A 54529-nucleotide genomic window follows, 5' to 3' on the forward strand; every position below is an offset into this window, starting at 1 on the left:
GAATAAAGGGGAACCCTCCCAGGGGCAGGTGGTCACCCTTGTGCCCTGCCCCTCTTGTCCAGCAGTGGAGCCCCGGGAACAGGGTGAAGACCTGACAGGGGACATCTGCGACGCTCCATGTTCCACACTCACAGCCACGCCGGGAGGCTGCGCCCAAACTTGCTTACAGGGTCCCCGGGCTTGCCTGGGCTGAGCCTCAGGAAATACATCCTGGAGCAAGGTAACTGGTAAACAGTTCTTTAAATCTCTTGCCTTTGGTGCAAAGTGGGCCTAGAGGATAACTTCTGGAAAACATTTATAGTTTTACTGTCAGATTAAAGATTTAGTGTCAGAAAGTTGTACTTTTTTTTTTTTTTTTTAACTCAGCAGCCTGAAAGCTTAGATTATCAACCTGTATGAAACCTGGGAAGCCTGTCTTGGTCTGCCCACTGGCACTAAAATGTGACACTTCTTACCCATCCAGCACTGCAAGATCTTACAGTCAGATCAGAAAGCAGGTTGTACTTTGACTTTATAGTTTTTCTGTGTTTTTAGGTATATGCTTCGCTCAAGTCCTTAGCTGTAGTTTTACAGTACAGTGGACATGAAAGAGGACACAAACCAAATTTATACTTAAATTAAATAGCATGATTTAATTTACTGGCTGCTTAATCCCAAATCCTCTTAAGTTAAAAACAACAAAAAAACCCCAAAAACCACAAAACTCAAAAGTTTTAATTAACTGTTAACGTTAATGAATTTTAACCTTCCAGAAGGCATGACTCCAAAAGGCAACGTCCAACAGGTGATACGAGCTGGGTATTTTACGGCCTTTCCTGTTTTGGTCTCAAACATTCTAAACATCAATGGAAAAAAAAAACTCTCTAGAGTTTTTCAGCTTTATTCTTCTAGAGCACAATTTCCTGGCCCGTCACTGAGCATGGTCTTCTAACAGGTATACAATTAATTCATAGGTAGACAGCACAATGGCAGTGTTTGGTATCTGCCGGATGAGCTGGGCAAAGAGTCCTCTGTAAAAGGCAAGGTAACCTTCTTCCCGGAAGACCAGCCGAGCAGTCTGGACGAAAGACTTGTACTTGGTGCCCTCCTCCCGGAGCCGTGTCCTGATGACTTCTGCGGAGAGAAATCACACATTGCAGGCTACAGATGAACTGTACTTCCACGCATGTGAGGGCAACTCAAAGTGCACAGCTTTACAACTGTTCCGGTACAACTACGCGCTCTGCTGTCTCCACTCTGTTTGGACGGGACAGTCATGCAGAGACAATGAAAAGCTCTTTTCAGAACATTTTCTAATTCTGGGAATTGGTCAATTAGGGACATTTATGTATACATACAAAAGTGAAAAATAACTTCTAAAGGATAGAAAACAGCTTAGTTTGAATGGGACTTAATTTTAAGGTCATTCATGATTTTTTTTACTCCCAGTTAAACAAACCCTGCCATTTCACTGGAGGTATAAATTGTATGAAGTATGGCAGTATCTTCAACAAGACTTTCTTTCCAGGTGCTCCCCAACTTTCTCCTCCTACCAGGATCCTTCTCCACTCTGTCTAGCTTAAAACCTGCCTCCTACCTTTTCAGACCCCGGCCCACCTGGCCCTCCCTCATCCCGGCACCCACAGCACACCTGTCACCGCCTGCCAAGCAGACGTCAGGGCACGTGACCCGAGAGGCATCCTGACCTCTTTTCTGAGAGCCTGCGGGGCTGCTCTGTGCCCCAGCACACGATGGGGACTCAATGACCTGTTATAAGTTGACCGTGTGCATTTGTCACAGCTGACGGTGCAGCAGGCTTTCGAAAACAAACCCGGTTTTTCATGGCACAATAAACTATGCTATTTTCTTTTAAAGTAGTTCAGTAGAACATTAGGTCTATAGTTCCTTACAAAATAAGCTTGCCAAAGTAGTTTTACTCAGCACTCCATTCAAAGTGGAGGCTGGGAGATCTCTATTTTTTAAAGCGTGGCCTCCATGTCATTTTTTAAAATTGAGAAATTTTAAGTAAAATCCAGATTTCTGGCTTCTCTGAAAGCATCAACAGTTCCACCACACAGGGCCCACATTCTGTCCATCAAAGTCTGGACCACAGTTAGCTGGAGCTGAGAAAAGCAGAGCTCCCATCGCTCACATGACCTGCGCCCTCGTGCCGCAGCCGCTGCCCTGGGACTCGGTCACCTCATTACCTGCAGCCTCTGCATTTCACCTTCAGAGGTCTAGACACACCGACACGAACTGCTGGCCGCTTTACTGTTCTGGAAGGAAAGCAAAACCTACCGTGTGGGTAAGCGACACAGGAGGCACATCCCTTAGAAAGAGCAGCAGCTGCCATGAGTCCAAAAAAATTGGTGGAATTTTTCTCAGTCCCATTTGGAGAAGAGGCTAATGGAGCTTCTTTCAGATACTTCTTTAAACTTTCATAAATAGCAAAACAGATGATAGTTTCTGAAATTCCAGCATACGAGGCAGTTAATCCCCTATAGAAGCCACGAATGCCTTCCGTCTGGTAAACGTAGCGGGCACACTGGAGTGTGTTCCTCTGCTTGGAGCCTCTCACTCTGCATAAAGGAGACCAGCGACAGGCCATCAGGACCTGCAGTGAGGAGCCGGCTGTGCACCAAGTCCCGAAGACGATGGGGTGACACAGAAATCAACAATGGGTGCCACGTCCCCCTGTTCAGTGGTTGGCTGAGCCCACCTGCTGGGACACCTGATGGCCCACAGAACAGTGTGTGCACCTGGGCCCAGAGTCACAGATATGTGCTCATAGTCTTGGAGCGAATTTTGGAAAGAGCTACATGGAAGATGCTCAAAACAGAGGAAAATACAAGTGCAATGTCATCAGAACAATCCAAATGTCTAAACGCAGGATAGGTACGTAAACTAAGACAGTCATGTGGAGGGGTATGGCTCAGTGGTAGAGCGCATGCTTAGCGTGCATGAGGTCCGGGTTCAATCCCCAGGACCGCCATTTAAAATAATAATAATGATGAAAATAATAAGATAAATTCATAAATAATAAAAAAAAAGATAGTTGTGAAGGCAGTGAGATATGGGGAAGCACTTAAAGTGGACAGCAGGACAAAGTTATATGTAAAGTATAATCAAATTATGATACAAATACGTTGAAGGAAAGCTCACCAACATCCTGACTGGGCGGTGAGTGCGAGAATGCTCTTTCTTACCATTCTAGTCTCCAAGTGGCGTATTTTGATTCTATTATTTCTACATTTATAAAATTATAAACATGGAATGGATGATACAATAACTCAAAAGCCTTAGGCTTGGATGCTCTACCCCACGATGTGAAGTGGTCATAAACCGCCTGATACAAACGGAATCCCGGGATGGACCGTGTTTACACTGGGTGCACATCCAAGACCCCGCCTGTGGGCTGGAGACCAGGGCGCCCTCCTGCTCTGGTCTCGATGGGTGTCCCCACTCCTGCCCTGGAGTGACCTCTGTAACACGAATGCAAGCATGCCACTCTCCTGCTTAAAATCCTCTAATGCAGGGTTTCTCAGCCTCCGCACTATTGCTATTTTGGGCCAGAAAGCTCTCTGTTGGGGGTTGTCCCAGGCGTTGTAGGGTAGCTAGCAGCGACCCTGGCCTCTGTCTACTAGGTGCCACCGAACGGGTGAGAAATAAAAACGTCTCTAGACACTGCCAAACATTCCCTGGGGGACAAGCCCCCGAACCACTGCTCTAGTGGCTCTCCACTGCCCCAAAATAAAAGCCAAGTCCAGACTCCCATTCCCAGCCAGGGCTTTTCAGGACATGCCCCCCCCCCCCGCCCCGTTTCTTCAGCCTTATCATCCGGTAACTCCCTCCTGCTGCAGCACCTCCACGTGCAGGACACCCCTTCTCTCAGCTGCTCAGGATGGACAATGCTGTCTCGCCTCCAGACTTTCTGCACACACAAGTCACCGCCGCCACCTGCCTGGCTGTTCTTCAGATGGTGGGGTGGACGTTGCTGCCACCAGAGGCCTCGCCTCCCTACACATCCTGCCTAGACTGCATTAGGGACCCTCCAGGGTCCTGGAACACCAAGGGCTGCTTATCCCACCAGCCTATAATTCTCTTGATTTATTTTCTGTGAAGCTGTGAGCTTCTGGAAGGCAGGGCCCATGTCTTATCCTCTGCTGTTTCCACCGTGACTAGTGAACAGGAAGCATGCAACAAATACTCATTGTTGGGGGATATGTTCACAGAATCCACCCAAACAAAGCTGGGAAATGTCCTGAACGTGGGTCATTACCAGGCAGGTTGAGAAGAAAGAATATAAAGGCTCTCAGCTGACTCGTGCGTGTATCCACTACTAAACAGAAGTGATATTCGGACACCAAGCGCACACCTGGAATTGGAGGTGATTACCAAAGGTTTCCAGGAGAGGATGCTGGTCAGAGGCTTGCAGGAGAAGTAGGCGTTCTTGAGGGACAAGAAGGGGAAAACAGATTCCTGGTGAAGGTCAGCAGACTCAAGAGAGATGGAAGTATGAGAGCACGTGACATTTTTGGAAAATTGCAGAAGATCTTGAATGTAAGTTATGCCAAGAAGTCAGGATTTGATCCTGAGAGTAAAAAGGATTCACTCCAGGATTCTGAGCAAGCAATCTTGCTAGTTCAAAATGACTAGCCCTGATGAATTTTAGAAAGTTCTTTCAGCAAGAATGGATTAGGGGGAATATGGAATCAAAGACAGACAATTCAGAGGCTGTGGTGGTCACTGGACAGAAAAACAAGCTAAGCAGATCCCACTGCCACTGCCAGAGGGCGCTCTTGCCCGTCCCCTCTCGTCATTTCTTTACAGGTAGCTTAAAGTTAGACTGTACTAGCTGGAGTTCCCAGTGCCCCACACACATTTCTAAGCAACCTAGTAACAGAAGGGTTCTTAGAATCCTATCACAAAACATCATATACCAATATCATTAATATGAAACTATGGTAGTCATTGGGATGCTGTTTGATCTTGTTATTTAATGTATTAAAAAAGTATATTACTAAGGGGGAGGGTATAGCTCAGTGGTAGAGTGAATGCCTAGCATGCATGAGGTCCTGGGTTCAATCCCCAGTACTTATATTGAAATAAATAAATAAACCTATTGCCACCCCCGCCGGTCAAAAAACGAATTAAAAAAAAAGTATATTACTATATCGCAATTTTTAAAAACACTGATAACTGTATTTCAATAATTGGTTTCCATTGCTTTGCAAAACATTATTCTAAAAAGTGCCTGTAGGCTTCACTGGAAGGAATCCACCGCATGAAAAATGTTAAGAATCACTGGCTAGAGTTTCAGGGCAGAAATCTCGGCTATTTGAAAGCCTTGGAGATTAAAATGACCCTTTTGAGACCTGGGGCATTTGCTGTTCTGCCCTTACTGGCATCTTCTCATTTGAAAGAGAGGTCACCTGGAGGAGAGCCCACCATACTCCAACTGGAGGTGGGGTCTGCCAAGAGCAGAGACCCATGACTCTGAGAGAATGTCACGACCGTGGATCTGGTGCCACAACTGAGAAGACTTCCACCATCCCCTTGGGAGTTCTTTCTGTTGTCCCTTGTCTCCCCATTGCCCTTGGCAATACAAACCTCAAAACAAAAGGAGTTTCTACACATGCTTATACCCAGACAAAACAAGGATGCGCCTGGCTCAGGATGCTGTGCAGCCCACCCCACAGCTGGAATCAGCGGAACCCTACGAGTTCTTATATTAAGGAAGGAACAATTAATAACTTACTTCCGTTCTAGCTGCATCCGGGTTTTAACCATCCAAATAGGATTCATTAAGGAATTTGTGACAAAAGCTGGAACGAAAAAAAAAAAGAACAGAAAGTGCTATCACTGAAGAGGGTCAGTGCTTATTAAAGCTGTTCCATGTGATAAACTTTAAAATCAGGCTTTCAATGGCTTAGTAATAAAAACGGACAGTAGGAAGCAGTTGCATGTCCATACTGCAGACGGAAGCCGCAGTCCCCTAAGATGTATCACCTATTCGTATGCTGGACTTTAGAGCAGATCTCTCAGTTTTCTGGAGCCCTGTCTGGTCTTCCCAGCCTCGGGGTGGTGCTGTTGTTATTTCTGTTAACGGGATTCCTGTGGTAAACATGAAACTCTTCTAAAACTCAATTTAAAGCTTCAGGTCCAGAAATAATTTGTTTAAAGTGTTGCCATTCTAATCCAAAAGGTCACCTTATATATAACTTAAAATAGAAGGAACTAAATCTCCATTTACCTGACTCCACACTCAGACATTTTAATACCTGACTAATCATTTTAGGAACCTGAAGTTTTAAGACTGATCTGCTCACAGGAACCATTTTGAAAGTAAGTCTTCTCCGTCTTAATAACGTTCATCATTCTGGACCAACCAAAAAAGCACTATCATGGTATTGGCTTGACACACAGGGCGTCTTATGGAATACATCACCCCTCCACAGTCTAAGTAGACTGATTAGATAACAGGACCCTAGATAGTGGTTTAAAAATCTCCCTCCAGGTCCACTTTATTTACCAAGGGTTCTTCTAAGTTAATTTTGCAAAAGTTACAAAACTGATGAACAGTTTATGGCTAACTCGCTGTCGGCCTCCTACGTGAAGAGCAACCTCTTCTGAACACCGCATGCCCTGCTCAGAGCTCCAGGTTCTGTAAAATGCCTTTCTAGCGTGAAGCAACTTTGCGTCACATCATTTTCTATTTGGGGTCCATAAATTATCATCTGTAACTACTCAGATGGATTGCTAGTACTTTTACTTGGAGTAACAGAGACAAAACAGGTACATACAACTTACAGGCTGGCAGAGGGTGGAAATTTTCCATAAAGTGCCAATTTAATTCTCTAAAATACCTTTTTACTTAAACAGACATAAAACTTATATCTAATAAGACAGCCTTCTCTCAGCAATCCACATGTCCATTTTTTTTAAACTAAGTATTTCCTGGGGGAAAAATCCTGTTATGAATTTTCTATAGTAAGTGGGATGATTCCCTCAAAAAGGAACAGAAGCTGTGTGACCTATCACTGACCCTCAGAGAATCCTAACACAAGCCCTGAATCCCCAGCATGGAACCCAGCTGTGAGGGGGTCACGGAAACAGCAGCTCAAATTTTAGAAAATTCACTTCATGTAATAGAAAGACATGAAAACACATTAACATGACTTTAAAAGCTACATCACACTAACCAAAAGCATGCATGAGAGCCTATCAATTTTGAGGGAGAATAAAAGGCTTTAGAAGTAAAAGAAAATAGAATCAAGTTACAAGCTGCTCTTAAACACTCACATTTTATCAGTTCTAACATAAAGCTTTAGAAAAACGATTTTAGATGCAACAGGAACTGAGAGCTAATTTCTAAGTCCTGGAAAAAGCTGTTTGGCACAACACATGCTTTAGGAGAGTAAGAAACGTTATCTCTACTCCCTAGAGTAACTTACCTGCAGAGCCAGCTGAGAAAATGTGCACAATATTACTATTAGGCACGAAAATGCCATTGAACTGCTCTTTGGCTTTGGAATAGCACGCAAAGTACACAGCCCTGTTAGAACAAAGAGAGAGCGCTATGGAGACGTCATACACACGTCCCTCCCCAACCTCTGAGAAATGTAGGGATATGGGAAAGAAGCTAACATGTAACCAAAAGCTGGACCTTATGTGTGCTAAAACCAAAACCTGCTGCAGGCACCTTCAGGAAGCTCCTGCATGTCCCTCTAGAAAGTATTCAATGATGATGGAAGTGTCCAAAATAATTGAGGAAAAAGAGGTTTTGGTACTAGACACACAAAGTCCATTTATTTTCTTCATTCTGGATAAAATGCCAATCCTTTAAGCACCAACATATCTTGTAATTTTTAAAATTTGTAGTATTTCTGAAACATACCACACTTGTCCTGCCTTATGCCAAAATGAGGATGTCAGATGTGTAATCTGACCTTTTTTCTGATGGCTCGGGATCTCAGAGGAACAGCATACGTGTTTTTATAAACAGCTCCCTCCACTGACATGTTCTTTAACCCCAAAGGGACTCCCGGAAGTGGTGTCAGCCTTCCCCTCCCGCCTTTCTGGTCTCCCCTTCTCTGTCTGCTTTTTCCTCTTCTGACTGTCTCCTCTCTTGCTGGGGCTGGGGAGCGGGGGCTGGCTGTGATTTTCCCTGCTCCTTCACCAGCAATGTCAACTGGCCAATGGATCAATCACAGAATGTATTTTGCATCTTAGAATCCTGACTACTTCCAATGTTATAAAACGGTCTTCCGTTTTCTCTAGGGCCCAACTGTTCTACATGGCTGTGGTACAGTCATGAATCGCTATCACATTAACAAGTGCTACCAATTTAGCACTGTCCACAAGCAGGTCTGACTCCATTTTCTTTATTTCCTATGTATATGCAGTATGTCTGCCTTCTCTTAGGAATGCACACCCCCCCGTATAAGCTCACAGACAAGTACTTTCTATATTTAAATAGAATATACACATAAGTTACACAATCCTAAAGGAACAAAAAGGCTTAATAAGATTCTGCATTTTTACAACATCCTCAGGAGATTTGTACATAAATTGAAGCACCGATCTGCAAGAACTCTAGAAGCTTTTAGTCTTCACTTTGTATAAAATAACATTCTCATTTTTGTTATAAAGATTAATTCTCCTTAAGGTCTATTCGAGTATCACGTAGATTCAGGTAAGTGTCCTACTGCTGTCACCCAGCTCCCCTCGCAGGAAGCAGTTTCTTACCTACTTTTTGCTACACACACACACACTCCCCGACACACCTCCTCACTTGCACACCTCACATGTCTATCCTCTGCGTCAGCGCCGTCCAACAGAACTTTCTGCAGAGACGGAAATGTTCTGTATCTACGATCTGCAGTGCAGGAACCACTAGTGACATACGAATACTAAGTACCTGAAACATGGCTAGTGAGCCTGAGGAACTGAGTTTTTAATTTTAATTAATTTAAATAGCCCTATGTGGCCAGTGACTATTGTTTTGGGACAGTGAAGCTTGATATATTCAAGTAAGCTTTGAAGAGAATTGTTAACAAAATGAGGATGCTGTTTTATATAAAGTCTAGAAGTCTTTAAAATTCCTTCAGATCAGTGCTGTCAAGTACAAGTGAATCACACAGGGGTCTGGTTAGAACACAAATTCTGATGTAGGTCTGGGGTGTGGTCTGAGATCTCAGTTTTAACAAGCTCCTAGGTGATGCCAACGCTGCTGACACAGGCCATGCTCAGAGCAGTAAACACTTATTTAGCGAAGACTTCAGGTGATGGGAGCAGACGAATTTTCAACTTAAGAATAAAATAACTAGAATCTCTTTCTCACACACACACTAAAAGACTCACCAAGAGTTATCCCTGTTGCTAGACATCAGATGTATTTGGGCAAACCCCACACAGAAAAAGAACCCAGCCACCTAGCAGTACTGCCCCTCTGGGAAGGACCCTGCATATTACACTGCATGCTGTATGTAGTGAGTCAGCCGCAAGTTCAACACTTACCTTGATGGTGCAACTCCAACCAAATTTGGACCCAAGCCTCTAAAAAGTGACTTTGGTCCCTCCTTCTCCAAGATCGACCTGAATAGAAAGAAAAGATCTAACTTTAAAATCCTTAGGCAAGGCCTATGCAAAATGATGAGGGTCAGCCTTCACATTAGCTCCGTGAATAAATACAGAACAGAACGTTTACAAACCCCAGAGTCTTATCTGATTATATTACAATACAGAATCAGAAGAGTGAAAAATAATGCTTTCATTACTGCAGTGAAAAACCATGCTTCCAAGTCTTTCCCCTTGTTCATCCGGGAGCAAGGTTCAGGGTTTGCACCTCACACCGCAGTGCTAGTCAGGCAGTGTGAGCATCTGGCAAAGGGTCTGACACAGGAAACAGTGTCCTCGTTATGACAAGATTTGCTGACAAACAGGCTCAGAAATGTCTTCGGATGGCATTTCTTTTGGATTTACTCCTTATTTATAACAATCCTATCTTCTAGACCTTTACTCATTGTAGGAGAGCCCCAACCAGGGATATAAGGAGTAGAAAAACCTAGTAATTTTCACGTGATGGATGACTGCTATTTAAAGCCAAAACCTAGTATCTTGAGTTCAAAGAAAATACTGTGCCTTGCTTTTTCTTTAAAAACTTTTTTTTAGTGTGGTAACATACACATAAATTTTTTTTTTTTTTACCATTTTAACCATTTTTAAGTGTACAGTTCAGTGGCAGTAAGTACATTCAAACTGTTGTACAACTCTCACCATCCATCTCTAGACCCTCCTCATCTTCTCAAACTGGAATTCCACACCCATTAAATACGAACTAGCCCTCCCCTCGCAAACACCACTCTAATTTGTCTCTGTGAACTTGCCTACCCTAGGGACCTCATATGAGTGAATCATATAGCATTTGTCCTTTAGTGACAGGCTCATTTTACTTAGCACAGTGTCATTAAGGTTATTTGTTACAGCATGTGTCAGAAAGCCCTTTTTTAAGGCTAAATAACACTCCGTTATATGGATGCCCCACGTGCTATTCACCCATTTGCCTGTCAGTGGACACTTGGGCTGCTTCCACCTTTTGACTACTGTGAACACAAGTGTGAACATGAGTGTCCAGTATCTGCTCAGGTCCCTGCTTTGCCACGCTATCCACCACAGCAGCTGAACCGCTTTACATTCCTACCAGCAACGCACAAAGGTTTAAAATTTTCCACATCCTTGCCAGCCTGCTTTAAAAAAAAAAATTAAGTATGGTCTCTGACTAAAAATGACTATAAGAGAATTCTCAAAGGCTTGCATAGAACATTCTTTTCCTACTATAACATAATGATCTTCAAATTGGTTAAATTTATTCTTTTCAATGGCTCAATCTTCATGGTATCCTAGAGAATTTATATTGTTAAATTATGGTCCTCTCCAGTTTAATCTTCTTTTCTGTGGATTTTTTTTTAACTTGGTAATTAGTACCTCCAATATGACAGCATTCCGAGATGATCTAGCTCACAGATAATCCTACTGTCAAAAGAGTTTATGCAATGTTTTACCTTTTATTACGACACTGAAGGTAAGATTAAAAGGTATCTTCCACTTTATGGAAAACATTTTCCTATAAAGCCAATAGCCAATTCTGTTTCCACCAATTTCCACTTCTCCCATAGAGAAAGTTTTTAAAACAAAGCTGAAATTTTTGCTGCACATGAGGTTAAGCTGATATTTTGGTCTGTGGCATGTTGGATGATGTTAAAGTTTTATCTGTTTGTAGCTTTCTTTCTTTCTTCAGATCAGTGTAATGTTTCATAGTCTAGATCCCCTGAATGGACAAACAAAATAAAAATTTGAATCTTAGCCTTCTCTTCTACAAATTTCTGGATGTTTATAAAATATTTCAATATAAGAATATTTGTACCTTTAACAGCTTTCCTAAAAAGTAGGAGGCTAGCAATTAGACAAGAGAAAATAAACAGAAGTATCTAGATTGGAAAGGAAAGAGCAAATCTATCTACATTCACAGACTACATGGGCTTATATATACAGAAGGAAAAACTAAGGAGTCCACTAAAAAATCACTATAATTAATAAACAAGTTCAATAAGGTTGCAGGATACAAGATTAATATACAAAAGCCAATTGTATTTCTCCATAGTAGCAGCAAACAGTCTGAAATGGAAATTTAAATTCCACTTCACAATAGCAACGAAAAGCATAAAATACTTATCTCTAGAGATGAAGTAGATTAGTGGCTGCCAGAGGCTGGGGGAGGGGGAAATGGAGAATGATTACTAATGGGTATGTTTCTCTTTGGTGTGATGGAGATTTTCTAGAATTAGACAGTAGTGGTGGTCATATAACTCTGTGAATATATTCAAACCCACTGAACTGTGTATTTTAAAAGGATGAATTTTATCGTATGTGAATAATACCTCAATAAAGCTATTATTAAAAAAAGTAATAAACTAGACCTCAGTTCTATCTATATAAGTAAATTACTTAAAAGCAGTGGGAGACAAAAGTCTTCTTTTCTAATCATAGACTCTTTTCCTTACTGGCAGGTATCAACCCAGGCCCTTTTAAGTGATCCCAAGATGCACTCTTGTCTGTGTGGCCCAGACTAAACCCTCCAGTGACTGAGTGTCACATGAAGGTACTCTGCTTGCCACACTAGACAACGAGAGAGTGCATCTCACTGAAGTACAGCATACATTTCTTCTCTTTTTTTAGCGGCATCTGGGAAGGTCAAAGCAATGTGTTTCAAATAGGACCTAGCCATACAACAGAACATCATTTGGCAAGAAAAAGGAGGAACTGACACACACTACAAGGATGAACCTTCCAGAAACTTTATGTTAAGTGAAAGCAGTGGACACAAAAGGCCATTATGTTGTGTGATCTCATTTATATGAAATATCCAGGAGACAAATCGATAGAGACAAAGTAGACTAGTGGTTGGCTGTCCAGGGTTGGGCGCCTGGGGATGGGGAGTGGCCGTAAACAGGTGAGGGGATCCTTGTGGTGGGGGTGAAAAAGTTCTAAAATCAAACTGTCGTGGTGGTTGCACAAAACTCTGTGAATTCACGAAAACAGCTGAACTGTATGCTTTAAGTGGGCAAATTGTATGGTATATAAATTAATTTTAATAAAGCAGTTAAACAACAAACTACAGAAAGGCTCACTGAAAAAGTCCTTGAAAATAGAAGAGATACTGGCAGGAATTGAGTTTTAAAATAAAATTTAGCTCTTGTGCTAAATTAATCACTTAACAACAAATGATAAAACTGGGATATAGACTACAGATTAGTTAAACAACAGTGTATCAATATTAAATTTCTTGAATTTGAAAACTGTACTGTGGTTTTAAGAGAATAGCATTGTTCTTAGGAAATAAATGCTGAAGAATTAGGGGTAAAGTGATATAATATGTGTAACTTATTTTCCAATGGTTCAGAAAAAAAGTATGCTTGTATACATAAAGCAAACACAAATAAACAAATGTGGCAAAAATGTTAAAACTGGTGACCTGAGGTGGAGAATATAAGCAAGTTATCTGTACTGTTTCTATAACTTTTCTGTAAGTTTGAAATTATTTCAAAATAAAATTCTTAAAAATAAAAAAGCTATACGGGGGTAAAGGGGGTGGGAAGGGACAAACTGGGAGTTTGAGATTTACAGATACTAACTACTATATATAAAATAGATAAACAACAAGGTCCCACTGTGTAGCACAGGGAACTACACTCAATACCGTGTAGTAACCTATAATGAAAAAGCATATGAAATTGAATATATGTATGTATATGTATGAAACATTATGCTGCACACCAGAAATTGACTCAACATTGTAAACTGACTATACTTCAATTTTAAAAAATGCAAAAAAAAAAAAAGCTATAGGTCATAGGTTATAAAAATACTGAACTCATGTTTTTAGCTCACAAAGCCGTTGGGGTAAAGACAATTCGTGGGTTTCTGTAAACCTAATACTCCAAATGACGTCCACAGGGCTTCAGTGCATTTGCACACTGGCCAAAAGCTAAGCCATTTGGTCCTTACTAGAGGCATGAGAATTTAGTGTTTTCAACTTTAAACACTTCACTGTTACTCCTTCTCAAAACAAGATTGTGCTTTTAAAAAGCCAAGCTCTCCAAAACTTCTCTCAAATAATACCTTCAAGTGACCTACACTTTATAATACAGTATGTAAAAGACTTCAAATGGTCAATATAGGCAAACTTTTTTAAAGTTTATAGGAGGTCCCCATTAATGCTCTCTGTGCAGCCAGCACCAGGAGTCACTTAAACACCATTAAGGGAGCCTCTGCCTCCAGGAAGCTCGGAGCCTCTCATCCATAATGCAGCAGTGAGCTCGTGTCCTCAAGTGACTTGGGCCTTTTAAGAACTGCAGAAAGGCTGTCTCCATAGTTACACGTATTAACAGTAGGCAAAAAGTCAAATCTGTTACATAATTCAAACTTCTAACCTATCTGGATGTTTACAAAACTTTTCTGGAACAATCAAGTTCCTACTATAAATGGTACTCTCCAGCTTCAAAATAAAGCATGTTCGGACTGAGACTAATTTTCCCATGGTTGTATAAACTTTCATTTAGGAAAGAAATGCAAAAGGAAGTCAGAGGCTTGTTTGGAGCATCTCATTCTCTTCACTAGTTTTAGATCATAACACGCATGCCACAGACCGATCCGAGACAAAGTCCCCATCTGAACACATCCGCTTTTTAAAAGAGAGACAACTTCACTAATATATTCCTTTTCAGACTAAAAAGATACTTGAAAAAAACAAAAATAAGGTACCTGAGTAGTTTAAAGAATAGGTTCTGCTTACTAAAAAAAAAAAAAAAAAAAAAAAAAAAAAGACTAAGTCATAAGACTTTTTAAAGCAGATACTTGAACTTAATGGATATATTATTACTGTTTGGAAAATTTAATAGGGAGAGCCTAAATGTGTTAACATCTTTCCTTTTTTCTTTTTAAGTAACTATATTCAAAATATAAAGGTAATCAGTACTTCAATGGTGAATGTTTTTCCTCTAATAGGTTAATAGAAGACACAAGCAAACACTGGTGTGCATTTTGCAAAGCAAACTTCCTGTAAACAAACTCCATTGCCTGGTAAGTCTTTAAGCATGTAGTACTTCTTCAAAGAGTTAAGACTAATAATAAGCAGCTTGGTTTTAAACGAATAATCATTTGATAAACCCAAAAGCTTCTAAAACTGTGAACAGACAACTTTGCTGGACTTTGTGATACAGAGAAAAGGCCCGGATGCTTGTCCTGGGTTTACTTCCGAGATAAAGAGCCTGTTCCGTAGACCATCATCACTGCCCTTAGCCTGAGGGTGGTGAATGGAAGAATCTGAAAGCAGTCCAATAACCAGGCGAGAGGAGGGCGGCCTCACCGGGGTGGTGGTGAAGTGAAAAGCAGTCATCTTCCACGAAACCACCCTCCAAGACAATGGTTCTAATGAGGGCGCACTGTCTCCATGTAAGTACTGGGTAACAGGCTGCTTTCAGTACTTATTAACAGGAAAAGACATTCCTCCTCAAGAGCAAGTATGCTTTCTTCCGATGAGAATTATGCAATATGACAGTCCCCCTTTTCTTTTGGCCACTGAGAAACTCAGTTATAAATCCTATGTTTAAAAAGTACAGAAAGTATTAGATTGCAGCTAACATTTATCGTTTACATGGCCGGGGAAGGAGTGTGTGTTAAACTCTTTATGGTCAGTATTTTACTGATGTGCCAAAATTCATCCATTCATCCTACCAGTACTGAATTCCTGCTGTGGGACAGGCTGCACTCTCAGGACTAGGGGATACCTCAGTGGTCAGAACAAATCAAAGTCTCTGCCTCTCCGGAACCTCCATTCTGGTGGGGGCAGGGAGAGAAAATAAACGGTATAAATACTTTCTAAATCTTTTGAAAACTACACTGTATTATGGATGGAGGTAAGTGCTATGGATACAAATAAAGCGGGAAGGAAGAATGGGGCATGAAGGGAGGGCTCAGTTTTAAACAGCATGGTCACTGCAAGGCCCTCCTGCAAAGGTGACAATGGAGAGCCAGCCATGCAGATAATGTCCAGGACAAAGGCCCTGCTGTGGAATGTTCCAATGTTCCCAGTCTTTTAAAGGGACAGTAAGGAGGCCAGTGTCGCTGAAGGGGTTGGGGAGGAGAAATACGAGATGAAGTCAGAGCAGTGCTGGGAGACAACAGCAGTGCTGAGCCTGGCAGGCCTCAGGGGTAGCTCTGGTGGTCCCTCAGGAGAAGGTGGCCTGGGAGGCTCCGAGAAGAGGGTTCCCTGGCTGCTCCTCCAAGAACAGCCTGAAGGTGGAGAGGGGCATGAGGTCTCAAGTCACACCAGTGAGGAAAACAGGTTGCTGGTGTGTGGTGTGGGCACTACTGTCCATGTGTTTTAAAAGATGGAGAGGCTTTTTTTTTTTTCCTTTGGTTTACATTTTAGCAAACAATTGCCCTGACCGGGGTAGAATATACATTTAGGGGAGATTATTGGAGATAGAGAGACAGATACTAGAGCCACAGAACATGCATCCTAAAGCACCTGCACCAAAGAGACACTCCCGTTCACCTTAGGGCTAGGCCCTGTGGCACCCACCGCTTCTGGGCACCAGTTTCCCAGTTACTGTAAATATGCAAAACCACTAGTCATGAGCTATTGGCAAGTATGTAAGAGGAAGTTTACCTTGGATGTTAGTAGAGTTGGCAAACTACTTCTCTGTTTCATTGCGTCCAAAGCACTTAAGTTCCTCAGAAGAAAGGTGTCATTAGACACTGCTAATGACAAAACTTATAAAAGGCAAACCAGGGCAGGGTGTCTTCAGTGTCATGCTCTCTGAGGAAGTGGCCTGTCCTCTCCTTACTGAGGGCAAATGTGCCTTAACCTCTGCCTTGTGTCTCCCCTCCCCTTCTCAGTGGTTAATTTTTGAAAAATGGATTCTCCTGGAGTCTTGGGTACCAGCCTTCCCTTTCCCTAGATGGGTTTCTGACTCACTTGGGACCCTGCCCTTGGCAGCCTCTATGGCCCCATGAGCTCGGATGCACCCTCTTACACATGTTTGGCATGAGTGCCTGAGAGACTTGGAAGGCAGCTTTAAAAACAAAATGTACCTAGAAATAAATTAAGTCCTTTCCAATTCATTCCACCTTATCTAAAATGTGACTAAACTCTGCCCAAAGTGAGAAGTATTGTGGTTATTGAGACAGAGTATTTCTATTTTATTACATCTTTTTCTAATGTTTCCCAACAAAACATCCACACTGATACACAGCAGTGTCTGTCTTGAACACACACTCTCCCAATGATTGGTTTTAAAGACCTGAATATCTTGTGGGGTCAAATTCAACCATCATTTATGGAATATCTCTTTTAAAGTACAAGGCCCTGAGGTAAAACGCAGACACTGCCGGGGCTCTTCTGAATTTGTGATTTTGCCCTAAGCATAGAGACTGATAAGCCAAATTCAACTTAAGCAGAGGAGATTATTCTTCATGCAGTAACAGTAATAAATTAAGCAGGTAGCCTAGGTATGAAACAAAAATGTTAAAGACCATTTTACTAAATATATCTCACAACTTTTTTATAAATGTAAAATTACTTCCAAATAAAAAGTAAAAAAGTGTAACATTCTGTTTCCATATTACTTCCTCTTAAAATATTCACAGCCCTTCTCTTGTACAACTTTCAGATTTTTAATTTCATTCTACCACCAGGGCTTCTTGCTAGCCCTCAACAGATGTGGGGGCAAGAATAACACTTTGATGCAACAATTTAAACGTGGATTCAGGGTTTGCTTTGTTAGGTTTACTTTAACTGTCCCCAGACGCTGATCACATGCATAGCAGGAGCCCTGCAGCCAAGGAAACAAGGTCAGAGTTCAAAGGTATTGGTACAGAAACCTAATTCTCAAATTTGGACAAAGCTTGTAAAAATAGAACATCCCATCTCATGGGCTTAGTAAACATTCTGCGCTGATAGTGGGGGCAGGAGTCCAGAATGGGGACTGAACTTACTTCAGAACCTGTAAGAGCCCTGGTGTCACAGACGTTGGTCTCACCATTCCAGCGCCACTAATGGTCCCCAGATGAACCTGAGGATAATAGACTGTCCGAAGAGCTAATCTTGAAGACTGCAACCTCGTCTTAATGACTTCGAGTGGACAAGTGAAAACAGCACCGACCGTGCCCCCACATCTGTAAGAAAAGAAGTCACAACAGGATCGGAAAAGCTCTACCATCCTCTCTATGGAAACGAAATGTGAAACTGAACTTTTCTCTATTTAAAAAAAAGGTACCTATGTTCATTTCATAATTAGAACATACCAGGAGGTTAAAAAAAGAATCAGTTGAAATCCCAGCACCTAAAGAGATAATCATTGTTAACACATTAGCACATCCTTTAGGGCTTTTCATTACAGGCCTTTTAATCTCACATTTTTTTTTCTCATCTAGATATCGTGAATGTCTTTCCACGCAAACATATACACACCGACACCATCATTTGTAACGGCTGCATACTATTCCTCTGTATCAGTGTATAACATTTTCTGTTAGATATTCATGTCTTTTCTAATTTCACTGCCAGGTTGCAACAAATATTCTGGAAAATGCATCTTTTCACAATGAGACAAAATAGTTATCAGGTAATACTACTATTTTGAAAATCAGTTGACTACAACACAGGTTTTTATTAAAATCTGATTAATTTGGACTCCATTGAAAATCAGACTAAAGCTTACTTTTAATGATGAAGCCCTTGTGTTTCCCTCAGTCAGAACTAATCAATTCATCCTCTGGGATTTCATTAGTTGCACTGTCTCTGTGGGTCAGTGTTCCCCTAACTACACTTTATAATTTGTTCCTATCAAAATATTACCTGAATTTAAAATTTTTCTTCAAGACAACTCACCTATTTATCCCCAAATACCTACTTCCATCTTTTCTTAAACAATAACACCCCTGAAACTGCTTATCTGATGGGCTGGTTATAGATACCAAGGTCATGTACCATCCAATGGCGCCCCCACACCACCAGCCATACAGGGTGAAATCTTTGAGAAACAATAAAGGTCAGTACCTGAGTCTTAGTCATCTTTGTACCCCTGGCCTTAGGACTCACAGGCTCACAAATAAGATTTGCTAATAAGAAATGGAATTATTAAATTGGGATTTCAAGGAGAATGCCTTTTAAGGGATTGAAATGTTTGAAAACAGCACTTACTGTCCACCTCCTGTCACAGGCCGACTCTCCCATGAGATGGGGAGCCCCCTCCCTCTGTACGTTCCTGCACCTAGCTAGAGGACAGTACTGGGCCTCTATGATTGAGAAAAGGAAAGACAGGGAAGGATGGGTCCTGGAAAACAGAATATTTAAGTGAGCTTCCCTACTCCACCACATGCAGGGGTTGGAAATGTGGACGCGAACCCAGCACCTAGCACACCCCCTGAAGGAAGGAATGAAGTAAAATCTCCAGGCAGCATTTCAAAATCAGAAGCCTAGTTCTACAGAGCAGGTAAAAAACTGATAACTGAGAGCTAGGTAAGAGCCATCAGCACTACTACCATTGACTGAATGGTTATTTCATGGCATACATTCAATCCTCCAACAATCCTACGAGGTAGGAACTATTATTTAGCCTCAATTTACCATGAAGAATCTGAATGTCAGAAAGAAAGAGAATGAAGTGTACAGATTAGGGGAAGAGGGGGAGGAGAGGAAAACAGCTGTTTTGGGCTAGTTAGGTAACCCTGCTTTAAAATTATGATGATAATATAGCCTAAGCTGAACTGTTTGTCTACACAGTGTTTTTTGAACCGTGGGCCAAAGCCCATCATCCACAAAGCAACACAGAGAACCACAATCAGGACGAGAAGGGAGCACGGCAGGAAGGACTTGATGTACCGAACAACTACCGTCTGACTCTCCTGGATTTTGTAGGGTGATACTATCCTGACCTTACAGACCGGGAACCTGGATCTCAATGAGGTTATCCACTTTCTCAAAGAAGCCACAAGTGACTAAGTGTCTAAACTGAAGCCCAAATCCACATCCTGTCTTCAAAGCCTGTGTTCTTCCAACTGTACTATGGTTTTCCCTTCGGGATAATTATGCAAAAACAGGTACTATATACATGCAGTTAGCTTATTTAGACTATTTCCATCCACTTTCAAAATGGAAAATTGTTGATTAGACAACTAGGACTTTAAAACTCGAATGTGTCTTTTTGTATCAAGAAAAAATTGTGAGCCCAACTGAATGTTGGTCTGTATAATGTGCTCTAAGCACTAGAATGTATCTAAAGAAAATGGGGTATGATGGGAATTATTTTAAAAAAGTAAAAAAAAAAAACCCCAAAAAACCACCTTCCAAATCTGTGTCTATTCACACAAAATAAATTGATCTTAACTATTAAAATAATAACCATGTGCTTAAAAAGCAGTATAACATTTTAAACTTTGGAAAACCTACAAGCTCTTGAGTAAGATAAAGACATACCTGAAATCAATACCATGACTCCAGGTCACTGAAAAAAACAGAGCTTTGGGTAAATTCTTTCATCAGAAAGTCAACAAGTTTCAATACGACACGAGTCAACAACATTTGCTTTGTCCCTAGGTTAGCAGTGCTTCTCACCGTGGCCAACTGCCATCCAAACCAATGCCACTGACCAGAGGATGGCCCGCAGGACAGTGCCTGTCTAAGGAAGCAAATGTGCCTGCGCACAGCTGGCTGATCACCTCCTGGGGGTGACAAGACACACTCACTGCACAGCCAGTGTTCTATGCATCACACACCGCGTCCAGGGCAGGAGTAGGGGAGGTGGTCTCCGACTTGCCAGGGGTGAGCTAAGGCACTCCAGCTCCCTCCTCTGCAGGAGGGCTGATGCCGCCTCAGAGCATCACGGGAAAACAACTGAAACCTGGGAAAGCACTGCACACTGTCAACAGCGGTATGAAATAACCACTTGGTAGCTAAGCCCTTCCTCACCTACCAGGAAAAAAAATCTTAGATGAAAAATACCCAAAGGAGATCTTAAATCAAGCTGAGTTGCATACATATTCACTAAAATACTCTTAATCAGAAGAAAACAGATTCTGATATTAAATTAAATTGCCCACCGAAGATTCTTCCTGAAATTTAAGATATCTCATAGCAGAATTTTAGAAGTTATCTTTCAGTTCAACTGCTTTTTGTTTCTTCATGAACCAACACATACAGGGCAATTCATCAACCTGAGGAGATAATAGACAATATAAATCAAAATACTGACTTCTCTAGATTGGCTTTCCAAATTTTCTAAAGATATTTAATCATGCTGGGTCCAAAGCACTTAAGAGTACAACAAACTATATTTTTTATAGAAAAAAGTTCTCATCAGTTCTCAAGTCTTCGATGCCAAGACCTTCAACATCGGCCTGACTCCTCACCAAGGTCAACTGGAGGGATGAAGACCTTCCCACTGTGACTCTGCAAAAGGTGTTAACTGAGTTTTCAGGAGTCTCAATTCGGAAAGGGGAGAGTCCTTCACAGCCCCCCACCATCACCGGTTTTCAGCTGTGCTCCACTGAATCCTGCCTTTCCTATCAATGATGTCACAGGCAGACCCATGACTTCCTGGTAACTTCCAGTTTTTCAAATTCTGTTCTGTCTAAAACGTCGATCTCAAATCTGATTCAAAACTTGCTTCCACCACTGCCAGTCAGATAGGTGGCTGGATGGGGCTTGGTGGAGGAGGGGACCCTTTTCTTTCCTTCCGTTTGGGGTTCTCTGGGCAGAAGGACAGGGGGAGAAGAAGTCCTATGGAAACAGTCTCGGTCTTGTTGGGGGTCCACCTGGCTGTGTACATTATGTACACTCGTGTGTACATACAAGTATATACATACATAATTCGCCTCAGCGAATGTTATGATTTCAGTGACAATGCTGTGCAGGCCTCTTTGGGGTGGTGTTCAATCTCACCAAGAGTCCCAACACTGGGAAACCCTGTACTGGGCCTACTAGCAGTCCCCCCCCAAAACTCCTTCGGCCTTACTTGCTTGGGAACCTTGCAGATTAGGTGTCTTTCCTTCCTTTGGTCCCCATGCTCCCTAATGCCACTAACATCCTTCCATGGCCACCATGAGGCAACAAGATGGACACTCAGTAGGAAGTCACCCCCATGTCCTTCCTAAGCACACCACACCGGTCCCTTCTCATCCTGCAGACCCAGGCTAATGCAGCAGCCACCCACCTGCAGGGAGCCTCTGGACAGGGCAAGCTACTGCCTCTCAGCCTCACAACCTCACTCCATCTACAGCCCAGACCGGTAGGGGCTAATAACAGGGAAAGGGACAGTGACAGAAAAGGCCTCTCAACACTCTACAGGTCACCATGCTGACAATTAGAACCTTCCTGCTCTGCCCACACAACCTGGTGCAGTGGTCAATGCAGACGGCAGATTCCGCCACCTCCTTCTGAGTCTTAGAGCCGGCTCCTCTCGGTTCAGCTGAGGGCCCTGGCAGCCAGTGCTCAGACAACAGGACAAGTCACAGTCAACATCGAGTTCTGAGATGACACAGCGTCAGCATCACAGTCAGGGAACTGATTCTGATTGGATCCTGATACTTTAAACCACTAATCTCCGAAGTGAGGGAGTACATGCAGTGACCCACAGGCATACAGGAAGAAAACATTACAGAAAGAAATAAAATTCCACTTTATTTAGAAGCCCCACCATTTAATTTCTGTTTTGTGTGTATGTTTCAGAATGTGTATAAAATTAATAGAGTACTATGAATACACATGGGGATGTGCATTTTAACCACAGGGTTGTGTGATCAAAGTTTGAAGACCACTATTCTAGACCAGTCAGTGGTTCTCAACCAGAGCAGCTCTGTCCTCAAGCCAGTGGCACCTGGCAATGTCTGAAGACATTTTTGGTTGTTGAAATTGGGGGAGGGGGTACTAGCACCTCGTGTGTAGAGGCCAGGGATGCTGGTAAACATCCTATACTGTACAGGACAACCCTGATCTCTAAACAAATAATGATTTGACCAAGGTTGAGAAACTCTGCTCCAGATCAGTAAAACGGACAGCATATTTGAAGGCAGTATGACCAATGTGGAGGATACTGCTGGATGCCTCTCAGCATCTATTCTCCTCTTCCTCTGTCTTGACAAGATCCCAATTTTCTTAAGCCATTTAGTTTGGAATGGGATTGAACTCATGTCTAGTTTAGCCCCAACTCACTTAACGTCACGTCATGCCATCTGTTCAGAGATGGGCACAGAATTCAGCCCACGATAAGTAGCAGTAACCCCCCCGGGAGCAACACTGGTTTAGAGCTGGGTGCACGTCCAAGTTGGTCTAATCAGAGTTAAGCTCAAGACTTGTTCAATGGTGGAGAAACACCCGCAGGTGCTGGAAGCTGTTCTGTGTTCATGCAGGGACCAACCTTGGAATCAAGCAGATATTTCTGGAAAGCAGAGCAGTCACTGTGGGGTCCCATGGTGACGCTGTGGAGCTATGTAGATAAGACCTTCCCAAGCCTGTGCTCTCTCTGGAATTTAGGTCTATGTGCCAATAATCAAGCCAGTTGGAAGTGAATTTTTTACTACTTACAACTGAAAGCCTCCTAATGAGCCTAGTCAACAAAAAAATTCACACCCAAGCTTTCCAAGAAAGTACTTAAAGGGTTTAACTATTATCAGTAATCTTCCAAAATGCAGATGGGACTTGTGCTTCTAGTGGGTTATGTTTCTAACAGCTATGAGGAAATCCCCTGGATATTAATTTAATTTCGCTCCTAAAATACTGCTCTAGTCAGTGATGCCAAAGTTCAGAGAACTCTCTGTGGGATATTCCATTCAGCAAAGCCATCCAAAAGGTCTGACTAGGGTAGCAGAAAGGCCACGAAGAGCAGTTAAATCACACGTGTCTCAGAGCGGTCACAAGAAATAGTAACTCTCTGAAGTCTATTTACTTAATTTTCTAAAGAAATCTGTTACTGGTATTTTCCTGCACCTCTCCCCTTTTACTACTTTTTTTCTTTTTTTGATAAAAATGTCCCTCCCCTCATTCTCTATCCTTCCTGCTGAGAAACGAAGTCTTGTGTTTATGACATAAAGATGTATTTAGTACAGCACAGGGAACCATACTCAATATCTTGTAACCTACAGTGAAGAATATGAGAACAAATGTATGTTCCTATGTGACTGAACTATTGTGCTGTACACCAGAAACTGACACAACACTGTAAACTGACTATACTTCAATAAAAATATATTAAAAAAAAAAGATGTATTTAGCTGTTTATCTTTGCCCACATAGGCCTTGCTTGCTTTTTCTGTCCATGAATTAGGCTCCTGTCTTCCAGTTTATAGCAGAACAAAGCTGGACAATTATTACTATAGTGTGTGTGTGTATATATATATATATAATATATATATATATATATGTACGTGTGTGTGTATATATATATATACACACACACTGATTTTTCTACTATTTTCATGTGATCGGAGACAAAAATGTTAAATTATGCACAAAATACTTTACCTTCTAACTCCGAGTTTCAAGCAAGAAGAAGAATTTTTAAAACCAGATGTTTTTAACAAGAACCTCTATTTTCTATACATCCACTCACTCATTTTAGACACTGAAGCCAAAACCAAGATGCTCTTTATTACAATTTGCTAACCCAACTGATAAAAAACTGGTTTCCAGACTCACAGTTTATACACAGCTACAATATGGATTCTACTAACTAACACTAATGCCAGACACCCTGTAATCCCAATCTTTGGAGCTTTTGGTAATTTCCCCTTTTTATCTGCTACCTCTGTCTTCACTACTTCTAAAAAACTAGTGCCTCTTTATACATAATTTTCTGGAATGTTTTATTTGAGTATGTAGCATAAGGCTTAGAAGATTTTGATTATGCAAATTCTGTATTCACTTGATAAAAGCAAAATGCGTTTTTTGATGCAGCTAACCATCCTTTAGATGCTGTTTTCTGTAATTCTACCTCATTTAGAAAAAAAAATTGAAATAGCACCCTGAATAAAAAAACTCTACAGGATTTTCTGAACCTGAAGAGAATCAGTATCTTTCACAAATACACAAATCCAAAATAATGTTACTTTATGCCAACACAATTTCAGCAAATCCTACTACAGAACCATGTTCCTAATTCACAAATAAAGTACCGTTTTTCTTTATCTGGGACAATTCAACAGGCCACATCAATCCATACCTCTAGGTAAGATGCACAGTATCTTTTATTCTTTTAGTTAATCATTAAATGAGTATGGATGAAGTAATTCTGACACATGGGGAACTGTAACTGGGATGCACCAGTGAAGAAAGCAGACATGGGTGCTACCCACATGAAGCTTCAATTCTAGCAGGAATCTTTCAAACACAACACACTTAAAAAAATGTTTGTCACCTATATGAAATACACTGGGCAAAATCAATTTATATCCTTCATATACTCATATAACTAAGCATTATCTAAAATATATGTGCACACTATATGTCTTATCAAAACTTCCTTAAGCATTTCAATTAAGTCTTGCATCTTCTCCAAATAATTCCTAGCAAATACATTAACATGTGTCTAACACTTCAAAAGTAACCATTAGCTGACACAGATTAAATTTGTAGGGACAAGCACAGGACAGGAGTATACCAGGTGACAGCTGTCCATAAAGGGGAGAAATACTGAATTGTGAACACTTACCTTAGACTGTATATTTTAAAACCTTAAAGACATACCATATTCCTATTAAAATACACTTTAAAGGCTACATACGTATATTTAATGACAGAAGAAAACATCATGCCATAAAAATAAGAGCCAAAGCCCATAATCCAGGCCATCCACCTCTAAATCTAAGGACAGCTTAGTACAGCTATTTCAGGGGCTGAGTATTCTCCTGAACCGCCACCTGCCACGCTGCTGCTTGTTCAGCAGGTGAAGGGCATCACTGCCACTACATGGACAACCAGAACCCCCAAGTCATTTCATAGGGAAAGTTCAAGAGATTTTTCTCAACAGACATGAAGCCTAGACACTTTGGAGTTTCTCTTAAAGAGATGGTTTAAACAGTAGAAAAGGAATAATAGGTTTTGCTATGTAGCAACAATGAAATTTGTTTGAGTAAGTTTTTTGCTTCGACAACAATACTATACAGATTTTGGGATAGGAGGGAAGAAAGCAGAAAACAGTAGAATCCTTAAAGTTACTAAAAATAACATCAAATGAATGAGGTCTGCTCATAAAGAAGCAACCCACCCTAAGAGGTGGCTTATAAATGTGTTGGTAGGTATCAAAAGCCTTAAAAATGTGTTTTCACTCAGCAATAGTACTTCTTACAGTTTATCCTAAAGAAACAATCAGATGACCGCACATGTACACATAAGGATGTCCAGTTTATACTAGCAAAAAATTGACAATGAGAAATTAGAAAGAAATTAGGTAATCAGAATAAATTAGGTAGCCCAGTCATAAATGACTATAGTATCCTCACTGAATTCCAGTCACTGGGCTTGGAAACTGTTTGCCTTCTTCACTGCAACCACTGAACAGTAAAGACTCATTCAGGGTATACTCTGAGAATCCACTACCATGCTGCCATCAAAACTCAGCATATTCCTAAGAAGGAAGCAACATAAAGAATGAGACTATTTAAAAATTAACTATGACATTACACTTGGTACACATACAAAACACGCATGGATCTTATTCTAAAGTGCTTATTTCTAGGTGTTGGCTTGTGGGTGATTTCTCCTTCAGTTCTCTTCTTTCTTAAAGAGCAACACTATATTTAAAAGATGACTATTACAGGTTAACTTAGGGGCATTTTCACCTTTGCAAAGAACCCACGACACCGCTTTAAAAAAATTTAAGAAATTTAAAAGACTGTGAGTTGTTCTGGGTATAGTTTTTATTTTCCAAGATCTAAAATTAATTTTCAACTATTCATAGTCCTGTCATACCTGATAAAAATATGCATTCAGTATCATTAATTAGTGTAGCTTTAAACTTGTTTGATGTTGGTTTCCAACGGCTATTCAATAAACAGGAGAAATGTGACAGAGCCCCCGATAAAAAGCAAGGGTTCTGATTTCTTTTCAAAGGATGCAAACTTAGTTCTCTGGAAAGATGCCAGCTTAAAACAGCGGAAGCCAGTTACTTAGAGCAAAGCAGCAGTCTTCCACCAGACAGGGTGGGACCGCTGCACGATATACCCATTCAATACTTAGCTCCTTTAACGTTATTCCCTAAAAGAAATGGAAGTAATATATTCTAGTGGGAATGAGTCAAAATCCAATTGGTTACTCTGAAAGCATCCTTTTCAAAGATTTATCTCCTTTTTTGAATACCTGCAAGTAATCCTGAACTGCTGCTAATGAAGGAACTGAAATCTATTAAACACAACGGCTTCAGGCACTCTCGTAATAAACTCCACGTTTTAATCAGTCCAGACGAGCTGTGACGGCCACTGCAGTTTTCCTCCATCACAGAGTAAGAGGCTGGTGCTCCGGGAGGAGAATCAGCAGCCAGAGGGCACTGTGAAGGGCGTGCGGGAGATTCACATAGACACGGCCATCAATTACGCAGCAAGCCTCACCAGGGCTGCTCCAGAGCAGGTAACTCTCCCAGTTTGGAATAATTTTTTTTTTAAAGACCACCTTGCTAAATACAGTAAATCTAAGTTGCTGAGTATAAAATTAGTGAAAAAAATTTTTTCTTCTTGGCTTGAAAAATAACTTTAATTACAAGGCCAGCTTGTTTTAAAATTCCCCAAAATGACAAATTAATATACTGTCTTGATTTAGGAATCCCCCTCCCCAAACCCTGTTAGTCTCAAAGTAAATATTAATGCGGAGGTGAAGCTAAAGACAGAAAAGGAATGACAGGAAGAGATGAATGAGAAATCCTTCCTATGTATGAGGAATAACCAAAATTTTTTGGACCTAGAAACAAAGTAATTGTGTGACCAACTATAATAAGAAGTACAAAGAGTTCAGGAACACTTTCATCATAGTCATTTTTGCAGATAAATTCTCAACTGTTACTTGTTTGTAATAAGGAACATACCTGGGTAGCAACTAAAGTACTGAGCTGCAACTAAAATACTCATATCAAAATAATAATCCAGAATAAATTCTACTGTGTGCAGAATGTCCTACACTTAAAAATTGCTGTGGCAGGCCTCTGAGGTCCTCAAATAAGACTCCAAACGGACCCAAAGTCACCGGCTGTATTAAAAGGAAAAAAAAATTACTAATACTAAAATACACTTCAACTTCTATTTCCTAGAAAAACAAACAAACAAACTCAAAACACCAGCTCCCTTCTTAAACCCCTATCACCCAACCTCCTTAAAAACACGTTGCCTCCACTGAAAAAGATAAGGCGACGATCAAACTAATGAAGCTTTCAAAACAGGGCACATTTTAGAATTATGCTGCTTCTGACGCTGGACGCTTCGACCAGCAGGTGAGAAGCATTTCAGTGCACCTCCCTGACCTCACTTTGTCCCGATGTCCCCATGAGCCCTCCCACAGGTTGCTGATCCCACGGTTCACGAGCACTTTCCAGGCCCCACAGATGCCCAACGGCTACAGCCCTCTTCACCGTCTAAACTCGTCCCTGCGCTACCCTGAGGAACTCCGGGGCCAAACCGAGCACCCACAAGGCTGCCCAGGGCCTTCGGGAAAAGGCCCTGGAGATGAATCCAGGCAGACAGACAGTAGGTGCAGCGTGGCCCGGCAGGACCGCCCCCAAGTGACAGTAGTCAGACTGGCCACTAATTGAAAGGAGAAAAAGCTGGAGACTCCGTGGGAAGGGGGATGGGCGTGGGAGCGCGGCGGGCGCTAGGTAAAATCACCCTCGGGGGTGCGGCCGGGAGGGTGGGAAAGGGCCCGCGTCCCCGCGCCCCCGGGCCTCCCCACCGCGCCGACGCCGGGAGTTCCTTCTCCGGGAAACGGCGCTTCAGCCCAGGGAAGGCCGGTGACTAGCCCGGGCGCACCGAGGGCGCGGGCGGGGCCGAGGGCGAGGGGCCGGGCCGGGACACTCACCCGCCGGCGAAGAGGTGGAGCAGCGTGTTCTCCTTCTGCTGAGTGCCCGTCGCCATGGCCGCGCCGGCTCCGAGGCCCGCCGCCGCCGCCGCCGGGTGCAGGCCGCTCCAGGCGACTCCACGGATGCGCGAGGCGGCCGCTCCGCTCGCCCCGGGGCCCTCAGGCGGCCGCCGGCGCCGCCTCCATGCGCGCGCGCCCCCACGACCGGCTACCTCGGCCCGCGCCCTGCGCCGCGTGGCCGCCGGCGCCTCACCGGCCTCTGCGGCGCGAGCCCGGCAGCCAGCGGGAGCCCGGCGCGCGGCCGTCACGTGCGGGGGCCGGGCCGTAACGTCACCCGGCGGCGCGGGCCCGGGGCGGTGCGCGGCGGGGGTGTGGGCCCGGATTCCGCGCTCCCATTGGCCGGCGGTAGGACGTGGGCGGGGCGACTGCACCGCTTGGGGTGGGGGCCGGCCTGAGCCAATGCCCGTGGAGTGGGAACCGGCTGAGGCTGCCCGGTCCCTGGAGAAACTGGGCTTGGTCAACCCTAGTGGACCCTGCGCCTGGCCTTCCACCCCCTTTTTTAGTCAAGTTCACTTTGTGATAGTTACGCTGTGTAAAAATGTATATAAATTGCATACGTCATCTCACAGCTCTGTACTCATTACCCAGTCTAGCGGAAAAACAAGATCCAAACAGCCTAAACCCTCAGTGTACCCGTGGTATCATTTTGTGTATTTTTTACTTTTCTAGAAGTAGAGTTATCCCTGCGATACATTTTTTGGCCTCTTTTCTGGCCATCTCCAGCCTAGGAACCTGAGCTCCAACCTTCTATATCCAAGCTGCTTTTCTACCTGTGTGTCCTTGGATCACTGTCAAACTCAGCCTGGCACCTGAACTCCCAAGTCACACGCTGGACTTTCCTGGCCATCCTTGCAGCTTATTCTACCTCTACCACATGACTCTGTTTAATTTCCTCATCTAGGCTTCTGCAGTTACTTTATTGCTTTATCTGTTTGAATTATCCTTCTGCACCTGGAGTGTAAGCTTTAGGAGCGCAGGGATCTTCTTTCTTTTGTTTAGGGTTTTTCCTGACAAGGTATCTGTCGCAGGTTAATGCCCAAGATACTAATGAATACATGTCCTGAACAGAACTCGTCACTTCATTCTTCCCTTCCCCCAAACTTGTCTGCCGCTTGTATTTCCTGTCCGGGAGGATGGTGACACTACCATCTGCACAGCCACCAATGCCAGAAACGTTCCTGTTACTTTGGACTCCTCTCTCTGTCTCTTTCTCTCCCCAGTCCACCTGGCACTTCTATCTCCTGAAATTCTCCCAAAGCCATTTCACTCTCTGTGTTCTTTCCTCTGCTGCTTCTGGTTTCAAGTCTTCATGTCTCTCACCTACTCTGTAGCAAAAATCTTCTACCTGCTCTCACATGCCACCCCTTTAATCTGTTGTCCTCCACTCTCATCCCCTTCCGAAGGCACTGGGTACAGAATATACCAACACTTTGTTTTCAATTCAATCTCCCAGAGCTGCTAAAAGCAGTACCTTGCCCAGACCAAGCTGCTAGATGTCCTGTATGTAAACACAACTAGAGCTTAAGTAGAAGGGAAATTGTGTGTAAATGCAGGAGCTAGGTATTTGATTGCTGGAACTCTTTTAAAACATCTCTTAGGAGCAGTCATCCAAAATGCAAACACAATGAATACTGTATATTAAAGCCATTACTTCCTCTAGAAAGGGGGAAAGTCATATTAGTGCTCCATTTATGGGGAAAAAGAAGGAAGGAAGGAAATAAGGCAGGCAGGAAAAAAAGAAAGGTGTTTCTTCATGTTTCCTGGATTTGCCAAATCCCTTGATTCAGTTGCTCAGGAAGTCAGTGCTGGTTTTAGCAGAAGATGATTTATAAGGCATGAGTAGAAAGCAGGAGACAGTAACGCAACCCAGTTAACCAGGAGGGAGCTGTTCCCATCTGGGTGGGATTCTAAGCCCAAGGAGATGCCATCTTTGGAGCAAAGCCCTCCATCCTGGCTGCCCTCTCCCAGAGGTGTCTGAAGCTGAGATCCAGGCTTCTTTTTGTTTGTTTGTTTTGTTTTTATGAGGGGGAGGTAATTAGCTTTATTTATTTCTATTTGGAGGGGGTACTGGGAATTGAACCCAGGACTTCCTGCACGCTAAGCATGGGCTCGACCACTTGAGCTATACCCTCCCCTCTGGGACCCAGGCTTCTAACGCCACAGCAGCACCCAGCCTCCTGCCTTCTTTCCCCAAGGACTGTCAGTCTTGGCTGTGCTGGACACATAAACAGCTTGTTAATAGTAACGCTGTCTTCATGTTAGAGTTTTTTCAAGGTCTTTCATGTATTTTTCTTATTGGATACTCACAATGCTCGGCAGCCCTGTTGTTTTCATTCCCTTTTTATGGATAAGCAGGATAGATTTGCCGGAGGTCACACAGCTAGTTAGTGGCTGATGCAACAACCTGTCATGCCTCCGTGCCTTGGAGCATGCTGTAGCTTAGGAGGCCCCCTTCCTCTGTTGGCCAGACTGCTTCTGGACCTCCTCTGAGACCAGCTCTGAAATCACCTCTGTGAAGCTGTCCCCTGGCCTGGGGAAATCAAGTGCTTCTTTCTTCTCTTCACTACTGCTCAGCCAAGGGACTGTGGCTGTGGCCACCAGGCCATGTTGCTGCGCTATATTGCAGTGAACTGAATGAAAAGCATTCATCCCCTGGTGTATGTGTTGGTGGGAGTGAAGACTGGGACATTTTCAGAGTGAAGTCTGGACATTTCTGACAAAATGCTGAAACGCTTAGGTTCTTTGACCCCCACATCAAGGAAGCTATCTGACTCATTCATTCAAGATATATTTATTGAGCACTAACTCTGTTCAAGGCAATGTTGTAGGCTCTGGGGGTACAGCAGGGGTTAAAATAGTTAAAATTTCTTAGTGAAACAGTAGCAATCAAATCCAGCAATAGATAAAAAAGGATAATACTCCATGACCAAGCGGGATCTGTCCCAGTAATGAGAACTTGGTTTAACATTCAAAAATCAACCAATATAATTCAGCATATGAATAGAATAAAGGAGAAAAACCAGGTGATCTTGTTAATAGATGCAGAAAAGCATTTGACAAAACTGAAGACCCATTCCTGGTAAAGTTCTTAGCAAACTGGGGCAAGGAATTCTCCTACTGAATTAAGGGTATCACAATAAAACTACAGCTAACATCATAGTTAATGGCATAAGACTGCCTGCCTGCCTTCCTAAGATCCGCAACAAGAAAAGGCATCTGCTCTTACCATTTATTCAACATGGTGCTAAAGGTTGTAGTCAGTGCAATAAGGCAAGAAAAAGAAATAAAATGCATAAAGATTGGAAAGGAAGAAGTATAACTGTCTTTAGTCACAGTTGATGTAATGGTTTACCAGAATCTATGTAACAATTTCTAGGACTAATTTGTGAATTTAGCAAGATCATAGGAGACAAGGTCAATACACAAGAAATACTTTTTTGTTTGTTTGTTGTGAATAATTTGAATATGAAATTTTAAAAAATTCTATTCACAGTAGTGTCAGAAAACCCCAACAACAACAATAACAACAACAACAACAAAGAAGCCAGACATAGAGGAGTACATGATTCTATTTGTATGAAATTCTAGAGAAGGCAAAACTGATCTACAGTGACAGAGAGCAGGTCAGTAGATACTTGGGGCTGGGGCTGGGGCTGGGTCTGGGGCTGGGAAGAGGATTGACTACAAAGAGGAAATACTTAAGGTGATGAAAATGTTCTGTATCCTGGTCAGGGTGTGTACATTTGTCAAAACTCATTAAAAGTTACACTTCAAGTGGGTGCATTTTATTATATGTAAATTATATCTCAATAAAAGTGATTAGAGAGAAAAAAGTAAGACAGACTACATATATACATGTATGTACATCATATCAAGTTTAGACTTGAGGAAGGGCATGGACAGTTACACCTTGAGATCCACTTAGGTGTTGCTGAGTTCCACACGGGGACCACTCCCAGACTTGGCGGGGTGTCAAGGTGGGTCTTCTTTGGGTTTTTGGTAACCAAACCTGAGGCTTCCCGCTGTCTTATTACCAGTTTCTTTTTGCTTTGACAGATGGCTGTCAAACCCCTAATTGCTTGTTTATCCTCTTTCTGCAAAAGGATACTATTGGAAAAACATCTCTCACACACACACACCCCCCCACCCCCCAGGAGCTAGGATTTCATTTCTTCGCAGGGAATTTTAAGGAAGGGTTCAGTTCTGCAGAGCCTGAGGCTGGGCCAGGGCCATTTCTCTCCTCTTAGGAGATGCTGAAAGGACTGTACCCACCGAGGGGCTGAAGGGAAACAGGGACTGGTGGTGTTACTGGGGGCAAAGGACACACGCCCAGCAGGTGGCCACTCTCCCTCCTTTCCTTTCCCTTGACCAGACCTAGCCTAAGCTGGGTTTCCGGTTACAGTCCTAATGAGGCTTTACAAGCAAAGCCTTCTTGCTAATGAAAGGCCGTATTGTTCTGGCTCCAGCAGTCATAGGCCACTGCCGGTGGGTCTCCCGCTCCTTGTCCACCAGGCTGGAACCTGTTTTTTCTAAATGCTTTGTGAGCCCGTTGTCCCTGCCCCCATGTTTCCCTGACCATTTCTTAGAAGAAAAGCACCTTCTGTAAAAGGTCAGTTCTGGGAGGCCCAGACTTGTGTTTCTGATATATTTTGAATGATGCTTGGAACTTTCCTGGACTGTCTGACTGGCTGAGCAGGCACCGCTGGGGTGGACGATGCCCTTTTCCCTCCCTCCTCCCTCCCTCCCACTCTTGCCTTTGTCTCAGCTGCCGAGAGGCAGCAGAACATAAGGCCGAGCTGCCCAACTGCCAGGTTACTTAATCCCTCCGAGCCTCAGTTACCCTACCTGTTCAGCCAAGCTCATCATGGTAACTACTCCAGGGTGAAGATTAATAATGATAATTCTGCTAACACTTAATATGTTCCAGGCACTGTTCTAAGTCCTTCCAGGACTCTTTCTGTTGGAACTACGATTGTATCCCCACCTACTACATCCCGGAGAGGTCGCACAGCAGGCCTTGCTAGTGAGTGGCAGAGCTGGGATTTGAAGAAAGGGAATACGCTTAGCCTCCCAGCTACACGGTCCGAGGTAGGACACATAAAGGGCTTAGAGCCCTGCCCATGGTCAGTACCTGAATACACAGTAGTTGGTACCAGGATTCTCACCAATATCTATTTGTATCCCTTGAAATGCACGATGACAGGTCAGACCAAGATGGCTCAGAGTTTTACACTTTATCCCAAGGGTAATGGGAAGCCACTGAAGGGTTTCAGAAGGGCAGTGGTGTGACCCAAGAAGACGTCTGCAGAAGATGCTCCTGGCTGCTGTGTGCACAAAGAATTGATTGGTGGAAGATTAGAATTGGGGAGAGATTTGGATGGTGCAGACAAGATAGAATGGTAGCCTAGACTAGAATCATGGCATAGTGGGCAGAGGAAAGGACTATAAATTTCTTTAGGGGGAAAACTCCAAATGATAGGATGTGTGAGGATTGGGTGAGGGCTGGGGATAGAGACCAAGGCTCCCATGGCAGACAGCTGGTTTTCTGAGCCCGGGTACCATGAAGTGGGGAGCACACACGTTACAGCCTTAGACTGGTGGGGACGCAGTGGGGACGCGGTGGGGACGCGGTGGGGACGCGGTGGGGACGCGGCTTGCTCTGCCTTCATCGGACTTCTTAGCCATCACGCTGGCTGTTCTGGCCTAGCCTGGATGGGTTGTGATTTTAAAGAGTGAGCCCAACGTCGACGACCTGAGTGCTTGTCCCAGATCTAGCGCTAATGACTGTGGATGTCAGACCCCAGTGCTCACCTTCACCCTGCTCGGAAACCCACCCGCCTGCGTACGCACACAGGAGAAAGGCACTGAGGACTCGTCTTGGCGAAGCTGAGTGGAGAAGAGCTCTTTCTCCTGGAGCATCTTCAGCTCAGTTGTACCTTACAGAATTTAGGGGAATAACTGCTCTCTCCGGCTTCCTGTGAGACACAGGGGAGTTGGAAGACAGGACACAAGAGCAGGGCTGGGAGTCCCAGCGGGTCCCTGCAGATGCATGGGAGGGTGCAGATGGCCTGCATGTCCCGGCACTGTCAGTGAAGCAGAACAGTTTCAGGCTCTGATGGGTCACTTCTCCCTCATCCAGAGAGGCAGAACCAGGGCACTGTTCAGAGGGCTGCAGGGGTGATGTGCCAACAAACCCTGGGGGTTTGAAGAATTCATTAGCTCCTGGAAATTATCCCACGTTCCTCCCAGGGGAGCTGGCTCCGGTTGCAGGTCTGGCAGCCCCACAGTCTAAGTAGGTCAGAGCTGGGCTGCTGCTGCCCTGGCCCCAGTCTAGGGGAGGGGGCAGGTCTGTAGAAGGGACCCAAAATCCTAGCTAACAATTATAAAGTGCCTGAACCTGTGTGAACTCACTCACTTGTCTCAACAACCTCAGGAAGTGGAAGCTGTTATGCTTGCCCCCATTTTACAGATGAGATGACTGAGGCACAGAGGCTTTGAACCAGTGTGGCTGGGCTCCAGAGTCTGTCTTGCAATCCCCCCTCCCCAGGACTGGATTAGGGGCTCTCAGCAGAATACACCCCCATTGTTTCTCCCTGATCTATAAGCTACTGTCCCATTGATCACTCCCACTTTGTGCTGAGGGAGGAGGAAGGCAGGCATAGGGAAGGGGGAGAAGCTGCGTTTTCATTATCAGAGGGCCATGGCCATGATCATGAAAGAGCACGTCACTGTGTGCTCTGCCACTTACAGGCTGTGACTTGGAGTGAGTTACCACTTGTCTCTGAACCTGACATTCTTCCTTTATAAAAAGATACTTACGATACTTACTTCACCAGATTGCTCAGAATCTTCCCAACACATATCTTGCTCAGAGTTAGATGTGGACCCTTTGCTTCCTTGGGACTTGGCCCACTCCTTCCTTACAACTCTCCCACTAGACGGTGGGGTCCAGGACAGGGACAGGTCATTCCCAACACGAGCACTTGAGGGCACTAAGGGAGTAGAGTTTGATGGTTGATAAGTAAGGTAGGTCATGTGACCCACGGTAATTTTACAGATGAGGAAACCGAGGCTCGGTGAGGTTGCATCTTGCTGAGCAGGGCCTGTGACAAGGCCTGGGGGAGGGCAGTTTGTGTGGGAGGTGGTCCCAGGCTGTGCAGAGAGGGGAGGGGAGGGAGGAAGGGTTATTAGCAAGTGCTGATGAGCTGTTACTACTGTGGAGGTGCGGGGAGAAATCCTGCCGGGACCCCAGGGAGACCGTGTGGGATGCAGCTCAGAATGTTCCCAAGGGGGGTCTTTGGTCCCATATAAATTTTGGAATTATTTGTTCTAGTTCTGTGAAAAATGTCGTGAGTATTTTGACAGGAGTTGCGTTGGATATGCAGATTGCTTTGGGTAGTGTGGCCATTTTGATAATGTTGATTCTTCCAGTCCAAGAGCACAAGAACTCTTGTATCATCTCTGATTTCCTTCATCAAAGTTTTACAGTTTTCAGAGTATAGGGAACCTCCTTGGTTAAGTTTATTTCTAGGTATTTTGCTGCTTTTGATGCAATGGAAATGTTTATGCTAGTTATAAAATTCTGGTTTTTGAAGTGAAAAAAAAAAAAAGAAGTGAATGAAGGGCCGCAAATGGCAAAATGGCCTTCTTTTTTATGGGTGAGTTGTATTCCATTGCATATATATGCAGCATCTTCTTTATCCATTCATCTATTGATGTGCACTTAGGATGCTTCCATATCTTGGCAATTATAAAGAATGTTGCTGCTAATAGTGGGGTGTATGTATCTTTTTGAATTAATGTTTTTGTTTTTCTCGGATGTATGCCCAGGAGTGGAACTGCTGGGCCATATGGTGGTTCTATTTTTAGGTTTTTGAGAAACCTCCATGCTGTTTTCCATAGTGGCTGCTAGTTTACATTCCCACCAATAGTGCACCAGGGTTCTCTTTTCTCCACATTCTTGCCAACATTTGTTATTTGTGTTCTTTTTGATGATGGCCACTCTGACAGGTGTGAGATGATGTCTCATTGTGATTTTGATCTGCATTTCCCTGATACTGGTGATGCTGAGCAACTTTTCCTGTTCCTGTTGGCCATCTGCATGTCCTCTTTTGGAAAAATGTCTGTTCAGTTCTTCTGCCCGTATTTTAAATGGGCTGTTTGTTTGCTTGCTTTTTAATTGAAGTACAGCTGACTTAAATTGTTGTGTTAGTTTCTGGTGTACAGCGTGGATGGACTCGGAGGGCATTATCTTGAGTGAAGTAAGTCAGACAGAGAAAGACAAATACTGTTAAGAGATCACTTATATGTGGAACCTAAAAAAATACAACAAACAATATAACAGAAAAGAAACAGACTCACAGATGTAGAAAAAGAACTAGTGGTTACTAGTGGTGACAGGGAAGGGGGAGGGGCAAGATGGAAGTGATGGATTAAAAGGTACAAATGATCAGGCATAGAAAAAGCCACAAGATTGTGCTGTACACCATGCGGAATGTAGCCAATATTTTATAATAACCATAAATGGAATATGACCTTTAAAAACTTGTGAATCAAGATATTGTATACCTGTAATATAATATTGTATATAAACTATACTTCAATTTAAAAAATGTATTATAAAATAAATACATTAAAAAAAAAAGAATGTCCCTGTGGGCATGGAAGCTGGGTGTCTATCACGGTTGCTTTGGGGGACCAGCTCTTGGTTCCTTCCAACCGTGTGTGTTTCCACAGCCTGGGAATGTCCTCGTTGGGGCCTGCGGGAGAAGTGTCTGCCCATGACTTTGGAGTTGGCTGCAGGGACGCAGGTGGGTCCCTGACAATGTTTAATCCCATTAAGTTAAATAGTCCTGGGGGCAGTGTGCGGGGCCTAGCTGAAGTCCCACCCCCTCAGCAATGGCTTTGCAGGGTTCCCATCCTAAGGCTCCCAGCTGAATGGGAGCTCAAATCCACCACCTCAGAGCACAATCTACCTCCGGCAACACTTCCAGAGTCTTCTGCCACGTGACCCTCTTTCAGCTTTCATGCCTTTGTACGTGCTGTGTCTTTGCCTGGGACTTGTTCCCCTGTCCCTCAAATGTCACCTCCGTGGGGAGCCCCTGCCCCTGCTGGTCTCTTTCCGCAAACCCTCCTCTGCTGAGCATTCCTCCGCCTGCGCCCCCAGGACACCCCGCAGTCCCGTCAGGAAAGCATTTGTTTACATTGGCCTTTCCTGTTTTAGTATTTAGTGCCCTGCTGGTGCCCAGCCCAGGAAGTATGTATAAAATGAGTAGATAACAGAGTCGTGAAAGGTCCTGACGGTCGCCAGCCTCCCTCTCCCCGTCTCAGCTCAAGGGAGAACCGTGGGTGGAAAAGCTGGTCAGTAACCCTGGGTCCGTGGAAATAATAACACTTAATTCTCTAAAACCATCTGTGAATTTCAGACCAGGTCTCCCTTTGAAGTGTGGGTATTAGTATTTTTGTCTTTGTTTTAAACTGAGGTGAGATGTGGGAGGGTACAGCTCAGTGGTAGAGTGCATGCTTAGCAAAGTACGAGGTCCTGGGTTCAACCCCCAGTATCTCTGTTAAAAAAATTTTGCGGTGAGATTCACCCCTCTGTTCAGTGTTCAGTGAGGTTTTAAATGCATGGGTGGACTTGGTGCTGCTTCCTTTCTGTCTGTTTGCCCATCCCTGGGAGACCGGCTGGTCCTGGCAGTGGTCCCGGGAACTTGCTGTACTGTGAGGGCTGGAGATGTTCCTCCCTCCAGCTTCCCCCTCTCACTCCAAGGGCTTTCCCCTGGGGGAGGACGGGGGTTCAGCTGATGCTCTAGGATAAGCCCGGGGTGGCCAGTCCTACTTAGGCAACCACAGGGACAAGCCAATCTTTCAACCGAGGGGCAGAGCTGGTACTTCAACTTTGGTTGTCAGGGACACCGTGCAGGGACTTGGCCCCCATCCGGCCCTCACAGGCAGCCCCGTGGTCACAGTTCCCATTTCTATTATTCCCAGAACTTTGGAAGCAGATTCAGTCACAAGTCACAAGTCTTGAGTGAGGAGGGAACTGGGAAAGTGGATTTGGTGGGTATTTTCACTCCAGGATCAACGTCCCAAGGAGTGCTTCCGAAAAACCAGTCTCTGTACCTAATAGCCGAATTGAGAGCAGGAGGCAGAGCTTTGGGAGAATTAGAAAAGAGCAGCTTTATTGCTGTGCCCAGCAAAGGGAGGCACAGCCGGCTCCTGCCTTGAAGCCTGTGAGCCTGTCTTGGGGTTGGGGTCTTGAGGTTTTATAGAAAAACTTGATGGAACAGAAAAGGTGATAACAACCAGGGTGTTTTATAGGGTGTTACATTCTTTTCATCTTGATAACAACTTGGCTGTTGTTGTGGAGGAATTCAGGAGGGTCTGCTCATTTTCTTGAGGTTCAGTCCACAACCTTCTTGCAAAGACCTCTAGGGTAAAAGGATACATTATTCTAAGAAGAGTGCACAGGGAGGAGACCGGGTGGTCATAAGATCAGTTGAGCTAGACCTTCAGGCCTGAACAACTCAGGAGCCGTCTTGTTAGTTTCCTCCTCTTTCAGGGGTGGAGGGTGTGTCTGTTCTGCAGAAACAGCCCCAGCTTAACTTTGATCTTTACAGCTCAGATTGGACAACAGGAATCTTATCCATCAACAAGAGCTGAAGGAGAAAACCTGATGAATCAGTTAGACTCTGGGTCATTTTATTCATGCAGCTGGCCTAATGAATTAAAAAAATATCAGAACAAGTGTCCTCAAACTACAGCCTATAGGCCTGTTTTTGTATGGTCTGGAAACTAAGAATGATTTTTACATTTTTAGATAGTTGAGGGAAAAAAGCACTGGAAGAATAGCATTTTGTGACAGGTGAAAATGATAGAAATTCAAATTTCTGGGTTTTTTTGTTTTTGTTTTTGGGGTTTTTTGGGGGGGGGTAATTAGGTTTATTTACTTATTTATTTTTAACAAAGGTACTGGGGATTGAACCCAGGACCTCATGCATGCTGAGCATGTGCTCTACCATTGCACTCTACCCTCCCCCTAGAAATTTAAATTTCTTTGTGTTGTTGGGACACAGCCATGCCCGTTCACTTACATATTGCCCTTGGCTGCTTTCCTAAAGGCAGAGCTGTGACGTTACTGATTGGCGCTTTGCAGAAAGTTCACTGAGCCTTGGGTTAGGATATTGGTGATAAAGCAGTTAGTGATGCTGGTAAAACATTCCACGCACATCTAAGGACGCGATGAAGTGAACAGGCCCTCCTGGTCTCACACAGAGGTTTAAATGCTACTGTTCCCAGGTCCAGGCTGTACTAATGCCGAGGCCTGAAAGAGGATGTGGTGGTCATGGCCCCCTGGGAACCCACGAACTTCTGGACAATGAGGGTTGTGCCAATGTGATGAGACTCAGGGCATCGGGAAGCTGCCCACTGGACAGCCACCCAGTTAGCTCTACTCAGGAACAACCTGGCCTGGGTGGGTATAAATGCGACTCCCTATTCACAAACATTAGAGAACATAGTGTCCTACACTGCGTGAGCTGCCGGAATAAAGTGCCAGGCTGAGTGGCTTAAACCGCAGAAACAGATTTTCTGACATTTCTGAAGGCTGGAAGTCCGAGATCAAGGTGCTAGCAGGTTTCATGTCCCCTCGGTCCTCTCTCGTTGGCTTGTAGATGGTCTCTGTCTCCCTGTGTCCTCGCTTAGTCTTGCCTCTGATACAGGGAAAAACAGTGGCAGGGGCGAGAGGATGGCCGTGTCCTAGGTCTCTGCTGAGTCCCTGGGGGGCGCCCCGCCACGTGAGGGTCCTTGGCTTCGTGAAGGAAAGAATTCAAGAGCGAGCCATAGTTGAGCAAAAGTAGATTTATTTTGAGAGATTTACACTCCATAGACAGTGCAGGCTGTGTCAGAAGGCAAGAGCAGCCAAGAGGCCCGGGGTTGGGTGTTTAGTTTAAAGTAAACTAAACACTCCACAGAGTGTGGGCTGTCTTAGGAGGCGAAGGAGCAAGAGAGGCCGCAAGGTGCACAGTGTAGCTAGTTTTTACGTGCTAACAACCGAGAGGATTATTCCACCTGCTCGGGGGGAACGGGTGGGGATTCCAAGGAACTGGGCCACCGCCCTCCTCTTGACCTTACATGGTTAGTCTCCAAACTGTCATGGCACCTGTGTGTGTGTGACGCCTCTGGGTGTGTCATGTACCATGCTAGTACATTACAATGTGTGTAATGAAGCTCAAGGTCCCCCGGAGGTCGAAGCTCCTGCCACCTTGGGCCTCAAGGTCTACTGGTGGGACGGACACCAGTCTTACTGGATTAAAGTCCACCCATAGGACCTCATTCAACCTTAGTCACATCTTTCAAGGCCCTATCTCCAAACACAGTCACGTCTGAGGTACCAGGAATTAGGGCTTCTGAAACCGAGTCCACCTAAAACTGAGTTTCCCTGCTGAGTTTATGATTAACCTGTCTATTCAAAAATTTATTCTGTTTCTTGATCTGTCCCCGTTCCCCTCAGGATTGAGGGGTATCCAAGAAAAGGGGGAATTGAAACTGAGCAGGACCCTGGGGGTCCTTCCTGGGTACAAAGCCTCCTCTGTGTCTCCTGTTTCTTGTTTGTAGAAAGAAGGGTTTAGTGTCCTAGACCTTCCCTGAGTTCCAAAGAGCAGACTCAAGCAGTTAATGATTAGAACAAGGATCCCTAGTTCCTCCTCAAGGGGTAGAGATAACAGTCTGATGCGTATCTTTGAGTTTTTCTACATAAACCTTACCTAGTGGAGGATGGTGATGACATGGACATGACTGCATCACTAGATCCCAGACTGATTGGAACTGGAAGGCTGATGATTGAGTTGCTGGAAACATCACACTATTACCTCACCACCAGTCAGTCAAAAGAAGGTCCAAGAGCTGATGAGGGGGGAGGGTATAGCTCAGTGGTAGAGTGCGTGCTTAGCATGCCCGAAGTCCTGGGTTCATCCCCAGTACTTCCATTAAAATAATAAGTAAATAAATAAAAACCTAATTACCTCCTGGCAAAATTAACCACCCCCCGCAAAAAAAAAAAAAAAAAAAAAAAAAAAAAAAAAGAGCTGCTGAGGCATTCAACCCCAAAACACTGTCTTTAAAGACCCTTGTCTAAAAGCCATCTGGGAGTTTGAGTCTTTTGAGCATGAGCTGCCCATTGTCTTCTTTTTTGGCCCTGTAATAAACCTTTCTCTGCTCCAAACTCTGACATTTCAGTCTGTTTGGCCCCATCACGCATTGGGCACATGGACTTGGGTTCGACAACAATTTCAACGCAAGAATTTTCCTTGGGGGTGGGGAGACACAATTCAATCTGTGACACTTAATTTTCTTGCTTTTCTTTAAATCAAAGTGTATCTGCTCTGGGGCCCATGGAAGGGAAATTCATTTTTAGGAATTACTGTTGCACAGCTTTGTCGCTTTGCCAGGCAAAGGGAGTCACAGCAGGCTCATGCCTTGCCGACTGTGAGCCCGTCTTGGGGATGGGGTCCTGCAGTTCTATAGAAAAATGGGAGCAGGAGGGTAATAACAATCGGGGCATTATATAGGGTGTTATATTCTTTCCATCTTGATAAGAACTTGCTGTTGTTGTGGAGGAATTCAGGAGGGTCTGCTCATTTTCTTGAGGTTCAATCCATGACCCTCTTTTAAGACCTCTAGGGTAAGAGGATAAGTTATTCTGAGAAAAGAGTGCACAGGGAGGGGAGCGGGTTAGTCCTAAGATCACTTTAGCTAGAGGTGCAGGCCTGAAGCACTCAGCAGCCGTCTTGTCAGTTTTCTCCTCTTTCAAATCCCCACTGGCAGTTCATTCCCTCCATCCCTGTGGAAAAAGAGAAATGGGGGGCCGGTCTCCTCCGGCTGCATCCTGCTCAACTGGGGCATTGTCCGGGGGTTCTTCCGACGGAAGGAATGAACATGAGTACACCAATTCTCAGGGGGTTTGGAACCGTCTTCGTGGCCCTTTTACAGAGAAGAGGAAAACAGCAAAGTCTAAGTCTGAAAAGTAAACAGGCTCCTAGAACTAGAAACAACAGGGAGAGGAGAAACCGAAATATCCCTGAGAAAATAGATCTTCATCTCTGGGGAATCCAGGAAAACAGATTGGAGAACCATTTGGAGACTCTCGACATGACTTCAGCAGTGTAGGCATTAAAATCACGCACTGCATGGACCTGACCTCTCATATCCTGGAGGGAGGCTGTGATGTTGGCACTTTCATCTGGAATGAAAGTACAGTGTTCAGCGTGAATTACTGCCCAGGTACCACCCACCCCAGGGAGGTGGTCAGAAATCCACAGCCATTCAGTTTTTTAACAAACAAGAAGGGGAGATACGGAAAGGATTTGTACCAGAGAGGACCCCACAGGGTCCTGCTGTTTCATTACTGCAGCTTCAGCCTCCTGCCTTCCCACCTGCAGAGGTGCTGAGGGTCTTCTGAGGCCACTGAGACATTGGGGCAGGACCTCCGGAACTTCTGGCCTCACCAGTCACTGCGATCTGCCCTCCATCCTTGCTGCCCTCTGCTACATGAGGCTGGGAGCCCCACTCCCACCTGGCCCCAGAGTCTGCCCCCCTCCCCCATCCTCCAGATGGCTGTTCCACCTGGGCCCCAAAGGCACAGGGCAGCTCTTAGTCTGCCCCTTCCCTGCCTGCCACTCCCTGATGCCCCAGCTGCAGACAATTCAACTCCTTTTGGAGACCAAAAAAACTCTGAACTTGGTCCCAGAGCAGAGGACTCTAAGTGTCCAGCCTCAGAGCCCAGTGTCAAAGTGGCGAAAGGGAAGCAGTGAAAAATAGCTGCGTTTTTGTTTGTTTTTCCCCCAAGAGTAGGGAAGTGAAATGCTCATTATTCCATAGTTTGGTAGGTGATGCTGGCGCATTCAAGCTCTCTACCCTCAGCTGGGCGCTTTCCCAGCAAGGGCCTTGGCAAACCCTCCACTCTGCTAGGACCCCACCAGCCCCCTCGGCCCACAACTGGCACCAGCTTGGCTGCAAAGAGAAAACAGATGACGGGCTGTTGCCTTGAACTCCGCCCGTGGCTTCCTGCCAGGTACCCTCTTCTCCCGGGAGGTGGAGACGGGTCCTCCCTGCCCCAGGCCAAGTGCTCCTCCACCCCCTCCAGCTCCATCCGTGATCCTTTCTCCATTTGGGTTCTGTTTTTATTTTCATTTATTTTTTAAAGTATATTTTTATTGAAGTATAGTCAGTTTACAATGTTGTGTCAGTTTCCGGTGTGCAGCATAATGCTTCAGTCATACGTGAACATACATCTATTCGTTTTCATATTCTTTTTCACCATAAGTTACTACAAGATATTGAATGTGGTTCCCTGTGTCATACAGTATAAACTTGTTGTTTGGTTTTGTTTTTAAATAAACTTTTTACTTTCAGAATCATTTAGATTTACAGAAAAGTGTAGACAGAGTTCTCGGACTCAACCTTCCCACCCCATTATACATCATTATTAACTAAAGTCCGTACTTCATTCAAATGTCCTTAGTTTTTACCTAAGATCCTTTTTCTGCTCCAGGATCCTACCCAGGGCATCACATGACATTTTGTTGTCATGTCTCCTTAGGCTGCTCTTGGCTGTGACAGTTTCTCCGACTTTTTCCTTGTCTTTGATAAGCAGTTTCCAGAAGTACTGGTCAGGCCTTTCTGTAGACTGTCCCTCATTTTGCGTTTGTGTGGTGTTTTGTTTTGTTTTTCTCCTTATGACTAGACTGGTGTTTCTGGGTTCTTGGGAGGAAGACATAGAGACAAAGAGTCATTCTCATCACGTCATATTGAGGATACGTGCTGTCATAGCAACATACCACCGTTGGCATTGACCTTGACCACTTGGCTGAGGTGGTGTCTGCCAGGTGTCTGTTTGTCTCACCACACACTGTGCCCGTTGGAAGGCGTCACTCGACGCATCCATACTTAGTGGGCAGGGAGTCATGCTTCACCTCCTTAAGGGGTGGATATCTACATCAGTTGTTTAGAATTCTCCCGTACAGGAGATTTCTCTCCCCCACTTATTTACTCATTCAATCATTTATTTGTACCAGTATGAACTCACGGATGTTTATTTTTTTCTTTGAGTTGTTATCAAATGCAGTACCTATTCTGTTGTCAGATTTTTCAACCTCGGCCCCCGGGAGCTCTTTCAGTTGCTTCTGTGTCCCTTTGATGTGGCCTCCATCATTTTGCTTCTGGAGCGCTTCCTTACCTTCTGTCTGGCCTTACAAGATGCCCAGGCTCCTCTCCCAGGCTACGATCAGCCACTTCTCCAAGGAGCCCCGGTGTCTCTGTAGGAGAATGGGCTTAAAAACCCAGATTTGGGTGCTGTGTGTGCTCGCCGCTACTTGGGTGTCATTGCTTCTGGCTCTCTCAAGGGACAAAACTGGAAATGCTTGTGCAAATATAAGTAATTTGTGTATATACACGTATCTGTGATTTCTGTGTTTATCCATCCATATTTGTATGAGCTAAACATGAATTACTATGGACATCTCCAACTCTAAACCAGTACCGTATGTTTCCTTCTAGCCTCCCCCATGGCTTGTCAGTAACTTCCCTCTCCGACAGTGAGAACCTGGGCTCCCACCACCCAGCATCACTTTACTTGTTTATTTAATCCCAGTATCCACGTGGGGTGGTTCAGGATTGTTAGCCTGTTCACCATGAAAAACGACTTTACCAACAAGAGGACAGCGCTATGTGCCGCTCCTTTTGTCTAAAGACTATGTCTAAAGTCTCAGGGTCACCACTCACCCCCAGAGTGTTAGAGCAGCACCTCTTCTCCCCCATCTCCTTCAGGGAGGTTATGTCACACATTTCTCGTACAGTTAGATTCTTTTGCCTTAGTCTGCCTTCCGTGCTGGGATCCGCCAACCTCCTAAGGGATTTTTAAAAAATTTGCCTCCATTCAGATTCACACTGTGCTGTAAAGCACCAGGGTTGGACCATGTCCAAGCTCATGCATCCACCATCACAGTGCACACGCAACAGTTTCACTTCCCCGCAAATCTCCTGTGCTTCACCTGTTCAGCCCTCCTTCCAACTCTTGACAACCAGAGATCTGTTTCCGTCTCCATCTTCTGCATTTTAACTGAACTCAACTTTCTCCATGGGCTCCTGTCCACCAGCATTTAGCATCTTTGAAAACTCTTCTCTCCAATCATCTTGACCACCTCCCACCATAGCATCACATGTCTTCTCCCTTTCCTAGCCAAACTCTGTGTTTGCCCTTAGCCTGACTTCTCTCCTTGCCACTGAAACTGCTCCTGCCAAGGTCCCCAGTGGCTTCCTTGTTGCTAAACCCATGGGCCCTGCACCTTCTCTGTGGCCGCCTCCTGGGGCTGGAAGCTGGGGTCCACCCTCCCCACTCTGCAACGTCTCTCCCTGGTGACTCGCTCCCTCTCAGGATGTAAACAAGCTTCCACGTGGACACCTCCCGCCCAGACTTGTTTTGAATGTCCTCTCCTTCTGAGCTCCCCTGGACCTCTCGCTAAGATGTTCTCCCAGCTGCTCCAACACAGCAGGACCCAAACCAACCTTGCGCTCTGCTGCCCACCAAGAGACAAGAAGAAATCACCACAAAGTGGGAAACACAAAAAATAAAAATCAACCCAGGAAAAAAAAAAACACTAAAAAAATTAATCAGCTGCCTGGCAGGCTGTCTCCTAGTGTTCTTTTTCCTACCTTTGGCTGCTGGCTCTCTGACCCGGCACCACCATCACCATGGAGGCTGAGCTGCAGTGAGTATCGGAGGTGTTTCTGGAAGCCTTTTCTATGAAAACTTAACATGCACAGACTTGACTACGAGCCACAGGAATATGCTCCACCAAACCCAGCTTGCCTTCCCCTGGCGAGATCCCAAAACACGGGCTGCAGCCGTTGTCATGTCCCCCTGATATGGAAAAAGAATGTGGGGCGAGAAGTGTCCCAGGTCTCAGTTGAGTCCCTGGGGCGTGCTGCTCCAAGTGTGGGTCCTTGGCTTCTAGCAGGAAAGAATTCAAGAGTGAGCCACAGGTGAGTAAAGGTAGATTTATTCAGAGAGATGCGCACTCCGTAGGCAGAGTGCAGGCAGTTTCAGAAGGCAAGGGAAAGGCCACGTGGTGTAGGGGTTGGGTGCTCAGTCTAAAGTAAAAGTAGGTGCACACTCCATAGACAGCGTGAGGTCCATCTCGCTCAGAAAGGAGAGTGGCCGTGAGGCGAGGTGTTGGTAGTTTTTATGGGCTTGGTGACTTTATATGCTAACCAGTGAGGATTATTCCAACTATCTGGGGGAAGGGGCAGGGATTCCCAGGAATTGGCCCACCACCCACTTTTTGACCTTTTATGGTCAGCCTCGGAACTGTCATGGTGTTTGTGGGAGTGCCGTTCACCATGCTAATGTATTACAATCAGCGTATCATGAAGCTCAAGGTCTACTGGGAGTCAAATCTCCCACCACCTTGGGCCTCAGGGTCTACTGGGAGCTGAATCTCTGCCATCTTGGTGTTCATTGCTGTGTCATTCCTTGAATGGCTGTGCCCTGCCCTCTTCCCTCCTGTCTCACCCTGACAGGAGGGACCAATAGTTGGAGGGAAAGTCTGAATGGGAAGAAGCAATATTTAAGAGACTGCATTTCAGTATCTCACTTTTGCAAATTTTGTGTTTGACCACGAGGGGACCGCCGCTAGGGTCCCCGAGCCTTAAGCCGCATCCACCTTTATGTACAGGCTTCGAAGGTTTTATAACCCAAGCTCTCCTCGTGTTTCAGACAAGATAGTGCATGTGGTTTTCTTAAGGATATTAGTACATTTTCTGGCTGGTGATTCCAAAATGAAAGCAATGTTGACAAACTTGCTCACATGAATACTTGTGGCAGCATTACTCATAATAACCAGATGGCATAAAAACCCAAATGTCCATCAACTGATGAATGAATAAACGAAATGTGCTGTGTCCACCCAGTGGAATCTTACTCAGCATGAAAAGGAGTGAAGTGCTGATACGGACTACAGCATGGATGAACTTTGAAAACACGCTGCGTGAAAGAAACCAGACACAAAGGCCACGAATTCTCTGATTCCATTACACGAAATGTCCAGAACAGGCCACTCTATAGAAAGAAATGAAGATCAGTGGTTGTCAGGGGCTGAGGGGCAGGAAAATCAGGGGTGATGGCTAAGGGGTAGGGGGGTTCTTTTGGGAGTGATGAACATGTTCTAACACTGATTGTGGTGATGGTAGCACAAGTCTGTGAATGTACTAAAAACCATTGAATTGTACACTTTAGATGGGTGAATTGTATGGTTGGTGAATTACAGCTTAATAAGACTGTCACAAACCAAACCAAAACAATACTCTTAGGGATTGCTTCAAGGAGATATCCATTTAGATTAGTAACACTCATTTGTGAATCTCAGATTGACTCAGAGTTACAGGGTTACTTTTGTGACAGCCCCAACTTGGGCTTCAGACTGACTCAGGACCAGCCAAGGAGGTATATTTAAAGGTGCCTAGAATTAATTCCAGTTTGAAACTGAATTCCTTAGAAAATTGTCAAGGAGTGGAAAATTAAAATTGAGTAATCCTTATAGTTTGACTTTTCTAAATTGTTTGATCATTCGTCTTTCTTCCATGTGGCCTATTAGCTGGCGTAACCACTTACAAAAATAGCCAGGCTTCTATGTATATATTCAGTCAGGCCAAAAATTAATTCAGTAGTTTGTATTATGTAAACTAATGCTTGTGGCCATTATATTTAAAATTAGAATTATCCTATTCTTTGTTTAAGTAAAAATACACAAAATATGTGGATGTGTTTGACTAATAAACGAGGTGTGTTTGTTGCAAGAATTCTAAGGTAGGCTTTATTCTAATTTCCTTCTGCTTTTTAACTTTCTTTAAATGTTGGAAAACAAACTTCAGTCCAACAAAATCAACTAAGTACTTGAACAATGAAGAGGGAGTGTGGCCCAGTCAAACAGCTAACGGGCTGGACGTCAACCTGAGTCCTGACCCAGCTTCTGGTGCAAACTGGCTGGGGTTGTATGAACGGCAGCAGATGCTTGCTTCTCTGGTTTTTCACTGAAGGATTAAGTTTTAAAAGAGTTGAACTCCCAGATCTCTTCCACATCTAAAATTCTGCAATAAAAAAAAAGTAAAGGTGCCTAGAACTGCTTTACACAGGAGCTGGCCACACACACCTGTGAGGTCTTTTAGGCTGTGGGTCCCAGAGATTGAGCAGGAATGAAAAGGGAGGAGGTCGTGCACATAGAAAACACAGTCATTCGTTTCAGGTTCGGACCCTCACGTCCCTCTGCTCTAGGACATGAACTTGGGATTGGAACCTGGGACAATCTTGCAAGTGATAGAATTTTCGCCCCGACGGCAGGGCTGTGGCCCTGCCTGGGAGGGGGACCACCTTCTGAGGCGAGAGCAAACGTGGATGTGATTACAGCCACATGGTAAGGGAACAGCAGCAAAACAGACAAAGAAAGTGGTTCCAGAAGCTAATCTGGGAGGGAGTGTCACACGCACCGTGTCATATGCATCTGTTCTCAATGACAGTGACCTGTCACAAGGGGTGGCAGAGAAAGGCCAGGTGGATTTTTAGAGCAGTTACAGAGAATTCACTCTCCCTCAAGTTCCAGCTCTGCCTGCAGACCTTTCGACCTTGCTCGTCACCTCTCAGCACGTCCGTGGTGAAGTGGACACCTGTGTCTCCTGGGGCCCTGGCCACCTCTGGTGGGCGTAGAAGCGGCTGATTTATCTTCCCTTTCACCATTATCTCTCCTCAGTATTAGGCCCTGTGGTGGGTTGAATGGTGGCACTTCCCCCACATGAGAAATATGTCCACCCTGGAACCTGCGAATGTGACCTTGGAAAAGAGGGTCTCTGCAGACGTAATGCAGGATCTCCACTGGAGATCATCCTGGACGATCGGTGTGGCCCTACATGTAATGACTGGTGTCCTCATAAAAGATGGAAGAGGAGACACACGGAGGAGAGGGCCGGGTGAGACTGCCTCAAGGCAGGGAAGGCGGGAGCCACGGGAGCTATTGAGGGGAGGGCCTCTGGAGGGAGCGGGGTCCAGCTGACCCCTTGCTTTCAGACTTCTGGCCTCTGGAACTGCGACAAAGTATGTTTCTGTGGTTTAAAGCCACCCAGTTAGTGGGAATTTGTTACGGCCCCAGGAAATTAATACAGTCCTCAGTCTCTGTACTTCATCCATCACATATTTAAAAATAAAGCCGCTTTTACCATGTGCTGGGGACTATGTAGGCCAAGTGTTAACCTACTTAAACCATCTCATCCTTGGAACAGCCTGTGCGATGGACACTTTTACTCCCATTGTGCCCACGTGGGAGGGAGACGCACTGGAGGCTGTGACCTGGCGGGGGCCAGGTAGGGACCTGCTCTGCAGTCAGCACCCCCAGGGCTCCTGTCTAGGTTACCTAATACTCACATGTTGGGAACCTAACTTGTACAGCGTCTAGGGTGGAGGCGGGGTATAGCTCAAGTGGTAGAGCGCATGCCTAGCATGCACAAGGTCCTGGGTTCAGTCCCCGGTACCGCCTCTAAAAATAAATAAGTAAACATAATTATCTCCCTGCTAAAATAAATTAATAACCAAAAGCTTGTACAGCGTCTCGATCCCGAGCCCCGAGATCTTCCATTCTGTGCACTAGCACTGCAGGGACCTGAGGCCCACCAGGGGATCAAAGGGTTAAATCTAAACCTTAGTGGCCAGGCCTGGAAGTGAGCTGAGAGGCGGGTCTCCTAGTGCCCTGCCCAGAAGGTCCTCTCCCTCAGCAGCTCTTCCCGTCCCTGCCAACCCCTACAGCACCTGAGTCAGAGGAGGGGTGCTCAGTCAGGTTGGGAACAGGAGGTCAGACCCGGAAGTGGCCCCAAAGTGGCCCCAGAAAGCATCATTTCCCTGCGCAGGGAGACGCTGTGTCTGATTCAGGTGGTGACATGCAGGTTCGAAGCTGGCTTGTTGCTTCATTTTTGTTGTTTTTTTAATGGCAGTACTGGGGATTGAGCCCAGGACCTTGTGCATGCTAAGCACGCGCTCTCCAGCTGAGCTATACCCTCCCCCGCCCCATGTTGCTTCATTCTGATGTGTGTAAGCAAGAGTGATGGCAAGTTGTTGACAGCTTGGCAGGGCAGAGACAGGGCCTGCGAGAAGGGACAGTGGTCACAGACAGTGCACAGGGGCTGTGGGCTGAGACCCCCCAGAGGGTAGGGACCCCCCTCGGCCCTGAACCCCGCCACAACTCTGAAGGATGGATGGCTCTTAGGAGGCTGCCCAGGTGTACCCCTCATCTCTTGTCCTTTCACCCCAGAAGACAGCAGCATTGGTTAAACATTTCGTAATAAAGTAAACAAGTTCGGTCCCAGGGTACAGGGCTCAGAGGGACACCCGTTCACGTAACTTTAGCCCAGTGACCTTTCCCACGCTGGCCGCCTGGGAGCCTGTCCACCTGTCAGGCCAGAACAAACATACCCATGAAAGTCACCTGAGCCACCTCCCGCTGGCTGCTCCCTCCTCCTCTTGCAGCAAATAGCAGCTTGCTGATGCCAAGGGTGACAGCCGAGGCCCAGGCAGGGTGGCCGGTGGGTGTGGCTCGTCCGGGGCCCGGACCGGGGCAGCACGGTTATTTATAAGCTCCGGCTGCTGCCAGCACTCCTGGATCAGTCCGGTTTGTTTGAGTCTCTGATGCCAAGTTTTTTTTTTTTTCTTTTTTCCTTTTTTAAACAGTGAGATTCTGAATCTGAATCTGAACACAGCCAGGGAAACCCAGAATCAAATCACTGATCAGTACTTGTGCGACACCCTCTAGTCAAGGCCTCGGAGGGACAAATGTGTGGTTTGTCTGCCACTCTCCCCTGGGACAACAGTTGGGGCTGTGTGGGTGGGGGATGCCCCCGAGAGCATCTGCTTAGAATTTGTCATTGATTGTGTCTATTTCAGAGAGGGTATGTCAGAGCTTCCTTGTTATTTACAAAGTAGGCAGACGTCCCCAGAGAAAGGCCCCCAGAAGGTACAGCGTAGGACTCAGAGCTGTGCTGTGACTTCCATGGGCCCTGAGAACTGCTGCTTTCACGGATCCCTTCCTTTCTTCATTAAAAAACAAAAAACAAAACCTAAAAATTGTATTTTATCATTGCATTGGTATAAAGAGAAACATATTTCAGGCTGGATTGGCTGCTCTGTGTTTATCATTAATATATTCACTTTTTTCTTCTGCTTTGATGAAGTAATTAAAACAATTCTCTGGGCTCCTCAGAGTCTCAGGGCCTGGTGCTGGGCCTCCCTCCCACTGCTCTTTTAGTCTCTGATGGTTGCCTGTCTCCAGGTTTACTGTGCTAAGCGATTTACATGCAAAGTTGTATTTCTTCTCTGCAAAAGGCCCATGGGGTAGGCCCAAACCCACAGATTTGGAAGCTGAGAAATTAGATAACTTGTCCAAGGTCATGCACAGCTGACCCACACCCACAGCTCCCCATACCCAAGACTGAGCCTCGTTTTCAGCCTCCCTGCTAGATGTCCCTTCACCCACATTTGACTTTGAAAGTCTACACGCCCACAGTTCATGGTAAAAGCTGCTCACAGCTGCCTGGAGGCCTCCATTAACCAGTAGCCTCTCACATCTGGTCTGCTGGCCACCAGGAGCAGAAAGTACAGGACGGGGGAATGGCAGGGCTGCGGCTGCAGCTGGAGTCATGCTCTGCCTCCCTCCGCCTTCCCTCGACTTCACCGCACCCAGCGTCCTCAGTGTTGTCCAGTGCACGAGGCAGCTGGCTCCCTCCAGCCTCGGCTCCCTCAGGCCCAGGGCCACTGCCCTGGGAAAATTAGTAAAAGGCATCCCTTCCTCAAGATCCTTGATTGTCAGGAAACTGGTGCTCTCAGCGCACAAATCCATGATGCCGTGATGTGAATGGTGCTCCTTTAATGTGTGCTGTGTGCATCCTGCCCAATCAGAGTAGGGTGCCCTGCCCAGGCCACCAGTGCCCCAGTGCCACTGCCTGCTTGCAGGGGTGCTTCAGATGATGACAGGCCAGTCCTGGGAGAAGGCTGGAGATGACAGCATTTGCAGCAGGAAGGAGGGAAATAGGGGAAAGGTCTCAGGCTGGCACCGGGGGGAGGATGGGCAGACGCAGTTGGAACTGAAAGCAGGAGTCGAGGCTGCCTGGTGGGACATGGTGGCCACCGAGAGGCCAGCACGCCACTCTCCTAGGGAGCTGTACTTCGGGTCCGGGACATCCCCATAGTGTGCACAAAGGTGGGCAGCCAGTGCTACAAAAGCAAGGACAACGGGGCGACTAAGTCTGCCTGGCAGAAAGGACAACCGAGAAAGGCTTCACGAACAAGATTTTATTCTCTTCCAAAAGTTAACTCAAAATAGATGATAGGCCTAAATGCAAAATGCAAAACTACAAAATTTCTTGAGGATGACATAGGAGAGAATCTGTGTGACCTTGCACATGGTGATGAATTTTCAGATATCATGCCAGAGGCACTGGCCATGAAAAAAAGAATTGATAAGCTAGGCTCCATTAAAATTAAAAACTTCTGCTCTGTAAAGAGTAATGTTGAGTGAATGAGACGACAAGCCACAAACTTGGAGAAAATATTTGCAAAAGACACATCTGATAAAGCATTGTTATCAAAAATGTACGAAACCACTCTTAAAACTCAATACTAAGCAAACGAACAACTCGGTTATAAAATGGCAAAAGATTTGAATAGACACCTCACTGAAGAAGATCTACGGATGGCAAATAAGCATTTGAAAAGATGTTCAACACCCTATGTCACTAGACATAATGCAAATTAATGCAACAATGACGTATCACTACCCACCTATCAGAATGGCCAAAATCCAGAGCACTGACCAAACGCTGGCAAGGACGCGGAGCAAAAGGAATGCTCATTTTTTGCGGGTGGGAATGCAAAATGGTGCAGCCGCTTTGGAAGACAGTTTGACAGTTTCCTACGGAACTGAACATACTCTTACCATAAGATCTGGCAACTGCAGTCCTTGGTATTTACCCAAAGGAACTGAACATTTAGTCCACACAAAACCCTGCACATGGATGTTTACAGCTGCTTTATTCAGAACTGCCAAAACTTGAAAGCAACCAGTATGTCCTTCAGTAGCTGAATAGATAAATGAACTGTGGGACATTCAGACAATAGAATATTATTCAAGGTTAAAAAGAAATGACCCATCAAGGCATGAAAAGACATAGAGGGAAACTTAAATGTGTGTTACCAAGTGACAGAAGCCAATGTGAAAAGGCTATGTACTTTATGATTCCAACTACATATATGACATTCTGGAAAAGGCAAAACTATGGAGATGGTAAAAAGACCAGTGGGTGCCAGGGGTTGGGGGGAGGGAGGGGTTAGCAGTGGGGCACAGACAATTTTTGGGCAGTGAAACTGCTCTGTTTGACACTACAGTGGTGGACACATTCATCGATGTCACTATACATTCATCAAAACCCATAGAATACACCACGAAGAATGAACCCCAATGTGAAGTATGAACTTTGATGATGTGTCAACACATGTTCAATGATTATAACAGAAGTACTGGGATTTCTCATCATGATGACGGAGTCGCAGGACCACAAGCTCCCCTCCTCTCACAATCACAACAAACCCACAACTGATTGCTAAGCAACCATTGGAAAAAAAAAAGACTGGAACCCAGCAAAAAAGACCTTCTTCGACTGGAAACATAAAGAGGGATCCACAGTGGGACAGTAGGAGGGGACTGCTTGTGACATAATCGGGTCCCACAACTCCTGGGTGGGCGGCCCACAAGCTGGAGAAAAATTGCGTCGCAGAGGCCCTCCCACAGG

General features: G+C 44.8%; 1 protein-coding gene across 1 annotated transcript; it reads right to left on the minus strand.

The window, feature by feature from the left end:
- Window positions 1–605: 605 nt before the first annotated feature.
- SLC25A33 (solute carrier family 25 member 33) lies at window positions 606–28869 on the minus strand. The gene is made up of 7 exons (XM_074377481.1): window positions 28595–28869; window positions 17539–17718; window positions 9499–9576; window positions 7434–7534; window positions 5738–5804; window positions 2278–2558; window positions 606–1113 (listed from the first exon to the last, which is right to left on the minus strand). The coding sequence occupies exons 1-7, from the start codon at window positions 28648–28650 to the stop codon at window positions 911–913; spliced, it is 966 nt and encodes a 321-aa protein (XP_074233582.1). The 5' UTR covers window positions 28651–28869; the 3' UTR covers window positions 606–910.
- Window positions 28870–54529: the final 25660 nt, after the last annotated feature.

The sequence above is a fragment of the Camelus bactrianus genome, chromosome 13, assembly GCF_048773025.1.
Source record: "Camelus bactrianus isolate YW-2024 breed Bactrian camel chromosome 13, ASM4877302v1, whole genome shotgun sequence".
Lineage (NCBI taxonomy): Eukaryota > Metazoa > Chordata > Mammalia > Artiodactyla > Camelidae > Camelus > Camelus bactrianus.

What these genes read in the sequence shown, in the direction of transcription:
- SLC25A33 (XM_074377481.1), bottom strand. Translation starts at nt 28,650, where the DNA reads ATGGCGACGGGCACTCAGCAGAAGGAGAACACGCTGCTCCACCTCTTC. An exon ending in CTCCACCTCTTCGCCGGCGG is followed by an intron (nt 17,719 to 28,594) that starts GTGAGTGTCCCG and finishes CTTTTCTTACAG; the next exon opens with ATGTGGGGGCACGGTCGGTG. An exon ending in CGGATGCAGCTAGAACGGAA is followed by an intron (nt 2,559 to 5,737) that starts GTAAGTTATTAA and finishes TCCTTTATGCAG; the next exon opens with AGTGAGAGGCTCCAAGCAGA.